Source organism: Charadrius vociferus, unplaced genomic scaffold (assembly GCF_000708025.1).
Source record: "Charadrius vociferus isolate BGI_N301 unplaced genomic scaffold, ASM70802v2 scaffold308, whole genome shotgun sequence".
NCBI lineage: Eukaryota > Metazoa > Chordata > Aves > Charadriiformes > Charadriidae > Charadrius > Charadrius vociferus.
The window spans coordinates 2,378,576-2,442,046 of NW_009649929.1; the positions used below are offsets into that span (position 1 = coordinate 2,378,576).

Genomic DNA, 63,471 nt, shown 5'->3' on the forward strand with positions numbered 1-63,471 from the left:
GCCATTTTCCCGCCTGGTTGCGGCCGCGGCCGGCGGTGAGGGAGAGCGACGAGGCAGTCAGTGCTCGGTCCCGGCGGGGGCTGGAGCGGCCCGTTCGCCGGGGTGCGGGGGCTCATCCCGGGGTAGGTTGGCAGCGGCTCTGGGCCGCCCCTGTTCTCCGGGACGACGGGAGCGAAGCTAAGGGACCCCGCGCCTGAGGGCCCTCGGTGAGGGTCTGAAGAGCTGTTGTGTCTCTTCTGGCAGCGCCTCAGACGGTGCAGGGCTACCACGTCCTGGTCACTTTCCCAGTGTTGATGGACCCTAAAATGCTGTGGGGGCCGCCCCGGCCCCGTCACCCCTCTCCGCTGGGTGGGGACCCACTCCCCTTCTCTTGAGCCGCCATTTTGTGGCGCTCATCCGAAGCCGCGTTGGTGTCCCACGGGATGTTTTTTCTTTTCTCCTAGCGTTTTGACAAAAAAATCGCTTTAATTTTTAAATTCGAGGACTTCAGGTAACAATCTGCAGCAGTATCCTTTTGTTTGGTATGTGCCCGACGAAGTAAAACGTGGCAATCCGGGCGATGTTTGACTTTGTGGGGACTCGACAGGCAGGGCGGTAACCCCGTCATGAAGGCACCGTACATAATGCACGGTGGCAACGCGCTCTAAAACAGAAGTGTTAGAAACAGGGACTTCATAAATGAAGAACCCTACAATTACATTAACTCAGACGTAGTAACTAGCATTGTCACCAGTCAGGAAAGGGCTACTGGTACCGTTAGAAACGGTGAAGACAGCGGGTTTTGAAAAAGGTGGCATGTCCTCGCCCTGCATGCAGGGATGATGCCTCCTCACGGGGTTCCTAAAACCCTGCAGAAGAAGGGCAGAGGAGGATAAACAGTACAATAAGAGGCACATTTTTTTTCTTTTTTTGTGTGTGTGTTGGGTTTTTTTTTGTTTGTTTTGTTTTTAACAGATAAAAAATTAGAAGCGTGAACTTTTACCAAATTTCAAGGAGAATCAAGTAACCAGTCACTTAATGGAGTCTTAAACAGTAATAAACCGCCCAATACAGCTTGCTCTCAGAAGAGCCCTGCTGGAATGAAAATTATTTGTATAAAGCCAACGGAAATTAATAGTGTTGCACAGCTGATAACGGGTGCAATTGAGCGTTTGATTTTAAGGGAGAAGTTTGGCTCATAGATAATGGGTATTTTTCACCTTTTAATGAAGAACCTAGAAACGGCCGTTGTCAGATGGGATGTGAAGCTGCTGCTGTAACTCCGCTATGGGAAGTGGCATTAATGTTGGTATTATGATAATGGCTAGAGACTCCATCAGGCAGTTTGTTTGTGGTTTCTGCACTCGCTGCAATCTTGTAGTACGTGAAACTTTATTGCCACGATTGAATTCCGTCTGATTACGTTTATTAATGCGGTACAAAAATGCTAGACGCATAATAGTATTTTTCTTCTGGCAGCGTTCTGAATAGCACCGTTAGAAAGTGTACGCTGTTTGAAGCTGTTTTACCCATTGCTGTGTATTACATGTTTGTCTTTAACATTAAAATACCGAAAAATGACAAATGTATTCCTACCAAAGCTATCAATTTAATTACAACAACCTGTGAAATACAGTACATCAGCAGCAGGTTTTGTTTTACGATTTGTTTGGAAATTAAACACCACGACATATCCTAATAAGTGCTTGATTTTTGCAGTAGCACAAGCTGATGGAGCCATCCTCCTGCTTACTTAAGTCTTAACAGATATAACAGCCCCATATGAGAACATCCTCTGAACTTGTCATCCAGAGTAGCTAGTGGTTCGATGCTACTTTTCTCCAGTAGGACCAAGAATCGGTCTTTACTACAGTCATATCGTGGAAGTCATCCTTTGAGCAAAATTTAGATGTCTTTTGTTTCAGGCTGGCGTTAACCACTGTTTTTAAAATGTACAAACATCCTGTAGATTACAATTGAATCTCTTAGCCCTTTCTACCTGTGACACAGGTTTTCTCTTAATTCACAACACAGAATAGCATTTGTCATTTGCAGTTATGTTACTTCATTTTAACAATGTCCAGAATAGCAGGTATTTTACATATGCATGCTTTCAGAAGCAGTGCCATTTTCTGCAACTTTACTTTTACATAAATTGTATTGTGAAATTACAGGAAAAAACCCCACCATTAAACACTCAGTTCTGTTTCTCTCTTTTACAAAAGCATTCAAAAGATAAAATTAATCATAACTGTCCTAGTGACTAGCTAGATGATAGAATAGCATGTATCTTAATAATACACTGCTGTATGGTCTGCTCTATTGGTGAACTTCGTGTTGTGTTTTATAAACCAATGCATAGAAATTCTTTGCTGTTTAATGTTTGTGCATTATTTTTTTTTTCATTCATTTGTGTACGCCCCAATGTCTTGCAGTTTTTATGGGAACTGCCAGGAAAAAAACTAATGAACTTTGTTAAACTCTCCAGAGAACAGATTTTTAATACATGCTCCAAAGTAATTTTTGCATCCAAAGGAATTACTTTTTTTTTCCACATCATGTATAAACAAAAACATTCTGCATTGACCTGTCGCTTGAGGTAGTATTTCTTAGTATTTTTCTTAGTATTTTCAAAAAATGTTTTGTTTGCTATCTTAAGTGTTTCCAGGCACCAGGAACTAGGGTTCCAAGCTTTTAAATACATTTGGTAAAACTATTATCTCTTTCTCAGAGTTTTTTTGTCACAGCCTATGCTAATCCAGTCACTTGGATTAGGTGTTCTGATCCTCACTTAACTATTAGGCAAATTCATTTCTGTCAAACATCCAGCATTTTAAATGCTCCCCCACCCCCTCCCGTTTCCGCAATCTCAGTGCTGTAGCATGTAGCCTTAATGCTACTTTAGTTAAATTCTGCAGTTGTTTTCTATTCTGCTTTATCCTGGATTAGGATCTCATCCTCATCACCAATTTGTTGTGGCTTTACTTTTTACACAGTACGAAGAGTATGGGGAAGCCATTGTGGGACAGTTAAGTATCAGATAACTGTTCTTAACGTTGAGTATATCTGAGCTAACTACCTGTCTTCAGTATGTTGTGATAAAAAGGTGATTGCATCCTTTTTAGAAGACTGCATGAATCCCAAACTGTGTAGAAACTCGTAACTGAATTTCTGCACATAGCAGCACTTTAGAAACAGAAGAATGGATGTGTAGTAATCTGCTTTCCATTGTATGTGAGGTTTGTCTTTAATTACACTTATGCATATACTTTCTGATTTAAATGTACTCCGCAGTTACTACGGGAGGAGTGTACAGAATGGATAAGTAGCTTTTCCATTACCAGCATTGCAGTGGATAGGCTTAGTAAACCAGCTGGAGTAGACACATTTTGTACACAAGCGTCTTTTCGTGCTTTCTTCATGCCTTCTGAGAACATTAAGTTTCTCAAAGATAGAATAGCTCCAGTAACAAAGCTTTACCTAGATGATACATCTTCTTTTTTCCTAACTGTGATTTAGACTTTCAATGAGTCCATTAGCACCATTAGCGAGAAATTTGGTTCCACTGAAGTGGTTTAGATACTAATTCAAATACAGTTAAATTTTTTTTTTCTCCCTTTTGTCTTAAAATGCATGGTATTTTCTTGCAATTTTGATTGTTTATTGTATCAATAAAACATTTGACTGTGTAAATCCTTGAATTACATTTTTCTTTTGTAGTTCACACAATGAGTGACAGGCTTTTGAACAACTTAGACAAACTTCTGCTCGAGTTTGGTAGGTCGTTATCATATATTTTTAAATTAGTAATTACTAGTGCAGTACCTATAGTGATGTTTCCTGCTTCAGTTACAGTAACTTCAAATAGATTTATAATATTAAGATTTTGATGTTTGCCTGCATAATGCTTTGTTAGCTGTGAGGTTATGGAGAGGGGTACTAACAGCTATTTGATAGTACAATTGCTGTTTAGATATTTTGTTAAAATCTTTGTTAATCAGTGTTTGTACAATTAATGCTGTACAACATAACATTTGTTTCACAGCTCAATTCATACATATATATCTCTATTTATATGAAAAAGTGTTTATTTTCTTCTTAGTTTTCCAGCTAGAACAAACTTCTTATGCTAAAGAACATGTGAATCAACAGATAAATTGTGAGTAGTGATAAATTATCATTTTACTAGACATTGCTTGCACGGCTTTTGTTTCATTAGTCCTGGTACATGTTCTGTGTTTCAGGGGCGGAAGCGAGCCTAATAATGAAAGCTGTCCCGTGTCCTGCTCTCACCCTACCTCAGCTTTTGCCATCAATACTTGCTCATTCTCTCTCGCAGACTTTGCTTTTGCTTGTGACTTTCAGCTAATGTTGTTCAGCTGTCTCATGGACAGCCAGTTTCATGCTGCGCCATTTCCTGCTCTTACTCTGTAGCCCCTCACAGTCACTGGCAGTTCTTTGATTCAGCTGTGCTTGCTCAGTGCATCTGCCACTTGCCTCCCTTTCTTTCTTCATGTATTTTGTTCTTTCCAGATTTGGACCTCTGCCTCACTGCTTTTTCTCTCTTTCTGTTTTCTTATAATAATGAAAGTTCTCTCAGTTGCTGCTACCTACTCAAGCCTGGTACTTCTTTTCTGCAATCAAGCAGCTGATAATTTTATTAAAACAGTAAACCCAATGAGAAAATCTTGCTCTACATCAAATTCTTTTTCCCCAGGACTAATGGACAGCATAGTATTATGGACTTGGGTCTGGACTGATCTTTTTTTTTTTTACCATGCTACAATGTGGTATCACTCAGTCATGAGAGTAGCTGTGGTAGGGAAACTGTTCTTTAGACAATCTGAGGATATCTGTGCTCATCACTGGTAATTCATAGGTAGATACTGAGGCTCATAACCTTCAGGAAAAAGAACAAGTTCTTAGAGCAGAGAGTTTTGTTTTAATTGGTGTTCCTCTTGATTGGCAATGTTTCTAATAATCTTGACTGATATGTGCAAGCAAGTATTTATGCATTAAGAAGATTATCAATATTAAATTGAAGCATCTTAAACATTAAAACATCTGTAACACTAAATCTGGTACACCTAGAATTCTGTTTTAACTCTTCAGTCACATAATTGAACCTTAGAATTGATGTTTTTCCTAATGTTTATGCAGGTTTATGTTAAATGAGCATGCTTTTAGGGAAAATCCAAAGGCTGTGTAGTAACATGGCATAGCTATGTGCGTGTTTAGTTCAGAGATATCAAAATATGTGTGAACTCAAAACCAACACTCAGACTTTTAAAAGTTTGGGTTAAATGCTTCAAAAACTTACCCAGAAGTAGTTCCACTGATTTAATTTTGTCTCTGCGTATTACTTGGCAGTGGAACAGTTGTAGCATTCAGCCTTGGACTTTTAGTGAGAGATTCATCAGGCTTTTTGGCTAGAGTCCCTTTCTAACCAGTGGAGGGAAATGGGCACTTTTAGGGTGTGATTTGACTTATCCTGAAGAAAGAGTTTAAAGTAGGTTAGATAAAGTAAGCTTTAAAAAATGTCCGCTTGTCTCCACTGAGTGTGGCTGGAGCCATGGGTGTCTAGTTCTGAAGCAGATGGCTGCATTGTAATGTTGGGTGAGATGGATCTCATCCACAAGGTCCTTGCAAAAGCAAAGGGTGAGTAGAACAACTCACACTCGTCTCAGAAGTGCTCATCTGTAGGAAATACTAAATGAAATGTTAAGTGTATTGCTTTGCGTATGTAGCAGATATTTTGTTAATACAGTTATATCTTGGTAAATCTCCAAATGTCATCTGCAGGATACTTCCAAACACACCTGGGTTTTTTTTTACAGAAATAAAGCATAATGTAAGTTGTGCAATAGTTATGCTTCATGCTAGGTAAAGGCAAGTTACTGACTTAAGATATTGAAATTATTAAGATACTGAAGATATTCAAGATAACTCAAGATATTAAAATACATTGAGAATCTTTTGTTTTTCACTGATTGATGTTTCTTTCGAGAAGTATTCTTTTTCCGGTATAAATACAGCTGGCGTTGAAAGTGAATATATAGTCTGCAAGTACTGCAAAACCAGACCCAAACTTCAGGATGACCTGAAGTTCTAGACCAGTAATTCAAACAACTCAAGACACATCTTGCATAACTAAGATATCCTTCCTGGTTAAGTAGATGAGAAAGGCAGGATGTCTCTGACTGACTTTTGTTTAGGCCCCCCCAATTTTGGCATACAGCGTATCAGGGCAGCCGTGATAGCAAGGGATGATTTGGCACTAATTAATCTAAGACCCTGTATGAAAAAATAAGAAATAAACAACACAGAGAAAAAAAATGTGCACCTAGCTGTGCTCATTGCATTGCAACATAAGCATGCATGATAGCTCTCACAGCTTTTACTTGTGAAAGAGAACACAGGTCACGTTCAACAATATGAATTCTCTACTAACCTGTCTGCTGTTAGAAAAGGCAGAATTAAGAATCTGCCTTAAGAATCTCTGCAACTATCATAGTGCTTGAGGATTTGTTGTTATAATGCATGTTTTACATTAATTAGCCTCTGTCTCCTGTATTAATTTATCATACATTACACATTCCCACCTTGAGTAAATTCCCTTTTCATTTTAATTTCTGTTTCTAGTAATAATTTGCTTGTATGCCTTTAGTGATGCTTTTATTTTTCCCTTCTTGTAGTCAGCTTTCCCATTCAAAATATTTGTGTTTCATGTTGTTGTGGACTTCTGTAAAAGAAAACAACTATTTGAAAAAGACCTTTATCTCAAGCAACTTTTGTACTGCAATCAGTCTCTGAGTCTCTTTTGTACTGCAACCATAACCGAGGGCAAAGTGGTTTACACTCTGATTTCCCTGTATACTGCTTCTGGTATCTACAGGCGCTGTGGACTGCAAAAAAAAAAAAAAAGGGTCAGCTCCAACTGTTAAGAGTGCTTTGATTTCTACCACTAATAGTTACTTCAGTTTTATATAGCCTGGGATGCAGAAACAGCACAAATATTTTTTTTTTTTTCTTCCAAAGTCAATCTCACAATATTAGATGATAATTAAGGTACTTGCCACACAGTTGAAACTCCCTACATTTTTTACTTACTTTGTTGTTGCTTTGCTTAGTTGCAGTCTGTCGATTCATCTGGCGCTATTAAGATTAAGTATTTTGGAAGAAATTTTGAGTCGTTCTGAATGTAGAGTTTTTATTTCATGGATATGTTGAAAATACATGTGCTTACTTCTTTATTTTTATTTTTAATTTCAGTGTATACTGTAAAAATCACGGAAAAAAAGAATGAAATTGCTAGGCTGCAGGAAAATATAAATAACAGCAATGATGCAATTGCTGATTTGCACAAGCAAAATGAGAGTAGTAAAGAGAGCTGTAATGTGTAAGTATAATAGAGCCTGAACTTTGAATTATAGATGGCATTAAGAAAGTGAGGAAGTAGTGTAAAAGTATGTATGTGTGCATTCAGACAGGAGTGATGTTAAAGAAAATTTTAGTATTCTATTTTTTTCAAGCTGCAAATCATCAGGTACAAAAGCTGCAGTGTTGTTCACCCCCTGAAAAAGTAAATTATGGAAAAAACAGACTACGGTTAAGTTTGCTTTAGTTTTTATTAGAATCAATAGTTTTCAGAGATCACGGGTACTGTCTGCAGCATGCTAAAGTGTTCAAGTAGTAAGGTAATAGAAACATATTTTTTCTATGTTTGGATGCCTGTGAGTTCTCTCAGATTTGAAAAGTGTGAAGAATACTGTTTAAAAAAAGTTAACTTTTTTTTTTTTAAATAAAAAAAGTTAACAACTATCAGTGATAATAAGGTTCCATTATGTTCTTTGTTTAATTCTGAATTTGGCTTCCTGAAATTGAAGCATCTTTCTACTCTTTGTTCACAACGTGTTTCACATTACTTTTTATTCTATACATATTCTCTTCTAAGATGTGTCATAACTACCTCTGCGTACATATATGTGTGTACTTCTACTATCAGATTTTGGTATAATTTTTACTGCAGACTGCAAAATTGTTCTTCTAGACACAGTTTTGATGAATGCAATAGGCTGCAGTTCACAGTTTTCTTCACAGAAATTTTTCTATCCCATTATTAGTGGAAGTTTCAAATGCAGATCACTTTTGAGTCAGTAATTAGACAATTCTCAAGCAAGAATTTGGCTTTTTCTTACTGACGTGGAATGTCTAATTTTAAAAATGAAAATCTCAGATGTTTGCAAGGGTTGTTAAAAAGGCAAATCTGTATGTGACAATACAGAGAGTTTGGCCCAGATGATATAATCCTGTCTTTTCATTGCAGTGTTCACAATCTGTCTAGTTCCTTGGCGGCAGAAATGATGATTTGTTAGAAAATTCTATCCATTTTATTTTCTTGCAATTCTGTACCTAAAGATAAGCACTTGAATAAAAATGTCTGTAATTTATATTTGAAAATTTATTTTAGGATATGAATGGAGGATATGGGTGTTTCTAAGAATAAAAAGAGAAGTAAAGATAGCATCAGAGTCCTTTCTAGGTTTATTTTGAACTATCTGAAAAGAGAAGAAAGAAAGGAATCATTGATGAATGAAGCGGGTATAGTGACTAGGTGTTTGAATCAATTGCCATACCGTAGTGATTTGTGGCTTTATCCTAAAAAGAGTTAGGAAAAGATTTGACCTTGACAAGAAAATTCCAATTTTCGTTTACATCAAATTCTTGCCTCCAGTGCGGTATAAAATGAACAGTTTTGTAAAGTTCTGAAACCACTCACACTGCTTCCTTAGATGTCTTTTCAAGTTGCAAATCTGTTTGCAAATCACAAACTGTTAAGTGATGCAAATAAAGAAATAAAAAATTAAGCCTAGAACTAAGGATCTGATCTAAATTTTAATCATTGAATTCAATGGGGTTTGGCTCAGGTCCTACAAAGAATAATTAATGGCATTAGTGTAGAGAGACTGAAAATGAGAAGTGACTCATTAATGAATACATGTATTCATAGAAGGACAATGCTTGCAGAAGAGTAGACACTTTGTGTCTTAAATTATTGAAAATGTCATTTAACGACATACTGAAAACTGCGATAAACAAGCCCTAACTATAAGATCAGACAATTAGAGCACTGACGTAGTAGAGTCATCTTAAACTTCTAAAATTTATTCTCGTTGATACTCTATAAATGCTGGACATGATTCTAATGTTGATTTTATAAAATTGTTTTGGAGTCACAGTCACCCTTATAGTTGACTAATTGCCATTAATGCTCAATAGAGGTCTCAAACACCTTTTTGTCTGGATTACTAGACATCGTAAGTAAATTGAAGCATGGTTGAAGACTTTGAACAAAATGTGGGATATTCAACGAGTCTACAGAAAATATGATATATGAGACAGGTGTCTTGGGAGACTACTGTGTTTTCTAAATAAATCCATATTGGTCTGTGTAACAAAGAACTGAAGGCACAAAATGACCAAAAATATATATATATTTTTAGACAGAAGATGACGTTTTTCTAGTATTCAGTTTCTTGAATGATTCGGACTATAAATGTTGATCCCAGAACAATAAAAAGTGTTAAAATATTGCTATTGGAACCTATTCCTATTTTATTGTTTCTCTTCTATTTTTTAAACTTGGGTTCAAGGATGATGAGATTTCATGGAAATAAGAAAAAAAAAAAAGCCAGATGAACTCAGAACATTGCTAATTGTAAAAGAAATTGTTGTTTTATCCCACCAGCTAAACTGCAGGATATTTTTGTTGCTTTCAGATTAACGTGGATAAAGATTTTTTCATACCCTAGCTGATGAAAGGAAGGACAAATAAATGTGATAGCTACCAAGAACCTGTCTGAAACAGTGATATATTTAGCAAACTAGTAGATGAGCTACTTAAATCCTGGATACCTTGTTGTGTTTACTTGTTGTACTAAGTTTTTTTTTTGCATGTCCGCAGAATAGATGTTGACAGAAAATGTGATGCACAACATGGTTTGTACTTTGATTAATAAAAACTCTGTGAGTTTTTCATTGCTTGTTTGGTTTTTTTTTTCCTCCAAAGAAAGGCATGGAATTTTCTGAGTAGAAGAAGGTCACAGTATTTGTGTGCCAGTACATTTTACATATGTAGATAAGTATGTTGGTTTCTACATTTTTAAAAATCCGACCCTTTAAAAATTCATCTTTCTGCTAAATATGCAGTAGATATGGTGAAGCAGCATTTTGTAATTACACTTTTAATCACCAGTGCTGTCAATTTGTGCCAATAGTGCTAAAATTCCTGAATGGGTGCTGCAATTTCTCATTCAGCTTTTTTGTTGACAAACTTTACTGCTGTTATAAATGTTGATTATGTGTTGTGTTGTCTCACCACCTGGAGTACATTATTTTTTGTTCAAGGTTATTGGACTTCAGTTCAGCAAATTAATTGTCAGGTCTTTGTTCTTTATTTATTTCCTTGATGGAACTTGCATTAAGTTAGCTGTTACTGAGGCCTCTATTTTATGCCACCTTTGGAGTGATTGTCCAAATGCATATTCATACTTTGTGTGATTGCGTGCTACAGACCCTCCAGTTTTGAACCATAGGGCATACTCACATCCAAAAATGCCCTTTACTTACCCTAATCATGAATGTGCAGTGCAAAATACGTCCTCAGTTGCACGCACCTGTCCAGTAATTAATTCCTTGCTTTGTTCAATTGGAATCTTGTTTTGTATTGCCATTTCTCACCTCCTCCTTGTTGATGTGGCTCTTTACATGTAACTGTATCTCTGCTGTTCTGGATTCACTTAGTGTCTTCAGTCCATATGGATTTTTCCTTATTCTGTTTCTTCAATGCTTAGCTTTGATAGTATCTATGTATGAGTTCCTAAAATGGGGTACATCTCCTAGGACAGATAGTTCCACTGAGACAAACTTCATTGTGGGTGTTTGTGTTGCCTTAGGGTAGGTTGTATTCTGGACAAAATCTGAATTTATAGATCACTTTAAGCTCTGACTCGAGGGAGGGTGTGCTTATTTTTTTCTGTAGAAGGTTCTCTTGGAGGGAGCATGTGATTTTTTTCATCGGGAACAGGATCTCTGTCCTCCTGTAGCCCAGCCTGTTCATCTGAATCTCAGCTCCCAGCATCTCAGAAGTTGGCTGCTGACAACCTGTCATTACAGAGGCTATCCTATCTGAATGAGTAGTGTTTGTCAGTAGCACATACGCCTGTTTAGCTCAGTAGACTTAAGTCATTTTTCTGTTCTTTCCCTCACCTCACAACACTTTGGCGTCTGTTAAGTCTTATTAAGGTATTACTCACTGTTCAGAGGCTCCATGCACCAGAGGTTTCTGAATTTGCTTCTTACCGTCTTTGACTGAGTAACATCCTGGCCATTTGTTCAGTTGTAACTCTCTGTGAAAATGTCTTTTCTGATAGCTGTTACCTCAGCTGGGAGGGTAGGAGACATCCAGGCCTGGATTCTCATGCTCCTTACACCATCTTTTTTTTCGGGCAGGATGCTCTCTTTTAAAATACCCATTATATGTCTCTCCTAAAGATCACATCGGGATCTCACTTGAACCGGAAAGTTTATCTGCCTGTTTTTCTAGAGTTCCCACATTCCAAGGAAGAGGCATCTCTAATACCTAGATGTTGAGAAAGTACTATTAGTTTACTAGTCCCGAGTCCTTCATGTCTTTCCTGAAGTTGCTGTGCTTTCAGGACAATCTACAGCATCCTGCTGTAAGAAAATCACTTCTGTGGGCTGTGTCATAGTTCTTACATTATATGAGGCTCCTGAAATGAACAAAAAATGGATTAATTGTGTTTCGGGGATGTAGAGGAGACACACGTGAGGAGATCCAGGCTAAGCATTACAGAATGGGAACCCATCAGTTTGCTCTCGAGGAATCTAGTTATGAGCTGAGTACAAGCCGCTCGGTGCCTCTTGTTTGGAGACGGGTTTCTGGAATGGGTGCATTTAACAACACAGAAATACCATATAGCCAGATATCAACTCCATGAAATATGAAAATATGTGTCGATGATGACTTAGAGGTGGAAAAGAACGTTACTTGACAGCAACTGAAGTTCAGTTCTCATTTGCCATTAATTTATTATTAACTATTAGGTGGTGTGTTTTCCTGTAGGGGCAGAATTTGAGTTCAAATGTAGTCAGTAAGAGGTGGTATGTGGACTTGTGACTCCAGACTGCCAGGTCAGTGCTCCCAGTGTCTGGGCTATTGTACTGAAGGACAGCATCTGTTTATGGCTGTTTCTGAGCAGGACTTGCTCAGCAAATGGAGGAAATTCTAAGGTTGTGACTGCTGCTTGCATTTAGGTATGAGATAACTGCTGGTGATATTGGTGAGAATGAAGCTGTGTGCATCTCCGGCAAGAAGATTGTACCTACTTAAAGAGTTTACTGATGGTGCTATTCTGAGTACCTAGTACATGGATGTAGATGCCTAACTGCTTAGCATTAGACTCCAAAAATTTGTGACGCTCACTTTATTTATTCCTTAAAAAATGCTTTATAATTTTTGCTAATCCTATGTATTTATATTCTTGAATTTCCAGCTTTAAAATCTTAAGAAAATAAATGTGTGCCATGTAAAAGCTTTCTGCACTAGATCTGTTTGTTTGACTTTCATAACATTAAGTAAGTTATTTGTTGTAGTAAGCTAACTGAAGTAACTTGATGTCTTTGTTTCTGAACAGCTTTTTATTAGGAATGACTACTTATATGCTTTCCTGTTTTTTTTTTTACTTTCACCACAGCTGGAAGCCCACCTATGTAATTCTTAGCAAGCATGAAGAATATTTGAAAAATGAGCTTGAAGCTTTACAAGAAGCTACAGAAAATGAGAGGTATCTATGATCATGTGAGATGAGGTTTCTAGCAGTAGTACTTATTAACATGTCTAAACTGATCGGCAAAGATAGTGCAGTCTGTGTCAAAAAGCTGATGTGAACTTTTCAGGGTAATATAAACGACTGAGTAATTAAAAGAATTTTTGCTTTACATTATTATGAGGTCGTATGTTATTTTGTAGTTACCAATAGAATAGGATAAAATATGGCTTCTTCAAATTCTGTTGCTTCCCAAATCCCTATTATAATTTTTCAAAACATCGTTCAATTGTGTACAATTTCAAGAAAAGCCCAAGAATTAAAGGCAATGAATATTTCAGTTTTGGCAGAAATATGAAATATCAGAGCATATTTACAAGACCATAAATAAGTCTTATCTATGAATGATTTTTTTTGCCATTATTATGACATGTCTTCATGTATACTGTGATTTCAGTAGTTTCAGATATTCAGGTTTGGGAAGACTTTTTTGAAAATACACAGGTTTTATGGTTTGGTTTTTTTTTTTCAGAAGCATCCTTTAACTGAACCTAAGCCTTTAAATTCATATATAGACTAAGTAAGATAACAATTAGAAGCATTCAGATAATTTTATGCTTTTCTTTATTTGTGAATATGCATTGCATATGATTATTAGAATATACAAATCAAGTTTTTCTATACTGCTATATGCTCTTCAAAATAACCACAAAGCATGCAAGTTCAATGTTAGATCCTGAAAAATAGGGTGAGTGGCTCAGGAAAGCCTGGTCTAAAACCATTTTAAGACCAGTTGTGGCTAGGATTCTGGTCATTATTAATTGCAAATTGAGTTCTGTTCAGTAAATGGCATTTCAGCTGATTAATCTTAATTAATTAGATTCTGCATTTTAAAGAAATGATTAGTCGTGCAGTGTAGCTGCCTACATTCAATGGAATAAAGAATAGTCCCTGAAGATTTTCACTGAAATGTTCAAAATTAGGTGTGCCAAGTTAACCCTCTGAAGTTCTTTTTAACACTCAGATAAAACTGATCTTCATTTTAGAGAGGTTGCTCACCTTTACTGATCTCCCTGTGAAGAGGAAGAGGTTGGTTAGCCCTATGGTGAAAAAATCATGGCAGACCCATCTAGATATCTAAATACCAATTTAGAGGTGTAACTTTTGGTAATTTAAAATGTTGGCTTTGATTCTTTTGTTAGTGTTCTTTTTGCCAGTTGTCCAAGGCAGCAGAAATAGCATGCCTGATAGCCTTTAATTAATTCAGTTAGTAGCTTATCTGTTTTCTTCCTGTTCAGAGCTCTATATTTGGTGAAAAATGAGGCTAAATTGGCTTTCTATGAGTATATGATTAAGCCATTTTGGCTTTCACTAATCTGAGCTGACAAGCCAAATGAGCATTACTTTTAAATTGCTTCTTTAGATAACTAGTTTCAATTCCAACATGAAAGTGTTTGATCTGTTTTCCTGAGCTTAATTATACGACATCATGACTATAAATCATAAAAGAAATTTAATTCATGTATTTTACAAAAGTGGTCTCTCAAATACAGTCCCTCTGTACAGAACCACGTGATGAGATACTCAAATCAGCAAGATGTGCATTGAGTAAATTCTAAGTATTTAAATGAGGAAGAAAAATAAGTACATTTATAACTTTATGCGCTGAACGTGCTTTTTAGCCTGGCATTTGGGAGCACTGAGGACATAGTGATTTAGACGGGAAGATGCTTTAAAAAGATGGGCAGATCAGTTTGCATTTAATTAGGCACTTGTTGTTGAGGTTTTAAAGACATTGCAAGTTTTTTTCGTTGTTACTGGTTTCAAGAACATATAAGAATGCTTATATGAACTGGAAGTTCATCCTGAAAATAAGCGATATGAAGAAGGAAAGAGGAATAAATAGCTATCCACATAATGTTCAGGGGTTTTGTGGGTGCTGTCCTTTTCCCATTGTCATTAGATTAAAACTTTTTCTCATGACTATAATGTGACTTTCTAAATAGCCTGTTTAACTGCATGATCTGGAGAATGTGATTTACTTAAGAAAAATGTTAAAAATAGCAACAATTTCTCAGGACTACAATACTATACTATAGCAATAATTACTAATTTGTGGAGAATATAAAGTTTGAGGATTATTTTCAGAATCTTGAAACATACCTGCTACAACAAACTATTTTACTTATTTATATTTTTAAAATTTATTTGTAATATAGTCTTAATTGTATGTCAGCAAATTTCTTTGTTGGCCGCTTATTGTTTGTGGCATCTATTAAATTAAATATAACTGAATATTTTCTGTCCTTCATACCTGGGAAATTTTGTACAGTATACACAAATACTCAATAAATGAAGAAACTTAGATTCCTGAGACCGCCCATGTAGAAAAACAAATAGATTGATGTAATTTTCTACATTAAATTTGGGAAGTGTTAATTCCTTGGTTTCACAGTGTTGTTCTATAACTTCTTTTCCCTAAACAAGTGTATTGAACTTCAGTCAACATAATAGGAGGTAGTGCCTGGAGTGTAGCTTTATTTGAAAATTAAGATCTTACCTTTTTTTTTGTTTTTCCCCTGTGACTTTTGTTTTCCTTTTGTAAGAGCAGATGCTTCTACTATTGAATTTGGACACAATTTCTTCTCTCTTCCAATTCCTGGACTAACCAGCGGGCATCCAGGAGTGTCTGTCTTTTAGTCATGCTGCATTTAAATGATTAATAGCAGTCTGAGATACAATGTGTTCTTTAAAGAGGAATACTGTATGTTTTGCAAGCGGTGAGAGCTGTTCATTAATGTAGGCTTTATTCGTGGTGCAGGTAAACAGGTGGGTCTCTGGCGTTAGTTGCTATTATGCAGCATAATTTGTTTCGTAAAGGAATTTGTGGCTGATCACAGGTGTACTAATAACTTATATTTTTTTAAGTTTGCCTCTGTTGTTCACATAACCTTTTCCTAGAGGATGACATTTCCTTCACCTTCTGTGATTTTATGTTGGCATATTCTGATATCAGGCAACTTCGTGTAATATTTCTCAGTTAAATGACTAGTCTGCGTTAATGGTACATGCTGGATGTCTGTAGCTGTGATATTTCTTTACAAACATGTGCCATCTGCATAAATGCTCACTGTCAAACTCTTATTATGTATTTTGCATATGCCTAAATTTATCTTTTTTTTCAAGAATAAGGGTCATAGAATATCAGCATTCAAAAAAAAAAGATGTCAATGAGATAGTTGAGTATCTGATCTGTCGTTAGCACTCTATCCTGTAAATTCCTTGCTTGAGTGAGAACACATGAAAAAAATAATCTTTTCCAATGTACTTACTGTCATTGATTTAACACAAGAGGATGGCTGTTCTGTGCAACAGCACTTTTCTTTCCAAACATAATATTGATCAATTTTCAGCTTTATGCGATGAGTTACATCCTATTACTTGTTATGGTATCTGTTTGTTTTTATAGTACAGATTTTTCAAAAGCCGATTTAAAGTTTTAAAAATGTCATGAACATTAATGGATGCTACATATTGTAATAATTTGTAGCTATGTACTCACATGATGTCAGTGAAAGTATATTAGTGTAACATTAATTTAGTGGGCAGTTCTACAAGAAGCTGAGCAGTTTGGCTCTTTGCCAATTAAACATTTAAGTGTTCGCTTAACCTTAAGCATGAATAGTCCTGTTGTTTTAGTGTGACTAACTTGTGTGTTTAAGGCTTCCTCGAGTCAGACACAGATTACTTAGCATCTCCCTGGAGGCAGCTCTTAGTCGAGTGATGCATCAGGCTGCTCTAAATATGGGATGCTAGGCCAGGTTCTCTTTTACTGTAAGTTTGATAGAGCTCCACCGAACCCGGTGGAGTTGTGACAGTATACACAAAAAGAGAATTGCGACTGCAATGAGTTTCATGATAATTACACAGGGAAAAAACAGTTGTCACCTGCCAGGCTGCTTTTGAATATGGTATGGTTTACATTCCTTTCAGAACAATGAGGGTTGACTGTTTTTTACATCATGAGAGTATTTGTTACATACAGCATAGTCTTTCTTGAAAATAGCTGGAAAGTAAAAAATAGAGCCAAATAGTGGTTTATTTAATATATTCTGACTTTTTTCCAGGACAGCAGCAAGTCTAATTGAGCTGATGCCATAAATTAACAGTGGTTTTTTTTTGTTATGCAGAATGGCTTAAATTACATGTATTTTTACAGGAAAATGTATCAGGATTACATAACCCAGTATAAAGAGATTTTGAAGCAACACCGTGAAAAGTATGCAGAAAGTGCTCTTGCACAGGAGTATTACAAAAAAAAGAAAGAACTTGAAGAAATCCAAAAGAGAGTTTTGAAACAGTCTGAAAAATATAAATTGAAAGAAGATGCTTGCTTGGATATTCTGGGTACTACTATTATCAATGCTTTTACAGTAGAGCCTATTGGTAGTGCACTGCACATTAGAAGTGCTGTACAGAAATCCTCTAATTTTCTAAAGTTTCTCTTAAGCTCATATAAAGGTCATCTTCTTGTTACACCGTTTTTAGGAAAAATATCGAGACTTTGAACAAGAATTTGGAGTATACATGCTAATATTCCCTCCTCCAACCCATGAATGTAACGGGGAGAGGTTTCCCATTGGGATTCTTGGGGTAAAAACGTCCCAAAATGGCTTTAGAATGACGCTTTCAAAATTTTAAATTTATTTTTCGTATTTTTTTTGTGCTGTTTTTAATGGCATTACTCTCTGTTATACTGCTATTTCTGTTATGTATACTAAGTAAAGATAAGCACTCCTGATCTACTAATTTATCTTGTGTTTGTAAAGAAAATTAAAGTTGTGAATTAATGATCTGAAATTAAATTTTATTTCTGCAGAGCCTGTTCCTTTTAAATCCCTAAATGATTGGGCTTTACAGATGTATCCTTGATTTGTAGTGTTTATGCAGTTGACATGGAAGAAAGTTTTTATTTACCTTTCACAACTTTCTATTAGGAAGTATAGTATTTTTTAATATATTTCATAGAACCATAGAATCATAGAATGATTTGGGTTGGAATGGACCTTAAAGATCATCTAGTTCCAACCCCCCTGCCATGGGCATGGACATCTTCCACTAGACCAGGTGTTTAGGGTGGCAGCATTAGGACTTCTCAGTGAGAAAACAGAAGGTCAAATAATACTCTTCAGTTTAAATTTATGGGAGCATTTTGAGGAAAGAAAATCAAATTTCACATAATGACATGCTTGTCAAAATGCTTTGTTAAGGAGGAAAAGCCTAACTGAAGTTAGATTTGAAGATTTGTCAAGCAAATGTAGATTTGACAGAGCTTTCTGCACATCTAGCATTTGTGCTTATGGCATAGAGGGGTCACGGATCTGATAGCATCCCTTGCTTGAAAAAAATAATGTTGCAATCTATATTCCATAACATGGAAGTGCTTCTTCGAGGCAAAAAACACAGGAAATGTTAAAGCTTGCTGCAGCTGCTATGCAAGAATCCATTGAACTACAAAAAGAGGCAGAGGAATTAGAAAGGAAAATTAATTATTTAAAAAAGGTAACTGTATTTTAATTTTATTTTATATAAATACATTTTATATATGTAGTTATACATACCACGATTATATTTTCTGAAACGTAAAAGAAGTAGTGTATTTTCAAGCATATGGGCCAACAAAATGATTGCAGTGTTATTTTTGTAATTAATGTTTCTATAGCGTCACACGTGTTTTCTTAGGGAAGAGGTGTCCATTAATGTAAAGTCTCTTAAAACTTGTTTTCTATTGACCTCAGTTTACATCATAATTTCCTTCAAGACACTGTGTCATGATGACTTCCATGCTAGCTCAAGAGGGCCAGAGAATACACTTCAAAATACAGCAGGGCCATTCCTTAGTGAGCCCAAGGGCTTGAGTATAGAGCTTTTACAGGTCCTACTGTTTTTTAAGGCTCTGTTAATCTGAATATTTACCCCCAAATAAATGTGTGGGTAAATAATACTCAGAGGTAAAACTGACTGATTTTAGACAGGGGATCAGTACAGTTCCACTGACTAGAAGAAACACTGATTCCAAAGGGATAGTCTTCCAAAAAAATGACTTTGTGAGGACAACGTTTTGACCCACTCCTCTGCTAGGAGTTAAAAGGTCTCTCCTAAGCCTGAGTAGCCCAGTGGGCCAGTCTTGTAAAGAGTTTGGTAAATTTTTATAGTATTTCATCTGGACACTTTTACCTCTCTGGACCAGATGATGAAGTACTTCATTTACTGCTGTGTCAGCCGTGCCCACTTCAGCCAGCCTTACGCTGGTAGAAGCACGTTGTGCACAGGTGATGTTTTCTGTTTATATTTTGTGATACTGTTTGACACTCATAGTTACAGACTAAGGTTCCTAATGTGGTATGTGCTGTAAGAAGGGATGTGGTGAATTTATTTATAACTATCAAGGAGACCACATAAGGAGCTTCTTGTTCTGAATAGATATGTAGAGTCTGTGCTCAAAAACTTCTGTGTTTATTCCAGTTGTTACAGTTGGTCCAACAAAAAATATTGCCTCACTTTAACCTTGTTCTGCTTATTTCTTTAGTCCACCTTGGCTACAAAAACTCCACTACTGTGCACTGGTTCATCGGGTTTAGAAAACATTTGCAGCACGTAGCTATAATTTTTCAAGTTTTTTTTGATTTTTATTTGTTCTTTATCTTTTAAGACATTTGAAGAGACTACAGAAGATCAAAATAATTCCAAAATGATTGAAGGGAAAAATCAGAAAAGTCTGGAGAAGCCAAAGGAGTTTAAAGAAAGGTACACTTAAAAATGATTTCTTTCCCTTGCTTTCATACTACAGTGTTTACACAAAGACTGCCACAAAACACAAATTGTTGCTGAATAATAACTGGCAAGCTTCTCTAACCCTGGTCATGTGATTTAATTACGTAATTTCAAAAGTTTTGTATTTCTTGGGGTTAAGATGGTGGCAAATTTTGATTCTTGGAAGCTAAATGTATCTGGAAACATACTATTCAAAAGTATTTTGTAGAAACCTTTGCTGCTCACAGCTACTGCTGATAGATTTATGTAAATAGTTTTACGAGTTTTAAATAAAACTACAGTGACTGTGCAGTCAGAGATGAAATACATTAACTCTACTAAACACATATTTGGGGAAAAAGAGTCAGGGTTCCACATGTCATTTGTCTTCAGCACTGAACTACTTAAGAAATTTAACTCTTAATTTAGTTCTTAAAAACAAGCATGAGTGAAAGTTTCATAGACGGGATTAATGGTTTAGTAAATGAGTCAGCAGTCATTTACAAGTGGGACTCACTTTAATATGAGCTCAATTACAATAACCGATAATCAGCATCAGGACTATCTTGCACTTACCTGGGGTCCTTGTGAATGCTGAAACGTCACCCTTAGAGCTGACGGTTTTAGACCAAAATCCATTTTAAACTGAAAATATGTCCAAAAGACTTTGTTCAAGTGATTTTACATTATGGTGTGCTTGAAAAAGAAGCTTTTTAGGGCTTTAAATAGGGTTTTAGTGGACTATGTCTATAGGAATGTGTCATTTTAATAATCTCAAAGAGCCTTTCCCCACAGTCATTTTAGGTCTTTAATATCTTCTTACAGACTGATGAATTATTCAGATGATTTTTTTTTTTTTGTGGTTTAAGCCCTTACATCCATTCTGCCCTCTTATATAAGCTTTTTGTAATTGTCAAGACCTCGGAAACATAGGGTAGCAAGAAATCCACTTTAGTTTTAAGACTAGGTAAAAAAAAAAAGATGGGAAACACTCCCTTTGAATTTTCAAAGAAACCCATGTATGTTCAGTCTGCAAGAAGCAAAATGCCAATTAAAGACCTATTATAAAAGGCAGAGATCTATGCTCTGGGCACGGAAGCATAAAAAACAGTCAGGCTTCTCAGGGAAAAGAATTCATAGGGTGCATTGCTAGACCTGCCATTTGTACGTTTACCTCTGTGTCATGTAGTCTTCGGGTGCTTGTACCTTCACCTGAAATTGTGCCTTGATTGCAGATAAGTAGATCTTTTTGGTGCTCTGAAGCAATAATTCCATAGCTTGCATCATGGTTATAAGATGTTGTAAATATTTTGCTGTATCCTAACTCATGTTGCCCTTTAAGCTCCATGTATACATTTACATGATATACCATAGGGTATCAGACCATAACCCGATTATTAATTAATATGTTTTTCCTAGAGTAAATTTTAAAGCTTATTTATGTCAAAGATATCCATAACATAAAAGCTTGTAGAAAGTGGCATAAAAATTGTTTTAAAAATTCCTGTATGGCTTCCTGTAAGTCTTCACTAGAAAGCATAGGAGTATCTGATTAAGTAACTAATGATGTTAAAAACAGGTCTATTACAAAACTGTGATTATAAACACCGTGAAGAAAACCGAAACAGAAAATGTGCTAACATAGTGAATCATATGAATTAAAACCTTTGCAGACTCAAGGCAATGTACAAAAATATAACAGTAGAATGTGGGTACCAAAGGCTGTAGACTCTTGTGAGCTGTTCTGCAGTCACAAGAGGTTGCTACTGAGCAAAGAGAACTTTGTGAAGAAAAGGAGATATTTTAATCTTCTGCCACAAAAGAAGAGGAAGAAGAAAAAAAAACAAAAAAACAAATTTACTAATGAACTAATGCAGACTAGCATGAAGAGAAACCAGCAGCATGAAGGGAAAGAACTAAACAGAGCAATGAAAGCACTGAGCAGAGCAATACACAAATTAATACCCACAAAATGCTTTAGAGGGCTACAAGACAGGAAACCAACTTGCAAGTTAATGAATAGGTGCTGATATATATGTTCTCCTTTGGGCAGGAGGATGGCAGTGTAACTGTTCTTTTAAAAGGCTTGGAACATTTTAGTTTGAATCACCTATTGCTGGTCAGCTAGTCGTTGATTAGGCTGACAGCAAAACACATTCCTCTTTTCATACCAGCTGTTTTCTCTGATCAGTGGGCTTTCATAGTGCAACAGTTATACAGACAAGTGTAATAGTTAAAATTTCTAAATCAAGAGTTCTCATCAATCACCAAATAGGACTCAAAGCTTTTGAAGCCCTGCTCTTGATTTCTCAATTAGAGATTATATTTATTACACAGAAAAGCTGACATCTTGAACTGTGCTCTGGCATATGCCATGATCATTCTCTCTGCTTTTGTAAAATGTTTGCAAGAGCTTTAATTCCATTATTCTGTAATTTTGGGTTTGATTTTTTTTCCAATTTGATTATTTATTAATTTCATGTTTAAATACCTAAAATATCTTATGTTCCAAGTGAAACATTTTTGCTAAATCTTCTTGTAAAGGATGTTCCATGGCAGATAATTGCAGATCTTTCAGTATCTTTGTATTACAAGTGATTAGCTTTTACTCATCAAAGAAAAAACTTTGTAATATAATTATTGGAAAAATACTTATCTGGACTTCTAAATGTAAACATATGTGAAGGCTCAGCCCTGTGCTGACTGCAACCGCGTAGGCAGTTAGTAGTTACTAGCTATTATGGCAACTAGTTATTAGAAGTTCTGCTTCCAAAAGGACTTGCTGGAGTGCACTTGATTAGAATACCGAACGTGGCTTCAGTAGAGAGTCCTGATAAATACCAAAATAGCAAGTGTGATTCTTTGTATTTAATCAAATACACTTGATTCCTATAGTGAGGGTAAAATCATATTAATCTTTGGACTTCATTATGCTACAAAGAAGAAACTACTGCTAAGGAAATGGGATCTTATTTTTATTTAAGAGTATATTTTTTTTCTTTGCACTTTAGTAAAAAAAATGTCTATTTGGCAGTATGAATCAAGGTAAAGATTTTTTATCTGCTCAGATGTCTACTAACAATGAAGTAGAGAAAGAAGATAAATGATCTTTCTTGTTACTGCAATTTGGAGTATTTTGAGCTTCAGTATGCAGTTTGATTTTTCTTTCAGTGGTTAGTAATTATGCCAGAGAAGTTGTGCGTGTTTTTTATTTTCAATAGTGTTTTTGGGGAGGGAGGGGACCAGGTGTATTGCATATGCATAAAGTTTAACTGCAGGCTCTTTTGGAAGGTTTTGTTACTTGAAAATACATATCTTAAGAGCTTCTGAGTCCTGTTTGTGATTCTGCCATTGATGTATTATTCTGTATAGATACACATTGTAAAAGAATGCTTTAGTTCATGGAGAGTGAATTTTCAGAAATACAGAGTTGACTGCTAGACATTACAGAAGCACATGGAAGCTGATTCCAGAAACTTTTAAAAACACAATTTGGCATTCTAAGTTCTGTGAAAAATAATGGTTTATGGCAATCTAACTCATGACATCATCATCATCATCAGCCTTGTTCAATTCATTTTTGAACGATGATTGTGGTAAAGTGGCCAAATAAGCCATTTTGAACAAAATGAAGCAGTTTTCTGCTTTTTTTTTTTTTTTTTTTTTTTACCCAGGGTTCTGTGCTTAGCTCTGTTTTTATTTCTACTTGTTTTTGCACTCTCTGAATCTGAATTTATAGGTACACCAGCCATATACATATCTTATTTCCTGTAGTACTCGTTCTTGACATGGGTAATATCTATAATTACTGTCACTGAAAGAAATACAGATTCTTTTTAATCTTTTATTATTCCTGTGGTTTTTTTTTTTATTTTTTATTGATGTAGTAGGTGGTATATGGTTTATATAGTTTGTTAGGTCTCAGTCCAGGAGAGCTCTAGATGTATATGTAACTTTACATGTGAAGATAGTCCTTTTCATCAGAGTTACTTGACTGAGGTGCATTCATGGTTTTATGTGATCAGTTGTGCATGTATATTTAATGTGTTGTTAGGTCCATAAATCTTAACCAGTGCTTCTAGTTTGGTATTTTTTTAGTAGTGTTGCTAATTTTACTCCGCACTGTCTTATTTATCAAGGGCATCCTACATTGTATCTTATTTTTATGTATGGAAAACTTAAAGAAGAACAAAAAGACTGTCTTAATTCTTCATTGGTTCTGAATAGCATTGTTTAGTCAGCTATAAACCAGATGTAGCTAGAAGCACAGAGGTGCTAAGCAGGACTGCCAGAGAGAAAATAAAATTGAACTCATTATTTTAAAAAATGGTAAATGTTCCTGTGCCAAATAGCCACTTTACCCTGCATTGTTCTGCTAACCTTTGTCTTTCTACACTGTAAAAGGCTATTTACCCTACACGGATAATTACCCCACAAGTGAAAACACTTGCTGCAGTTTTCTCTTTTGTGTATGCATGGTGTGAGTATTCCAGACAATCTCAGAGAGAGAAAAAGTGTTTTTAAATGTGAAAATGCGATTTCAGAACTACAATAATGAAGTACTTTGACTAAAGTGTAAAACCCTAAACTACTAATACTTTTCTTTGATACTGACAAAATGTAAGTCAGCAATGTTCTTACGATTGGCTTATTACTACTTTGTGTTGTCTTCTTTCAGTGATATTCTCTGTCTGAAATTATTTAAAGAAAACTTCAATTTTTATCAACCGCTGGAACTGGAAGAGGTAGAACCTCCCTGGAAGCATGCATCTCCTTTGAAAACTCTACTTGTGTGAAACAGTTATATTTTATGATTTCCTTTATTTTGCAGTTGTTAACTTTTTTTTTTTTTTCATTTATTTTTTTTTTTAGGATATTTGAAGACAGTGAACATCCATCTTTGCTAAATGAAAAACATCAACTGTATAAACCATTACATGTCCCATGCATTCCTCGGAAATTGGTCCAGTCTGTACAGAGTATTAGATTCTCAATGCAACGGTCAGAAACAGGTGCAATGTGTTTAATGATCTTTCTGTGAGAATTTCGGATTATTTTTGTGTAAATGAAGGGAAACAGTGATAACAAATGTATTGAACTGCTCCTGCTGTGATAGTTGAAGCCAGGCTTTCGATAGAAGTTGGGTACTTGCCTGTCTTTGTGTTCTGAAAATCTTCTATGTCCGATTCCTCTCTTATCTGTGCAATGACCAAAGTAACATGACAGGTATACCTGATGCAAAAAATCTGAAACATACCTTTAGCACTGTTTGCACAAATACAGTAAATATTAACTGAGTATTGTTTGCAGCAAATTGATTGATACTTTCATATTTTGTGATAATTTTCTTTTAGCTCTGTATTAACAGGAAAATGTATAAGCTTTGTTCCCAAGTTCGGTTTAACAATGCTATGCTTTGGATACTTAATCCTATTGACAATGTTAAGTAATATTTGTTAATTTAGGGAGAGAAGAAAAAGAAAGACCCATGGAACTTTCAGTGGCAGCTATCAGTTCCACCAAGCTTGCAGAAAATTCGTCACAGGTATGCAGCTCTCCCACTGGTAAAAACATGAGATTATATAATCTGTTTTATGTGGTGGTTTACATTTAAAACACTTCAAGTATACCTAGTGCTATTACATCATACATGAGACTTGTTAGCACTGTAACCAGGATGCTAATCTTGGTAATCTGCTATTACTTGGTAATCATAATAACAAATTTTCTTTGGCGCCATTTCTAATTCAACTGAAAATATGTATGTTCGTACACAGTGCAACTGGTAGTCATAGCAAGCATTCTAATACCAAACTTGAGGTGGACCATCTATCCAAATAATTTTGTATAATAGTTTTTAAATTTTAGAATAACCTTTGTAGATTCACTTGGTTGTATGTAGCAAATTTTTGGAATTCTAAAGGAGGAACCTAATTTTCTATTACTGGTTAATTGTCAGCCATCTATTCCATAATGAAGGATTTCGTAACAGACTAAATGTGCAGGATGCTATACAGGACCGCTTACAGTTAACAGCCCAGTTCTGAGGTTTAACCAGAAACAAAAGCCTGGACTGAGAGGGACAAAACCATGTGCAACATTGCTTTGTACATTTGAGGAGTCCACAACTACATTTTCCATCTCTCACCCATAAACAAATGTCCTTGTGGCACTTTTTTGAAAAAGTGGAGTGTATTTCCGCTTAATATCTTAAATATACAAACGCAATAAACCAATCCAGAAACAAGTTGGAAGAACAACTTGCACAGTTACGAAAACCGCTAATGAAGTTTCATTAAGTGCAAGAACATTCATAGGACCAATTGATTGTTAAACTATAAAAGGAATACTCAGATAAGGTAAGGCCATAAGAGATCAAATAAATAGTTTGCAACTGTGTTCTCTGTGCAGAAGCTTGGGGAAGTTTCTATACCAAACCCGTTCTTTATAAGGGACATCTCACTGGATCTATTTAAAAGCAAATTTTAAAGAACAACAAAAATAATCAAGTAAAAAATTAACAGAACCAGTTGTGATTTTCTTACTAATTTCAAGGGAACTGAAGGCTAAAGTGAGTGAATCACTAAATGTTTTAGAGTCGAGCCTGTGGTAGAAGAAGAAGGCTTCATAAGACAACATGAAGGGCAATGGCTAGACTGAGTGGAACAAGACCAGAAGAAATTTCAAGCAATTCTGATTTGTGACTGGCAGAGGGAGTTGGACATGATGAGGATGATGGAAGGGCTGTTGCCAGGGTAATCCAGAGATGAGGATGGGAATCTGTGACCTAAAATTGTACTTAGAGAATAGTGGGAAGCAGTAAGTCAAGGTTAAGGGAACTTTAAGAAAGGGTGATTGCAACAAGGAAAGGAAGATGGAGTCTGAGGAAAAATAAAAGGATTGAAAGAAAGGAGGTTGCTATGCTTCAGGAGAGGAGTGCTGTAAACTACAGGAGTTGAGTGGCAGACAGATTCTGCATAACCAGCCCTTTTGTCCCCCACTCTGAATTGAATTCAATTTGATACATTTTGCAAGTTAAAACCAAACCAGAACTAGCAGCTCCCTGTGAAATAATGGGTTATCTGATGCTGAGGCATAGATTCCTAGTGCCACTCTGTTCTTTAGGCAAAAATACATGCTACATATAAGAGTTAGGGCTTCTGATCTCCTGAAAATCTGTAAGGCAGGAGTATTTCCATGTATTCCGCAGATTTTCAGTCCAAACAGGATACATATTCACGGACATGCATACTCACTTTGGCCCTTGGAGGTGGAGACAGGCCTGGCTCCAGCCCGTTCTGTGCTGTCAAGCAGGAGCAACCTACCTGGCTGCAGTAGTAGAAAACCTGGGTAAAGTTTGTAAATTATGTAATGTTATTTGTACAACAGAAAAGTTAATTATGCACCTCTAGTCATCAATGCTGTGAATGAGACTTTATAAAAAATTACAGAAGTTGTTTTGCATATCATGCTGTTAAACTGTACCTGTAAAGCAAAGATAGGCAAAATAATTTTTATGTTGCCTGACCCCTAAAGAATGGATTTCCACAGTCTAAGGAGAAATCAGAGTGATGTCGTTGAAGTGACAATTTCATATGCTGCCTTATTTGAATTTTTTGCTATGTTTTAGATGGCTATTGACACTGCAGGGACTAATAACCCACAAATTGCCCAAGTTCCATCAATAGCAAGCTTACAAAACCAAATGCAGTTCAGGTAACTTTTCTTTAATAAAGTAGTTTTCGTTCTTGAGATTAAGTTTTATGGAAATAATACATATTCAGACAAACAGTAATTTTTGTGTTTCAGACTGGTAATTCCTCCAAAGCAGATGAGTTCTAATCAACAGTTTGAGAGTGAAAATGCAGTAATAGGTAAAGTACCACTGTCATTTTTTGATAGGATGTGCAGTTACTGTATGCTGGATCACATAATTATAAAAGAGAAAATTCTAGGGGCCAAGTTTTCATTCTGGCCACCATTTGTATTTCTTTCCCCCCTTCATTATTTAGTTCAAACTTTGAGTATAGCAGACAGGCAATGTCCTCCTAATTTAAATAGAGACTGAACTGCGCGGTAATGTGGGATTCATTCTGCGTTTACCATTGCTAATGAAAGGAACCTTCCAGCATGTCTTGTAAATCCATGCTCTAGCCTCAAATTACTTGGGTAAAATGACATCCAGTCTGAAAATCTGCCCAGAAGGTGTGAGAAAATGCAAAGGAAAGGGATATAATAAACCCAGTGATTTAGGAATCTTGAAGCATCAGATTAAGATTATTAAAGATGAAAATTAACTTGAGAAGTACATACAGAATACTTACAGAAACAAAACAGGGTAGTTACAAATGCACATGTAGTTTTTGAAATCACAAGGCACTGAGCTTCAGTTTAAATATATTTTTTTCTAATTATACTGCCAGTTTAGATGCATGTCAAAAAACATAGTCAATTTTTTTTTTTTTTAATAAATAGGATGCAAATTCTGTGTACCGAAACACAGGGTGAAACATTGCACAGTCTGAAGGTTAGAGGAGAAAGTCTGATAACATTCTTCTCATTTCTCATCCTGTCATTTGCCCAGTTCCTTAAGATACACTCCATCAGTGTCATATGGATGTGCTTTTTATATTGTTTTCACCTGGTTTTTGTTGACTGGTATTCGCACTCTCAGAGGGCAATAGCTGGATTAGACAAACATAGCACTCTCAGGGAACAATAGCTGGATTTGAAGAACACGCCAAACCATATCAAGCGGACTAGGCATTGCTTTAACGACAGTGACTAAGTGGCGGAACAAGAGGTAACTATTATGGACGTAGCCATAAAGTGGGCTATTATGAAAACTACAGTCAGGACACTTCCTTAGCAATAGCAATGCCGAGTTAGTAAACCTTTCTCAAGGATGCTTTCCCACAACGTAATTTTTATTTTTCCGTTTAGAATGCTCTTATAATACAAGCAGTGCTCTCTTTTTTGTATAGCAAACCAAGAGGGCAAATGTGATAAAGAAGCAGAAGATGAGCCAAAGGATTCTGCATATATACCTCAAGTAAGCAAAGCATTTCTTATGTCATAAGTAATTATTTTATTTAGAATTGTCAAACTATCTTGATGTATTTGAATCTATTGGGAGGAGGTAAGTCTCAGAAATCCACTTGGTGGATAAGGAACTGTCTGGCTGTTCGCACTGAAAGGTCAGCAGTTTGATGTCCAAGTGGTGAGCAGTGATGAGTGGCGTTCTTCAGGGGTTGGTACTGGGACCGGTGTTGTTCAACATGTTTGTTGGTGACACGGACAGCGGGATTAAGTGCACCCTCAACAATTTTGCTGATGACACCAAGCTGTGTGGCATGATCGACATGCTGGAGGGAAGGGATGCCATCCGGAAAGGTCCAGGACCGTCGACAGGCTTGAGAGGTGGGCCCATGTCAACCTCATGAAGTTCAACAAGGCCAAATGCAAGGTCCTACACGTGCACCAGGGCAATCCCAAGCACAAATACAGGCTGGGCAGAGAATGGATTGAGAGCATCCCTGAGGAGGAGGACTTGGGGGTGTTGGTTGATAAGAAGCTCGATGTGACCTGGCAGTGTGCGCTTGCAGCCCAGAAAATCAACTGTATCCTGGGCTGCATCAAAAGAAGTGTGGCCAGCAGGCTGAGGGAGGTGATTGTGCCCCTCTACTACCGTCTCTTGAGACCCCACCTGGAGTATTGCATCCAGCTCTGGAGTCCTCAGCACAAGAAGGACATGCACCTGTTGGAGTAGTTCCAGAGGAGGGCCATGAAGATGATCAGAGGGCTGGAGCACCTCTCCTATAAAGACAGGCTGAGAGAGTTGGGGTTGTTTAGTCTGGAGAAGAGAAGGCTCTGGGAAAACCTTATAGCAGCCTTCCAGTACTTAAAGGGGGCCAACAAGAAAGCCGGAGAGGGACTTTTACAAGGGCATTTAGTGATAGGACGAGGGGGAATGGCTTCAAACTGGGAGAGGGTAGATTTAGAATAGGTATCTGGAAGAAATTCTTCACTGTGAGGGTGGTGAGGCAGTGGAACGGGTTACCCAGGGAAGTTGTGGAAGCTCCATCCCTGGAAGTGTTCAAGGCCAGGTTGGATGGGGCTTTGAGCAACCTGGTCTAGTGGGAGGTATCCCTGCCCATGGCAGGGGGGGTGGAACTAGATGATCTTTAAGGTCCCTTCCAACCTAAACCATTCTATGATTTTACGATTCTATGAAGTTGGCAAAATGAATCCTTATAAGGCACTTAACAGGTGAGAAGCCAATCAGTGCCTTCTGATTACTAATATAGTGATCATTGCTCTTGATCATGTCATAGGCTATTTAGGATGACTGTCCTATGCTTATAGTATTTTTTGTATAAATTGGTGCGTATCATTTTTATCAGTGTGAACTAATGAAACATTTTTTAAAAATGTTTGCATTTGAAACTCATTTCTCCCACAAAACCATAGTGAATAGGCTCTGTGCTGGCTACAGAGTCTTTATGGCTCTGTTGGCACTGCTTTTACTACCTGTGCCTGAATGTGAGATCAAGCTCACCATGTCATAATATTCAAGCCAGTTGTGTGTACTACTTGAATACATACGTGATATCAAGATGTGGTCTAACGCTGTCCAGCATCTAAGCACCACACAGCCACTTGTGAACTCCCCCCACTGTAGGATGGGGAAGAGAATCAGAAGGGTAAAAGCACAAAAACTTGGGGGTTGAGATAAAGACAGTTTAATAAGCATAGCAAAAGCTCTGCACTCTAGCAAAACAAAATAAGGAATTCATTCACTACGTCCCATCTACAGGCAATTGTTTAGCTATTTCCAGGAACATAGGGCTTCATCACTTGTAACGGTTACTTGGGAAGACAGATGCTATAACACCAAACACGCCCCTTTCCTCCTTCTTCCCTGCAGCTTTTATTGCTGACCATGACATCATGTGGTGTGGAATGCCCCTTTGGTCAGCTGGGGTCAGCTGTCCCAGCTGCATCCCCTCCCAAATTCTTGTGCACCCCCAACGTACTCACTGACGGGGCAGCATGAGAAGCAGAAAAGGCCTTGATGTTGTGTGAGCACTGTTCACGATAACTAAAACATCCCTGTATTATCAATGCTGTTTTCATCACAAATCCAAAATATAGCACCACACAAGCTGCGAACTCAGTCAAAACCAGTGCACAAGACCAAGTTTGAGATACTCCACATCTTCTAGTTGGCTCACTACAGGCTCATGCCTGCATGCAGCTGGTGAAGAATGTCTTTAAAACTATAAAGTCTGGTGAAAATTGTAGTGTACGTTCTCATTTAAGATTTTCTGAGCAAGAGGAAATACCTCAGTCAACTGAAATATATTCTGACAGTGATGTTCCGTTATTTCACTAGGGAGTATCAAGAGAATTCCGGTGTGACTTTAGCATTATGCTAAGACATACTTTAGAGTGAAATAGTTCTTTTATTCAAAATCAATGGTTGCAGTCAGTTCACAAATTTCTTTATTTTTTGGATGAAAACTTTCATATATAGTTTCATTCACCAGAAATACATTTTACATTAGATAAATTAAGGTTACAGTTTAAAGTATGGTGAATATGTTACTGTGAGCATTTTATTAAAATCCTTTATTTTTTTGTAAGAATAAAAATAACTAACTAACCTTAAAACATATAATGAATATATTTATAGGTAAATGGACTAATAATATTTTGGGAAATTTTATATGCCATAAACATTATTGTATATTTCTTTTTAATAGGACATACACACATGTTTTAAGTCAAATGAAGATAATCCTGACACAGCAGAAGAAAGTGCAGAACATTTTTTAAGAGCACCTGAAACACCTGAGTTTGTTGGAACGCCTGACTCAAAGGGGAAGAAAACCCAGTTCTCTAAAACACCTCCATTTGACTTGTATGATAGCAGCTTTTTAGATTTTGAGCAAAGTTGTAGTGATGTTTATTGTATAAGCATTTCTGTTGGTTTTGAAAGATACTATTTCTATAGTATCTATAGACTTCTCTAGAAAGCTTTTCTGAAAATAGTAATTTTTTTTTTCTGCTTTATGCTAGGTAATTTATTAGATTTTCTTCTTACAATATCATTTCCACTTGAAAGTGTTTTGAAAGAGGGGATCTCTGCTTAGAAATAGATGAGACACGGGTTCTTTGTAGCTCCTTTGCTAAAATTGTTGTCTTTTCCTGCAGTAATATTTGTTACACCAATTGCTGTCTTTAAACAGTTTTTTTGGTAAAAGAGTAGGGAATTGGTAAAAACACCATCTCACTTTGCTTTGAAGAGTTGTGTTACCTGTTTTGTGTTGCAAGAAGTAATTATTGATGGAAGGCATGGGAATCTAAAAATGTGACAAAACACAAAAAGAAAAAATAGATCAAAAAAGCCACCTATGCTACTTTAAAAAACTATTAATGTAATTTCTTCCTTTCTGTCTTTACAGCATTAGCAATTTAGGTTGTGAGGAAGGAACATCAAAATCTCCTGCTTTCTTTTCTCTCGTGAACTTCTCCCAGAAGTCACCTGGTTTTAATTTATTTGATTCTTCTGTGTTTGGGGCAGAAAATTCATCTGATGAGGTAAAAATGAGTACTTGATGATATTAAATTTCTACAAAGCAAAATATGCTAAGAAAACAGCATTGGCAGTGAATGAGGTTTTTCAGACTGGTTATCTTGGTAGCAAATTATTTTTTTACTAACTTGCTTAATTTTACATTTGATATCCTTTGAAAATGCTTCTCTCCTGCCTAGCAATCACCCTGTGATGACTTATGATCAAGTATGAATCTTTTCCATATGGGCAAGATTGGATCTTATGCAAATATACAGGTGACTAGATTCACAAAAGGCTTCTAGTTCAGTGTTTCAATGCAAAACTTTAGGTACGCTAGTTGAATTCACAAGTCACATGCCTATCCTGTGTGGTTTTGTCTTGCTGAAGTGGGGAATCAAGTACTTAAATTTTTTTCCCCTCCATTTTTCACAAAATGCAGAACACTGAAAAAAGCAGGAAAGGATTATCTATTAAGAATACTGAAAAGCAGATATGGATTAGCTATACGCAAATGGAGGAGATAGGCGGGCAACTAATTGGAGCAGGAAGTGGAATCCAGCTCTTACTTTTCCTTTGCAGTTTCCCTAACTACAATTCTCTAGAGTAATTTTCCCTCTCCTGGGCTAATAGATAGATAATTGGGTGTTTAGGATAGATGCGTGTCAGTACATAGTGCAGTGGTTAGGTATCACTCCTTGGCAATGTAGATTCAAACCCCATTATGCAAATAAGGGATTTGAACCCAGGTGTGTGCTATTTCAGGCATGTCCTCAGTTTTGAGGTTAAGAGATAAAAGCTGAAGGAGGGAAGAGGGAAAATACTGTTTTATTTTGTGTTTGGCAAGATATGTGTTGTTGATAACTCCTAGCATCAGCTGCGTGTAGGAGAGAATACACTGGTGAGTAGTTTTGAATTGTTTAGGAATGAGGTAGGTATTAAGTCACCTAGTGCTGTCAGAACCCTGGTTACTTTGTGCCCGCTCAGTGGCAGAAACCAAGAATTTACCAGTCTGTAGCAGGCATGTTAGATGGGAGTTTTGAGGTATCTGTGGTAAATCTACCCTAAGAACTCTTCCTAAGAGTGATAAGTGGTTATTCTGCTACTTTTTCTGGCAGTATTAGGTCCTACTCAGTAGTTATGTTGCTGCTTAGAGGTTTTCTAAATTGTCACAGAATGAAATAATTTTGAATCTTTTTAGTTGAAAAAACAGCAGTAAACCAGGTCAGATTTTGGTCTGTTCTCAATCTGATGTTTTTTCCGGAAGAATGGAGGGAGTGTGTTCGCAGATGTAAGCAAATATCATGAAACCCAGCTCATCAAAGAGTTTACCTTGCAACTTTAGGGACTGATATATACATTTAAATGCAGATTTTGTGAAGGCTGCTAGCATTCACTAGGACAGTGTTTTTCTTAGCAAAAGCAAATGAACTCATTGTGAGTCAGCATTAGAGCTTATCTTTTGTCTTTCTCATTTTTTAAATAAAATGGCTGTTTCCATTTCAGACAGAAGAGAGTTATTCAGTGGGAAACTTGAACCCTCTGTCCCCACACAAAGATATTGGTAAGTTTGGAAATCAGATGTACTTGTGTTTACCAGATGTCTTCTACTTGTGCTTATGTTACTGACAGGCTCGTGATCCTGCTTAACAGGGCACCTTTGGTTGTCTAAAAGGACAACAGTTTTAATATTGTAGTTCAGTGGTTTATTGTGTTCATTTGTGTTTTGACTATCTTAAATCTTTCCCTGCATGTTTGGCTTCAAATGTATGAAATGTCATGAAAAAAGAAGTATGAGAAAGAAAGAAATAGGGATAGTGTTAGGTGTGTTAGAAGCAAACTGAGAGGACGTGCAAGGGAGAAGAAAAATTTAAGTGTCAAAGCTTTTTCATTGATAAAAAAGAATGGTTCTTTTAATGTAAAAAGCTATAGTACTTGTTAGATACTACTTTTAAACATAAGGTTACCAGCTTAGAGCTGGGAGAGTACTTGTTGGATACTACTTTTAAACACAAGGCTACTAGCTTAGAGCTGGGAGAGTACATCTGTTGGGGTTGTTCCTCCCTCAACTAGAATGAAAATAAAGTTTCCATTTGGTTAAAGAAATCTCGATAGTAAACTGAGTTCCATCAGTTTAAACCACTGGAGGTACACAATGCTAGAGAGAGGAGAATCAGACTTAATGAACAGTATCTTCCACTCATACTGCATCACACACATTTACACATTCTGTGTGAAATCCTGGCTTTACTGAAATGAAAGGCCAATTTTTCGTGGTATCACTAGGATCAAAACTTGCTCTTGATCAGACGCTATTCTGAAGGGAGCTGTAGTCTACTCTCTTCTTTTGAGGTGCTACAAGTGCAAAGCCACTCTTTTGAAGTGTATGAATATAAGGTTGTATGCAAATGTGTCTGTTGTAGAGAAAAGTATATAAATTTTCTGTTACTAAATATAAAACTCAGGTGTTTTTCTGTCTGTGGCTTTGTTTCTCTAAGTATTTCAGTGATTGATTGCATTGTTCTCTAGAGAAGAAAGAATCTGCAAAAATGTATCAGTTTACAAAGACCTCAGTTGCTTAGTGTTCAAAATACTTCTGCATGATATACTGGGTGAAATGTTTTGTTGTTCTAAATCATTCAAGTACTTCACACTTTATTCTGTGTAGATTCTAATAATACCCTCCTTGAAGTACCATTTCTAGGACAGAAATAAACACACAACCGTAGGCTGATACTCAGCATGGTGCCGGGACTACAATACTATTAAAGAAACATATTATGCTGAATGCAGTATTCTTTCAGTAAGATTTAATCTAATAATAAATATAATGTGCATTCCATATAGGAAGCTTGTTTGGGAAATCAGAAAGTGAGGATGCATTTGCCTTTCCGTTCCCTTCGGAATCGACTTCTCATGCATTTGGAGATGGAAAAGATGATTTTAGTTTTCCATTTGCGTTTGGACAGGATCAGAGATCATCACAGTCTCCTTCTGTGAAAGGTTTTCATTCTTCCTTACAAAATACAAAGCCATTTACATTCTTTTGAATACCTTTGACTTCCTTTTAAATTCTTTTCCTACTTAGCCTTGACAAATGTTTTCAGTTTCTTAAGTTAAAGTACAAAGCATTTAATGTTTTCCTTTCATTTCCTGTAAGAATACATTATTGCAAATGCTGCAAGAGCATGTGTATGTTCATGAGGCACACATGCTTTGAGATGCAGCTTTCATTTTTTAATTTATTTTCTAAATATATTGTTTTCATAAAATGTTATGATACGCTTTTTGCAAACTGGCACTTACAAGCAGCAGAAATATCGTTTTACAGTAGTGTGTTGAGTTAATTCAGTATCTGTGAGAGAGCATCTAAACTTCTGAATGAGTACTTTCAGCCTCTGATACAAACTAACTTGTATAGAAAGTGTTAGTGAGAGTAACTGTTTATTGTAGCAGTAAAAGCTGAATTTGAGTTGAAGACAATATTGTTAAATTAGCTGTTATACACAGAATACTTACAAATTTTTTGAAATAAACATTTTTGTTAATTTTATGTAAAGTTTTGTAGGTGTTTCTTAATAGCTGAAGTTAAATAATGTTACAGTTGTACTAGGTAGTATTTCAACTTCTGTCTCTCTAACTGGAAACACTGAAAGCAAGTTCCTTCCTCTTTATATAGTATCTTTCAAAAAAACAATACAAAAGCAGACAGTTCCCAAAGTCTAACTGTGGTCAGTACAAGTATATCCACCAGTTCTCCACAAATGTCTTTTCTTATGGAATGGCTGGCTGTGAAGACAATATCAGGGTTACTCAGCAAGGGATGCTGACTGTACTGACCACCCCAGCACTGTGCCCTGTGAATCCCTCAGAACCATTTTCTCTAGAATCAGCAGTTTCACATCTATGGCCTTTGAAGGAAACGCCATATCACTTTTGAGTTTTTTTTTTTTTTTCCTGTTACATGTGAAACATAGGTTGCTAATTTTTGAAACTCATTATGAATTTATAAGAGAAATTGGGTTTCTCGGTCACTCGCTATGAAGTAAAAACATTGCCTGACAACAGGCAAGCAAAATGCTGAAATGGAAGCAATGCAAATAAAGAGGAGACCACATCACTCAGCAGAACTCACAGAAGACATTGCAAACGCACAAACTAATCATAAGGGCACATGGACTGAGTGGAACAAGTTGACAAAAAGCATCCCATCAGTATCATCTGCACAGTCTGCCAATAAAATGTCAACAAAGTCCAAAAGGGAATAGAGTCCCCTTCCCCCTGCTGACCTGCAAAGCCCTAAATGGCCAAAAGCTTGGTTATCTATGCCACTACTTCTTTTCTGCCAAACTCCTAAATGCCTTAGGGCTATTTTTGTGCAGCCCATCTTCTCCTTAAGTACTTGTGCTTACAAATTTGTGAAAGTTGGATTTTTTTTTTACTGGAGAGGGATTTTAGGAAGTTTTAGTGAAGTGCTGCTGTGATTCACCTAATAAGAAGTGAGACACGTGGATTTGGTGGACTTATGCTCTCCAAATGTGTTTCCATGTTAATCTGTTTTAAAAAGCTTTTCTAATCTACTGCATATCTCACCATCTGAAAAACATAAGCTAGAGGCAACTTTGAGAGCCTGCCTATGTTACTGGGGGTAGCGTTTTAGGGTATGCTACTGGCAGATATTCTGAGATCGTTTAGAAAGCTGGAAAGTAGAACTGTGTTTGCTTAGCCATTCCATAACTGAAGCTTGCTTTCCTGGTTTCTGATGAATTCTGTCATCCATGTCTCTGACATTACAGTCTGGTAGTCAAGGCTGCTGGCTGAAGGGGGTGAAACCATAGTTCCAGGTCTTGCTGGGTGTTTACTTACACAAATTGGATAGGCTGATTAATAACATAAAAGAGAAAGCTACTTCAGAAAAGGCAACCACTCAATATTTGGGATACTTTTCTAAGATCTAAGAACATGAACTGCTTATGAACATGCACTGAGATTTTTCATTGGTATCTGTCAAATTCTGCCTAAAAATGATCCCTTGTTATTATGCATATAAAATCAATAGCAGTTATGTTGCTGGATTGCTGAGACTAGCATGTATCTCACTGACCAATGTAATTTTGTTTTATCCTTCACATACCCACCTGACTACATCCATCTCTGGTCTGAAAGTGTAGACAGAGATCCTCTTGTCTATGTAGTGGGGGCTGTTTGAGAGCAAAGGGCTGTTTGCTCATTACCACTTGTTTGTGGTTATTGCCCCGGTGGTGGAGATACAGTAAATGGATTGTGCACTACTTCCTCATTCCTCAGTGCAGAGTCAGTAAGTTTAATTTGTATCACCATTGAATGTGTGGAAAGCAAACTTAGCTGACTTTGGAGACTCCAGCAGATGAGGAACAGGTATTACACACATGACTACAACTTAACTAAGAGCCAGTAACCTCCAGCAGGGGGATAGCAATGGCAGCTGGGAGCTGTAATCTTTTAAAAGCAGTGCAGCTGTCTGCAAAGTGGTAATATGGTTATACTGTGTGCTTCTACTGTGAATCTTTGGAGGTGGGGGTTGCCTTTTTTGTTCTGTCCTTATATTGCACCTAGTAAAATAGAGTTCAGGTTCACAACCGAGCCCCAAGGTACTAACAATAAAGACCTCTCCTAAATAAGCAAAGCAGGGATTTGACTCTGAGTATTATATGAGTATCCTAACCAGAAGGCAAATGTTTATTTAGGGGCCTGATATCTTTACTGTTCCATTTAAGTTTTTAATGACCTTTTTGACAGAAAACTATTTAACTTGAAAATTCCTTGTAAAAGCTGGTGTACCACCCAGCATTAGGTCAGTGTTGGTTAAATACTTTATGTCACCAAAATGGTAGGAAATATCATGATATTTGCATAAATCAGTTTTTGAATTTGATGAGTAAAATTTTTGAAGAGTGAAGAATGAAATTTGCACTCTTACCTGCTGCTGCCAGGAGGAAGACGCTGCTGCCAGGAGGAAGACGCTGATGCCTCAGTTTTCTTTCTCCCACAGAAATAATACCTATATGGAGATGTAATTTTTTTTTCTGATCAGAAAGAACACAAAGAGCATTTCTCCACATTTGCCTTGTTGTGCAAAGTAGTCCACCAGTAAAAAAAAAAAAGTCATTATAATTTGTGAGGTGATATAACACTTTGACTGGAGCCCCCATTTTTCTGTTAATTTTACTGATGCATAAATGTAAAGCATGCTTATAAACAGTCTGGGATATTTGGCTAACAAATAAGCAACAGCTGGACAGATTTAATGCTAAAAAAATAATTTAGAAACTAGGAGGTAAAGACTAATGGAATGCCTTCCAGCAGTTGTGGGATATAGCATTTATTTTAATGTAATACTGTTTTATAACTTCACACACGACCTTTGGTAGAAAATTAGACATTTGTCAAACTGTTCCTGCTCAAAAATCAGGTCTCCAGTTAAGAGCAATTTATTAATTTTTTGTAACTTCAGTCTGAGTCTATCGATACAAAGCATATATGCACAGCATAACATTCTTTAGGACAAATTTCATTGTGCTGTTATATATAATGCTTAAGGTGATAAACCCACAAGAGTTCCTTAATTTTCTATCACAAAAAGTGTTCAGTGTTCAAGAATGAAGGCAGCATGTAGTATTGTTAAAACTGGTTCTTTACCATATTAAACATTCAATTATAAGATTGTGTGAATAATTTGAGGGGAAAAAAATATATATAGTATCACACTGTAGACTCATTTCATATAATTGGTCATTCATTTTATGTGTAATATAGCAAGAGCAACCAGAATTCTGGATTGGAAAAACTGCAGTGATACAAGTGGCACAAAACCCACAGTGCTGATAAAAGAACAGTAAATATAAGTAGTGGCTCTATTTCTAGCTACCTGTTAAGATTAATATTAGGGTGCAGAAAATATCACCTGGATCTCTAAACATCAAACAATTAATTAAACCCCTGGTTTCAGTTGGAACTGTTTACAGTCTGAGTTGTAGTCTTTCCATACAATTCAAGAAAATGACTGCACTGAACCCCATTGAAATTCTGTATATGGTTGCCTGCCCACTTTGGGCCCTATACAAAGAAAAAATTTCTATTTCATTTTTCATTTCAAGACTATGAACATAATTAAAACTTAATGTTGGAAGTAAAGGGACATCACTGCATATATGTGTATGGGTAAATGCAAACTTTGGGGGCAGGGGTAGAAGAATCATTGCAGTGTAAGAAAACAATCTTACACTATAGCGTTAATACGCTTAAACATTTCAAGGAAATAAGCTTTAAGTGCTACTTATTGTAACAGATTGGAATGTGTAGACTTACAGTATTAGATGGCAGTAATCTCCCCAGTGCAAGGCTGATTGCATGGGTAGCAAGAGTTGGCTAATCCTTTTCAGCCAATGGCGTAAAACAAGGATTAGTTTTTCATTTACTGCAACTGAGTGGGTCATTAGGATCCAAAGACACTAATGAGCATGAACAGGCAATTGGATTCTAGTTTCAAAGTTATGGGCTAGTTTAAAAGGAGATGACTGTCTTTTCATGATTTAAAACATGATGTTTCAGTGACCTTTTTCCTGGAAAAAAAAAAAAAAAGAATGAAGGCTATAACCATGGAACGCAAACCTGGAATGTTGACTCTTTCTCTTGGGACTTGAGTTTTTGCCAGATTTGTTGCCTTAGAGGCTGAATGGCTCATTTAGAAATATCTCTGTTGCCTTGCTTTTATGTTCTGCTCTTGATGTCTCCAGAGTTGACACAAGTCACATGCAATCAAGTCTATATTCCTGGTGGACAGGCACTGTCCTAATATTCTCTGACTCACACCCAGGTTGTTTGCAGCTCAGCAGTTCTGCTTCCAGACACATCACTTTGTGTTCTGATGCTAACATCTTGCTGAGAAATTGCCTTTTGGCGTGTTGTTGCTTGAGTCCTGTACCTTGCTTGATTTGATGTGAAGATGATGCTCTTTTTAGCACTTGCAACACGTTACCTTTGGAAAGGTAAATTTTCCCCCCACCTTGCTACATCCTGGGTTTTCTTCAGTAATCGCTTGAGTTCAGCAATAATAGGTAGCTTGCATTTGGTTTCATTCAAATCAAAAGATGCTGCCAAAAGGGTATAAAAGAATATATCAAAAGATGGACGTTTCCACGTTAATATAATGTTTAAACATATACAAAAGGCAAATACTTTGACTGCTGTGATTCCCTAGGAGAAATAATGTCAGGTGTTTTAGTAACATGAACTTAATTTTCTGTATTGTTCCACAAGCCACAAAGCAGCCACAAAACCATTTCACATAGCACAGGACTTACTCCATAGTCCTTTGAGACATGGGTTGGGGAAAATCAGGAGAGAAGTGTAGGGTTAAGTAAAAAAAGTTCTTGCTAGTGGGGAACCAGCTGTTATGACTGGTGGGAAGCTTGATAGTTGACAGTCCATGAAGCTTGGTAGTTGACAGTCCATACTGAAACTGAGTTTGGAGCTTGCAGTTTGTATCTGCTCCCTTCTGCTGTAGCAGGACTGCCTTGAGCTAAGTGTGGTCTCTTTCTGCTTTTTTCTTTTTCTTGAGGCACGTGTTTGGCTGGTTTTACTATTTCCACAAAATGCATGGTGCTGTGATCAGTGATGTTTCTCACTGCCACAGGTGCAAAGGGCTCATGTCTAGAAGCTATGAGTATCAGAAGTGATTAAAAATGTTTCTTAATGATTATCCACAAAATCCTTTGTAAGCAATGTTTCCATTACATTTCAGGGAGGTGCCAAGCCTTTGAAGCACCCTAACCATTACCCAAGCAGGACTGGCATGCACCACAATTTCAAATTATGGCACATAGGTTGACAAATGTCACCAGATACAATACGTACTTTAAGGTGATTTTTTTTGCCTTGGGAATCTTGCCCCAAACACTTGACCAGTTATGTTTCTCACTGCTACATATATTGAAGGAGTTATCATATGCAGCTGCCTATTTTTTTTCTCCCTCACAGTTGAAAGGTGCTCTCAGAAATGTGCCAGTTATTACAAATGCAATCTTAGAAGCGAGATGTTAAACTAAGGCCCTGACCACCTGTGCTCATTGCAGACCCATTGCTTGCTACTGCTGCTGTTTTGTTGTAAGAAGAGCGATGCAGAGCATGGCTGCTCAGATTTTCTTTTTTCCATCTTGAACTAATACTTGTGACTCATCATTGGAGGCCAAAGAGCAGTAGAGTTCTGATAAAAAAAGGTGTAAATCACAGATTATGTGGAAAACCAACACTGAACTTCAGAGGTGCTTTTAAACCCACGATGGCCATCCATCCAGAGGACTTAAAAGAAGCTGGTTCTTTGAAGCAGGTAATGACTTTATGTAAACTTCCACTTTACCTTGGATTGTGCTCTTACCAGGTTTCAAAAAAATAGACAGTTGTTGATTTTTTTTTTTCTAGCACAGGAGAAGCATTCTGATTGCAAAAACAGTGCTGTAACTGTTGGATAGATTTTTCTGCTTTAGGCTAACTCCATAGACCTGAGAGCTATGAGAGTGGCTCTGTGCTGTGGGGTTTGGGGAGGTTGATGTTGTTGCTGCATAAGCTTGTAGTTCTCTTTGCCAATTACAAATTAATATAGTATAGTAGTGACTAAAAATTATAATCTGCTGAGTGCCTGGTGCCACATATGGTAAGAGTGTTGCTATCACTTGTAGACAGAGTTGTATCAAAATTATTGTAGTGACTTTTTTTTTTAAGAATTGTTTAAAAAAGCCAATAATTTGATGGACATAAGAGATTAATTGTCTAGATGGCTCTTTTAAATAGTCCTGAGATGTTCTTGGTGCTTATCAATAGGACACTTGGATTACCTGTCTTGTGTTGCATTGAAACTATGGTGCTGCCTTAGATGGTTATATTGTCACGTTATCACAGTCATTGAGCATCTCACAATCCCCAGTAACATAACGAGGAACCAAGTCTGCGGTTGGATTGTCGAGGGACATCGGATTGTTGCAGTCTTCCTGCAAGCAGGATCACAAGGAAGAATATTAGCTCAGATCTTCTGAAACTATTGCTACTGCCTGAACTACTGGTTCATCTATGGGTATTTAAAGGACATTTATCTCTGTGGCTGTCAGTAGTAATATTCCCAAGAGCTACATATCCATATCAAATAGTTGAAAATATTAATGGTAGGCAAGAGATTTTTGTGCTAGAATCAAGGGACAATGAGTTTATTTTCTGAAGAACCAGAAATACTGCCTCAGAACGAGATACAGATCAACTCCCTTTGTACGTAATCCATCTGTTGGTTTGACCTAAAGTCTATGCACTGTCCGTGTCACTGCAATAACCAGGATTTGTGTGGGTATGGAAGATACACATGTACCGTCTGCTCATGTCCCTGTGCTGATTTTGTGGAAGAAGGAAGGCATAGATGATCTAAAACAGAAGAATTCCTGTGTTGCCAAAATTACTTTAGCGTTACCTTGGGCATGTCTGTGATACACAGCAAAATCAAACAGTTGAGGCATAAGTCTTTTTCAGTATGTAAATTACATGTTCACAGCAGCGTAAGGTTGGCAGCAGCATACGCTGCTTTGCATGTTTATTGTAGCTAGCTCACGTATTGCAGTGTCAATATTTTAACAGGGAACATTTTACATCACAAAAAGAAAAAAAATTGAAGGTGCTCCAGTGGATACTGTACGTATTTCAGTTCACTTTGTTGAGTTTTATTGAAGCTGACACTACTGGAATAAAAGAGATTTTCAAAGGCTGGAAAGAGGGCTTTTATCATTTGCAAGTATTGGCATAAAGTAAAATAATGATTTGAATTTCTGTTTTCTGTCTTTTGTGGCTTTCATTGTCAGTTATGGTGATGTTTTTGACAAGGGAGTGCTGCTGGGTTAGTGATTTCTTCCAGAGCTTCAGAAATAGTTAAGTTATCTGTTATTATCATCATATCAAGACTGGCAGTTGATGGTCAGTGCTTATATATTGTCTTTGTAAATTACAAAATGAAGTTAGGAGCAGCAAATGCAACTCTCCGCTTTTATAAGGTTGATTCCATGGGATTATTTGTCATGTACTTATATTCAGACTTGGTAAAATTTTTGGAACTTGTTAAGTTGCGCAGAACAACTTCAGAGAATAGTTTTGTTTTGTTTTTTTCGTTTTTCCTGTAATAAAGCAGGGAAGATAAAAATATTGTGCTGAGCATGTCTCTTGAAATATTTACATCTCTGCAAGTTCCTGAGTGGAAGTTGTTTTTAGAATGAACGTGTGCTTCTATTAGCTGGTTTTGTCATGTATTACAGTACAGTGACTCTAACGCTATTGTGGTTTTATAACCTAATGATCTACACAGGTAATGTTTAACTATATGTTAAATTTCCCTAGCTGAAGCAGTAGTCCTTATAATTGCAGTGTAGATATGGAGAGTTACAAAGTATAACCAGTGTGACTGTGGTATTAGCAAAAGCAAACAATAACCACTGCTAAGTCATGTTGATAAATATGGCTGAGATTTCAGGAACTGGGTAATACTGGACCAAAACTTAGTTTTATGCAATCAGCTACTCCTAAATAAAAAATAGGTTAACTTATTCACTGTATGTGAGAACTGGATGAACTTTGGGTAAGTATTCCTAGTTGGCAAACCATCGCTGCTGTTACGACTCGAAAGATTGATTTGGGAGAAATCCTTCCTGTTGGCCCTTAATCAGTAGAAGCAAGCATGTGTCTGAATTACTTTGTAGTTATAGCTGGGAGACATATGTAGCAATTATAATTTATATTACAGGAGTGCCCACAGGGTACAGCTTCATTTAGGGCCTCATTGTGTTATGTACAACGGGAGAGAGTCCAAGCCTTAAACGTTTTTTACAGTTTAAAAAGACCAGACAGACAATGACGGGCTGGATCATGAAATGCTGAGTGCTTCTCGCAAGTGCTGAGTGTGTTTGGTTTCCAGTGAAGTCAATGGGAGTTAAGGTTGCTTTGCACCTCTCAGTACCAGAACACATTAAACTCTCAGTAGGACTCATTAAAAAGAAAATATTAAGTTAAATAGTAAAGAATAAACAATTCCCCTCCCCTCCTGCGCTAGTTTTATAGCATCTGTGGAGGGGGAAAAGCCTTAAAGTAAATACTAGGCATTTGGAAACTGTGATAGTTGGAAATAAAACAGAGTTCCTCTCATTGGCCAGGTTTTGTTAGGATGTCTCAGGAAAGCGTCATGCAGCAAATTCAATGTGGGCCATTTCCACTAGATCAATGTTCCTGACAAGCCATGCTCTGAGCAGACTTGTCATCAAGAACGTAAGCTGGGAGAAATTTATAAAATCTGAAAAACAGCAGCTTTCAAAGTGTTGAATGTCCTTTCAAGTGCATGTCAATCTAGAGAGATGATGAAAGAGCAAATCTGATGAGGGAGAGGCAAATAGCAAGAAGGAAAAAGTCATGGAAAAAAAGACAGACTTGACAATTAGTGCCAGAGATATAACACATTTATTCCTCCTTACACCCAGATTGTACGTAAGACTGTAGGTAAGATTAATTAATGTCTGCATGCTCCAGTGCTTTCAGAGCAGATTCAGGCAGAGTAAGGTAGATCTGTGGCACAGGTGTACATAGCCCAGCATTTATCATATTTTATTATTTCACAGCAATACAGCAGTAGTGCACGTGCAGGCCAGTGTCAGTCAGCGTAAAGATACTACAGTCCACGGCATTATGTCAGGTAAGTGGCCTGGGAAGCTGGCTTTATTTTTCCTATAGTAAATACCATCTCTGTTGGGGTTATTTTTATTGTCATTGCTACAGTCAGCATTACAGCTTCTGGCAGCTGTTGTAGGAGGTGAAAAGAAGGCCATCCATATGGTGCTGCGTATCGTATCAAAGGCGTCTTACATTTGGGAAGATTCTTACAAATGTCAATGATGGGTCATTTAAGGCCTGATTTTATTTCAGCAAAGTCAATGGGGATTTTGGTGTTTATTAGGAGGAGCAGAAACAAAACCTTAATCCCCGGCAATTCTGTTTGTATTACATTATACACCGAGTGTCACAGATGTGTGCAGTATACTGTGAAAAACACAGGGTCATATGCTGCCATCACCTGCTCTCCCACAACAGTGGGACTGAAGCCAGGGTGGACCTGCAGACAGGCAGGCTTGGGCCACTATTTCAGGCCTCTAATTTTATTTTTTCCATCGCTTGTGAGAGAAAATAAATTTCTGGGATGTAGATGTGATTCTCTAAACTTATTTATGCCACCCCCATTCTCACTGCTGGTGAACTCTCAAGATGCTGAGAGTATTGTTTGGCCAGATGGGATGTTGGTTACTGCATGTGTCATAAGATCTGGAGCAGAATGACAAGCATTTACAAATTGAGTGAAAAGGAGGGCGTTTAAACACAGGTTGACGCAGGGCAGGACAAGCAGGAAAACGGAAATAAGCGAGAAGCAGGATATCAGAAGAAGAACAGGATCACGAAGCGTGAAAAGGAACACTGGGAAAATGGATCCTAAAATGGGTCATATTAATTCTAGCTGAGTCACTTTTCTTTGACCCGAATGCTGTACCCCCTTGGTGTCTCCTCCTTGCTGTGCGTTGGCTCCAACAAGTGCTGGGCACTACTCTGAGGATGTGGCCAGCTACCGCTAGGCAGGGACCTCTGCTTTCATACCACTTTTATAGCTTATTATTAGGACCTCAGTGGCTGATTACATCAACTTAGATGGGCAGTGATGTGAGGAGACCTGAAGTAGAGACGTAGCTAGTAAAACTATTGCTGAGATGGACAGTAGCAAAGAAGTGTGGCAATCCTGATGCAGAAATGTCTAAGCCTGTGTGCTTCCGCTTACGTAACTCTCCGGTTGTGCAAAGTGCAAACCCTGGCACCCGATGCTGCCACACCGGCCTGGTTTGACCACAACATAAAGTATCTTTTCATTTGGTGTTTGCTTACAATGTGCCTCATTGTTCTGCAGTGTTGACCTGGACATGCCAAAGCGGTTGCTTTTCATTTGTGAAGTGGGCTGCGCTTAATCTAGGCACTGCTCCAGCCTGACAGGCTCTGCTAAAATTGATGTCTGTGTCTGAGCTGCTTGAGCCCTGCTAGAACAGGACTCATATCTGGCCAGCTTCTTGTATATACAGGCAAGAATGCGAGGACACTCAGAGCGTCACAGATGGAGGATGCCTGTGTCACTGGGGTGGGGTATTTATGATGGAGGGAGCCAGTCACCTGAACTCAGAGCTCACTTCCTTCTCTCTCTCCGTGTGACAGCTAGAGGTACCGGCTGATTTCAAGAAATGAGTTTATTGACAGAGTTATCCAAAAGGGCGGATAAATTTGTCATATGATAAATTTGTTTCAGATGATGAGTTTGTTTAATAAGTGTTTAATACAAGTGTTAACTGAGTGGTTACATTCCTTATACTTTCTCAGAGCCTTGGAAAGTAGAGCAAGGACAAAGCGCATGTTGCTTTTCAGCTTTGTTGCTCTTGCCAATACTTATAGCATGGTATAAGTACTACTCTCACACTCTATGGCTGGCAGACCTAGCTGTTCACGTGTTCACAATCAGCAAGAACATTATCTCCATAAACTGCATATGTGCAAGCACAGGTGCATGCACATTGACAAAGAGCAGCGCCGTCCCTGTTCCACACACAGTTCCATTGTCGGCCTCTTAATTCCCGAAGCACATGTGGATATCGGAAGGTGTGGTGCCAGTGCAGAGTCTGAATAAACTGCTGAATGAATGTAAACCCACTAACATCATTGCCTATTAGTGACATTAAATACATTTCTAATTAGAACAACTGTAAATGCAGTATCACCATTTCTGGGGCCAGTCCTATTTTATTAAGGTCAATGGCCAAGCTCCAAATTTATTTGTTTCGTTTAGTCTCTGGAGGGCTGGATCTGTCACTGAGCCAGTCACTCGTCTTCCTGTATCTCTCTTCTCAATGGGAAAAAATAGCATGTTACTAATGGCTTTGTCGTTATCATTAATTTTATGAGCTACAAGGTCTGTAAGAAGAGATGGTGTCTTTTATTAGGCTGAAGAAGTGGGGGGAAAAAGGTAACAGTTAATTTGACTTAGCATCAGTTGTGCTGGTGCATCTTTTAGTTGTTTAGACTGCAAATTGAACAGGGCATGATTAATCTCTTACTGGGAGTGAGCTCAGTGCCTCTTATACAAAGGTTTTAGTCTCTTAACGTGCAGTCATGATTCTGATAAAGCTGAATTATAATCTTAGTAATACATAAGCACAACTCATCCCAGAATTCTCAGTGAAAACAGACCCATATGCCACGCCCCCCTTCTCCACTGATGCATCCAGCCTGTCTCTTTGACTGTTTCTTTCCATACATTGGCAGCGTCTCCCACTCCTTCATAAAGGCTGAACTTGCAATTTGCATAATTGATTCCTGTATCTAGCATCAGGGAGGGATTTCATAAATGCCTCTGCATATTTCTTTTCAAGGCGACGTCTGAAAACATCATCTCTCCCCATGATTAATACCTGCCATGCTGCAGTGCTGTCTACAAGGATTGTTTAAACTGACTCTAAGGTGAAAAAGTCTGGGGGCATAACACTGGAGGGAAGCACCCAGGGCACTGACTCCACTGCTGCCATTGAAGTCTGATTAAAGCTGTGCAGGAGATGGAAGGTTTTATGACAGGTTTTGATATTGTGAAATATCACCTTTCTTCTGTGTTGCAGGAGAGTAGTTTTCTACAAGGAAAATGTTTTATGGTTGTCTGGGGTCAGCTGAAACATTTGTATTTCAAGTACTTAAAAACTAGTTTTCTTTACAGTATACAAAATATAAAAGCTGCGATGACAATCTGAAAACTAAGTTCCATGACTCTGACCAGATCTGGTAAACCTTTCAGTGTTGATAGAAAACAAAATATTCCAGTTGGTGTTGACTCTCTTCATATATTGCTGATCAGCTTTTCTACCAAAGCATTGTGAGAAATATTTAGATTTCCTATCAGAATCAAGATTTGTCAGAAATACATGCATGCTTAGGCCAGCATGAAGCTTGCTCTGAGCTGTGTGCTCTGGGTGCTGCTCCCATTTGCTCTCCAGTAGAGGAACTGTTCTCTGACCACGGCTGAGTATTTGCTGCAGAGGTGGTAGAGGAACAGCTATTCTTGGTTGGGGACATGTACGTCCCTGTTGGTGTAGGACATTTTTAACTTATTTATGACAACCAATGCCAGTATTGGGTTGCTATGCCTAGGATGTGTAACTGTCTTGTTACAGTACTGAAACATAAATTTTTCCATACCTGAAACATCACAAACATTCATAGGACAAGCTGTTGGTAATAAATACAGCAAAGCTGTGGTGAGATTTTAGCTCCAAGAACTTTGGGTGGAAACCTGGTGAAAGCGATTTGGAACTGCTGTGGGTACTGTGGGCGTGATCCTGGTCAGATCAGCCTTTCTTTCTAGCACCAGACTGACAGAAAGGGTTCCCTCTCTCCCTAACAAAATAAATAAACTCTTATCTATAGAGTACATTAAAGATGATGATGATGTGCTGTTAGATTATACCTCTGTGTCCTTATTTAGTGCTGTTTTCTCCTATATCACAACAATCTTCCCTTCTGCCAGCCCATCTCTGAGACTGATCTCTTCTTAGACTGGGTACATCAGCTCATTGACATTGTTTCCAAGATCAGCTCACCTCACACATGTATAAAACAAACCAGATTTTGATCTACTTTCATTGTGCTTTGCGAGTGTGCACATGACATAATTTAAAGAAGCTTATCCTACTCAGAAAGAAAAAAACATTCCTACCACAGTTTAGGTAAACCAAGCAATTATTCTGTTACTAAGTGTAATTAATGCCTAATGATTTGCTTTGATTAATAGGACAATCAGCATCTGCTCCTAGAAGCAGGGATTAGTAACCCAAGCCGTCTCTAATATTAGAAGGTAGGGCGTTCTTTTGTACTAAAATCTATTTTTCCACATTCATCTCAAAACAGAAAAGCTCTGTGCTATATTCTAAAAGCAGAATAAAGGGAAGGTAGTGTAATTTTTGTAAAAAATATAGATAAAACTTTATAATGTCTTCACGATTTTGTGTTTTTGAGTGAAATCCATGCATCTCCATCTTTAAGAAAGAAATTACTTTGATCTAATTATCTGACAATTTTTATAGGCAAAGTTACAGCCAAAGTGTTTAAGATTTTGCATTTTCTAGGCAGGAGAGGCATCTCCTGGAATAGCAAGTTGAACTAAATAAGAATCTACATTTGATATTTCTGTGTTGCTTATTACTGTTAAATATGCCCTCAGTTTAGGAAACAATGGAGTGGCATTTTTAGAGATAATAGTAATTTTTCTAAATCTCCTGATTAGTTTCTAATTTTTTTTTTACTGTATGGCTGAAGAATTACAACATACAATGAAGCTGCAAGGCTAATCATTCTTTATCATCTTCTATTGATCCTAAAGATAGAGTGTGGTTAGATGCAAACACTAATCCAATCGTATAACAGACATACCCATATGGTTAGTCACCAGCTTTGCCTTAAGCCAATCAATAATCACTTTGAAGAAAAATAAATTTGTTGGAAGGTTGGTTGTCAGTCATTTGGGCTCTGGTTGCTATATCTACCAAGTGACACCGAGGTGTTATGGACTTCTCAGTCACTTCTGAGCGTCCGCTCAAAAATAGTGCTATCAATGGCTGGTAGATAACCAAGGAAATGGTTCTCATTACTGGGATTACTACAGAGCCAAGGACAGAATTAGCTTGAGCCACCCATCTTGCTTCTGAAAGCCTTTAAAAGAGACTAAATACCTTGTAAATGAGTTGGGCTTTCGTTGTCATATAAACAAAAAATGTCTGTGAAGAAACAATGTCAGTACAAGCCACTGAACACAGGAGTTGTGTGAGGTAAGCTCACCTGGAGGCTTTTATTCTCCAGTCTGTGGTTGAACGTTCCAAGAATGGAGAGTGAGTCCGTAGTAGGCACCTTGTAAGCACTTGGTTTACTCTGTTCATGGATGCTTTCACAGAAATGTTTACCTTCTGTGATACAGACAGTGTTGAATACAGTGAAGAGACACCAGAAATGCCAGCATTTCACACGGTTCTACTTTAGCCCCTCTCTGAGTTTGTTTGGTTGAGGTTTGACTCCCGTGTTTGGTCTCAGGCCTCTGTACAAGTTCCTCTGTGTCCAGAAACTGCATTTCAGATTCTCTTGCATAGGAATTCATGCTGCAATTGCAGAGGGACTCTGATAGGTCAGGACTGATGGTGAAGGATGATGACTGATGCTTAAACATGCACTGTACCTTCAGTTTAATCCAGTGAATAATTCTCTAATCCCAAATACTCAATATTCACAACGAACTGCCTGTGACCAGGTGGGAGCTGAAACAAAAACATTGCAATACATTTAAAAAATAACATCAAATACCTGAACACATAAAGGAAGTAAGACATGCTGTGAGATGCTACACTTACATGTTTTAATTAAATACATTGTATACTGAAAATTATCTCTTCCCTTAGCTTTATTTCCTCTTGGCTTGTATCTTTATTCAGATGGACTATTTCATAGGCCTGCATCAGTTACAAGCTTAAGATCATCCGATTACCTTCATACCCTTTTCTTTTTTCGTCCTATCTAATGTGGCTTTACTATGCATTTCAGATGTGCATTTCCTCCTGTTGCTTGTCATGGTGCTGAGATCCAGGGTTTTATTTTGCCTTTTGGAATCAAAGCTCCCTTGTCATCTTTTGTCCTTATGGAGGCCCAGAGACACGATGATGGAAGCAGGACTTTTACTCCATTAGAACCAAGTTCTGTCTATATGGTCTGTCTGTAATATTTTAAAACTAATGGATGAGTAACCAGATCCTCTTTGCTGTTGTGCAAGTCCCAGTATGAAGTGTTACTCATTATAATGTATGTTGTGGACACATCTAGGAACCTCCAGCAGGATGAAGTAGGAGCTGTACAAGCACAGTCCCTGCACTAAGGAGCGTGGCCAGGTCTGCTTGCTATTAGCCTACTTCACATGGGTCGCATTGTAATACACGGTCAGTTCTGAACTGGATGGTGTGAAGATAGTTGAGCAGACTCAGAAAGAGTACGGTGGCATTTTTGTGACTCTGCACTAGACCCTCTCCATCTATATTGCTTGCACAGTGTGTGTATGCAGGAGTGATTTATCTGCAAGCTGGATAATCTGCCAGGGGATAATCCAAGGAATCAAAGAATGCTCAGAGTATGTAACAACACATCAACGTTTATAGGTACTTTCTCCCAGCAGGTCTTTAAAATAGAGAATCTAAACAGTAGCAGGTACCAAGCACTCAAGATGCCAGAATTTATTGGTGAAAGTTATTTGTAAGTCGGTGTACATACTGCATGCAGAGTAGGAACCCAGCAAAAATAACCTGCCTAAAAGATGCTCAAAATCCAGCTTCTGGGTAAAGTCTTTCTCAATATGTATTCTCTAGCTGGAGGATGAGAACCATTTTGGTGTATGTTCTCTGATAGGCCCCTGCCTTCCTCATTGCACTGTGATACATCTTTTTATATTTGTTTGTAATTAGAGCTGCTTTTTGATGGGTTTTGACAGCAGTTTGAAGTGGGTTTTTGGTTCAGAAATGTCACCAGGAGGTATATTAATGGAGAGATGCCAAAGGTATTAAAAGCTAGAGAGTCCCATGTTACAATGGAGATATATTCTTGTGTATATTCCAGTGCAATCTTTGCAATATAAAAGCAGAGACAAAACATCTGTGTTTCTTTCCTCCCTTGAATTCCATCTTTCACCACCCTATTCCCTTTGCAGATTGGTGAGCGGCAGTTGCTAAATATATGCATAATAGTGAAAACCACTACATAATACACTGCATTGAAAAAGAATCCTGCCAGGCTTCTAGGTCAAGGGAAGGAATATCTCTTTCTTTCCTAGTTAGCTTATCTTCCCATTTGTCTCCTTTCTCTTTATGAAAGAGCTGATGGGGAAGGTCTCCAGCTGAAGGAGCTATTCAGAAAAAGACCTGACATTTTGAATCAAAATTCAGGCTGCCTCCAAACATCGTGTCCTCAGTGCTATTAAACAATAATCAAAGTATAATGAAGTTCATATTTACTCTGAAAACAAAATGCATATAGGTATTTGATTTAAGAAAACCCAGATAATTGCCTTAGAAATCTGTGACAGATGGGTGCAAAAAGGATAATTTAGGTAGAGCGTGGAAAAAAAGTAATGCTTGAATCTATGCGAGGAAGAGACAAGAGCAAACAGTAGGCAGAAGCACAGATGTTTGCGTTCTTATTCTATAGAGGAATGCATAGATACATGGGGACACAGGCTTGGAAAAGGACCCCCATTTCACCAAAGTCTGCCTGTGGCATCACAAGCAGTTTGGTGATAGACATCAGGCCCGGAGGGACTCACAGCACATGCCCCAGTCCCCACATGCCATCATGACATGTCCCCACGTGCCTCTCTGACATCGACAGCAATTTAACACCTCCAGTGTATTAAATTAACACCTTCAGTGTGTTTAACACCTTTATTGTGTATCAGTGAGAACTTGGGTGACACTGGGGAGAAGATTTTACCCCACACTATGGGTAAAAGCAAGAAATTGTAGCCCTAAACCAATATCACATGTCTGTCTGATTTGTGGCGCAAACTCCTTCTGGACCCCAAGTCTGTCATCAGTTTAACCCTGGCTTTCTGATAAATCACCCACTACTTGAGAGGTTTCTTGGGGTCAGCAGAAGCATTAACTTAGCTTACATGAAAATCTATCCATATGTGGGTGTTTCAGAAGAGGCTGGAGAAAAGCGACCCAAACCCCCAAATTTGGCTTTAAGGGTGAAAAAGAAAAAACTCACTCTCAGAGTCTTGTAAATGGTCAGAATTAGCCTCAAAGAGCATTCAAACCAGAGAAGTGCTTTGGTATTTGAATGAGGGTGGTAAAATAAAACGTTGAAGACCTTATGTAGAAATGTGCCTCTGCCCATCGCAGGTGCACTCTTGCCTGTCTCAAGCTCCCGGGAGGTGTTCGAGGCAGATCAAGAAGAATGAGGACTTGGGTGCTGAGGTTAAAAGTCTCTGTTTGTGGCTTTCGGACCTGCAGATGAAGTGGTTTTGTCTGACTTGCTGATCTCATTGCCTGCTACAGATGTCCCACTGTCCTGGCGTGGACTCTGCTGCCATGGAAATTGTCACAGAGCAAGCTCCCCCGACACCGTGGATAGAGCATCCGAGTAACATCTCTTTCTGGGTGACTACTCTGTCACTGTTTCTTAAAGCTGCTCTTTGTAAGATGATTCCTGAGCTGTAAACCGATCCCACTGCAGCGGCCAGGTAGGAATTACTGGCGTGTGCTCAGGATTCCCAGGCAACTGTGTCAGGATGTGGCATTGCTTATCCTGTCAGTCACGGGTTTGTAATCACAGAGGATAATGAAAGAACATAAAACCAAGCAGGTGAAAAAGGTCTTTGTACGTACTGTTTGTTGCCCTTTAATCTGTCAGTAAAGAGACAACGACGCTGCAGTTATCAGGAGCTCTAATGCAATGAGCTGGAACACCAATGAGGACTGGGAGAGAAGCATTTAGGTGAAGATACAGAGTTTGCAAAGGCTCATACGTGTCCCACAAAAGTTCAAATGGTTTGCCACAACCAGTGGCCTTGTGTGTCACTGATATAGTACATCTCCCAGCAGAACAATTCAGCAATGGTGACAGCAACCAAGGATAGTGCAGCTGTGAGATGCTTCGTGGCCCACCACCTAACAGTGTCCCTAAGACTTTTGGGCACTGCGGCAGGGTGAGCAGCGTTACTCAAAAGCGATCTCCAGACTCTTGCTGAGACAGGTGAGTCCCAGATCAGTGGCAGCTTGTGCGTGACCAGAGTGGATTCTGCAGACTGCTGCTCAAATCCGATCTGGATTTCACAGAATCACAGAATCTTTGGAGTTGGAAGGGACGTCTAGAGATCATCTAGTCCAACTCCCCTGCTAAAGCAGGATTGCCCAGAGCACATTACTCAGGACTGCATCCAGGCGGGTTTTGAAAATCTCCAGAGAAGGAGACTCCACAACCTCCCTGGGCAGCCTGTGACAGGGCTCTGTCACCCTAACCGTAAAGAAATTTTTCCGTGTATTTGAATGGAACTTCCTATGTTCCAACTTGTGCCCATTGCCCCTCGTCCTGTCACTGGGAACCACTGAAAAGAGTCTGGCTCCATCCTCCTTCAACCCACCCTTTAGATACTTGTATGCCAATTTCTACTGTTAAAGTCCTCATGTAAGAGTTTTGCTAAGTAGCCCAATCCAAAGGCTGTACTCTGCTCTCAGGGATGTGTATGCACAGCTCCTATCAGTACCCATTCATGCTGAATGCATCTGCCTGTTGCCTGACACCAGGACATTCCAAGGTGATCAGAAATGTTATTGAGCTAAAGAAAACGTCAGCATCATTAGAACTACCCACTGTGCTTCACAACAGAGCTGACTCCATCAGTTCTTGCCCCTGCCCTACCTTCCCTGCCTCCCAGCTACATGTTTAAAAAACCCCAGTGATACACATATCTTCAAAGCTTCCAGGGGCAAAACTTTCTTCTGCAGCCTTCATCTCATCTCTCAGTCTCGTATTCACAAGCACAAAATTCATTGTATAATCCACACCCACTCAGCACAAAGATCATTCTTGACACCAGAGGAAAAGTTAATGTATGAAGAAATAAAAGAATATGTAATTGAGATTTCCCCAGAGCAGAAAGGAGTGGAGCAATCTGCCACCACATATCGTGCATCTCACTAACAGAGAAATATTCATTCTGCTTAAATGTATTCTGGTAGTTCTTATGTATCCCTTGTAGTTCCTAACAATTATATCTGATCTCTTTGTTAGGGACAGAAAATGTAGACTTAATAAGATGTCAACAGACAAGGAGTATAAAGTAATTGCCCATTACGCTATAAATGTGTTATAATCATTTGCCAGAGGGAAAAAAAGTCTAATTGAATGAAAACTCTTGATGGTTTCATTATGCTTCTATTAAGAGGCAGTCAGCCCTCCTGATCCAAATAAAAGGCTTGACGCTTCTTGTATTTACATCTGTAGAAAATTTGCGGCAACTGCAACGTTACTGATGGATTTGCAGTGATGCAGAGCCAGAGTAAGAGAGATCAGAGTGGGTCCTGAGCATTTCTGAGCCAGGAAGAAATGAAAACATTTATCATGCATGTGGCTGAGAAAAAAAAATTGAATTCAAATGAAAGCAGAGCTGAATAAAATGCCAGCGCTCTTTCCAGCAATGGCAGGAGTGAAAGTCTGTGTGAGGGGAGAAAGCAAAGTAGAGGGCTAAATTCTGCTTTTCAAACCGCACTGCTTAAAATACAGTCTAATTATTTGCTTATTAGTTATTAAATAAAACTTCCTTTTCTCCATCCTCCCTGCCACCCAGGCAGAACACAGCTGTTGAAATCCCTTTCTGTCTTTGCCAAGATCAGCCCAGCCTTTTTCACTCACTCACTAACTCCCCCTTTCTCTACTGCATCTTGTTGAAGCTCCTTGTCCTTGCCTTTCTGCCCTGCATAATTCCAGCTCTTCCCCACTTCACGTGCTACCCCCCACGCATCCTCCATGCCCTGCGTACCAACCTCAGCATCCTGTGCATCTGCTTCTCTGCAAATCTCTTGGCATTTTCCCCTCCTGCTACTATTCACAGCCTTCCCGAGGTGCTTCACAAAGTCATCCCCATCACCTACTTTCAATACTTTTTGAAGAACCTCTTCTTCCATGACCTTAAATAAACACAACTCCTGGTGGCTTCATCCACTTACCACGTGACAACAGGAACTGTCACTCTTTCTCTGCATTAGCCTCAGAGAATATGTAGCTTCAGCGCTGGTGTGTTTGCTCATGCTTCCCCAGCCTGTCTATCTTGGTGCCTGCTGTGAAGAGGTTTGTGAGTTCCATGGGACGGGAACAGTGAGTTGCTGTGCGGTCCCACCTGTGCCGTGAGGACTAGCATGTAGATTTGAGTGCCTTCACAATATCCTCGGGAGGGGGCCTCTGGCTCTAGCTGTGGCTCCTGCAGCAGGGGTACGGTGTGTGAGAGGTGCTGGGGCTGAGGGAGGGAGAGAGGTAGCCAGGGTCTCGGGTCAGCCTGGGACAGTTGCTGGTCCCCTGCCCAGTCCCTGAAGCCCTCACCATCTTTTCTGCCCCACCTGCCCACAGATTTCCCCGGGACAGGGTGTGTGCCTGGTGAGTCCTGTCCGCAGGAGGGTTTGGGGATGTGGCTCATAAGCTCAGACAGAATAAACACTCCTAAGCTACGCTGTCTCAACAAAAATGATTTTTGGCTTGTTTTGATTGATAAACGTATTTTTCCAGTGGGAGTAAGCACCACTGTATCATGCCATTTAAAGGCTGGCTTTTCTTAATTTCCCTCCATGGGTCTCTGAAGCACCACACACAACTCCCTGAGGATCTGCAGACCACCGGCGGGGAAGTGTTTACCACTCACTCATTGGCTTTTTCTGATCAGACAAACTATTAAAGCCACCTGGGCAGAGGTATTTGTGCTAGCTGAGGGCTTCTCTCAGTGGTGAGGATGTGCTCTGGAGGTAGTGAAGAGCAGTGATCTCTTCTGCACAGGGAATTTAAAGTGGTTATAAAGCCAGACAGCTACTTCTTACGCTGACTTGCATGTGTGCAAGATACTGTGTAAGTTATAAGACAATGAAAAATCACACTGGCCATTATGTATGTTGTGCTGATGATGCTCTCGCTAGTATCATCACCCGAAACAGAGGGAAACTAAATGACTATCTGCTTAACAGTATGTCCTTCTGTCCCTAGGGCCTTAGGCTTCGCTGACTGTCTATCTGTGTGCTTGCCTACCCAGGCAGTCTGTTGCATACCGAGTCTTTTGCAAACTGGGGATGTAACAAAGTCTGCTTTCACTCCTCTTCTCTATCAATCTGATTTTCTTTTTAGCACATTTGCATGCTCCTGGTGTGAATTTGTACCATTATCAGCATCTTTTACAAAAGCCATGCTCAAGGCTCAGCACAATAAAACCCTGGGTTGTTTACGTAAAAAAAGGTGCTGTCTGTCTAGACTCAGCAGTGAAGCTGGTGCTTAGGCATGTCCAACCCCTCACTGACATTTTATTAAGGAAGATATCCCACCTTTTCGTTGGATTTGGTTTTGAGGGAGTCACGCTGTGATTCTCCCAATGTCTGAGCCCACTGGCTGTTTTCAATCATGTTTGACAGTTGGTTTCCTCACAGTTTTGCCAGGAAGGAACAGAAGAGAGAGGCAGGTAAGTCCCCCACTGAGGAAAGGACAGGCAGAATTTAGCTGTTAGCCAGTGTCTGGACATGAGCGTTTGGCCAGGCACCATCACAACCAAGTTGTGGCAGCGATTTACTTTCAGTGACACCAGTCTCCTGAGCTCATAATAAGATGGTATTTTGAAATATTTGCTTTCAAAATACTTACTGAGAAACAACCCTCTCATCTCAGATCATTGCTGAGAGCCGTACTTCTCTGTGCGCTCCTCGACTTCAGCAGTAAATGGTTTTGTTGTGAGTCAGATTCAGACTCTGAAAGGAAAATTGCTGGTGGAGCTGTATCTGCAAGTGGAACTGTTTCCCTCCAAACAGAGCCTGGTCCAAAGCTACCTGCAATTAATGGATTTTTTTTTTTTCCCTCAGGCTTCCAGCCACTGTGGATTAAATCTAACTGCAGTGAGCTAGTTTATAAATAGAGGAGACTTCTGTATTTATAGACTGCCTTTCCCTGAGCAGAAGAGTGGTATTGGTAATAAACCTACAGTTTCTTGTACATAGCAGTGGGATTATTTGTATCTCTGCTGTTTTATATAACTATAGATACTCTCTGTTCAGAAAAACCCAACGGATGAAATGTAGCTAAAATGCAGAATTGTGTGCGACCCGGTGTGCTAACGGACACTGAGCTGTTTTATTTTACACTATTTGGGGTAAAAATCAAATAGGATGAGATGATAAACAAAACCTGGTGTAAAAGATAAACAAGTATCACTAAACCCATATTGTGTAAGATCAAATATCACTGTTGGTTTTAGCATTACAAAACCCAGTCAGTTCCAAAATACCAGAATTAGTTTGTCACTTTCGGCCTGTATCTAGAACTCCGTAGTTTTAACATTTTATTTTAGTGTAATACAGTCAAAGCAAAGGATCTAAAGGTGTTAGTATAAATTAGGACTAATTCTGATGAAATCTTAGGTGAAAATTTTCAGCTTGGACATGGAAAAATAGAAGAAAAGAATTGAGAAAATCTGACTTTTGTTGAGAATCGAACCATTACCTTTTCCGCTCTTGCAAATCCCCTCCAAATGCATAGTTATGCTCTGACCTCAAAGCACCCTGTATTTTAAATATGTTTCTCTTGTTGCCTTTGAATTGCCATTGTTCTGAGAAGAGAAAATCCAACTCTATTTTGGAGAGATACTAAAGTGTAGATTTAGGAGACTAATTTTAGGCACCTAGGCTTGAAGTTTTGACCCATGGGATTACATTGGTATAAACAACGGCAAAGCCCCAAATCTGGGAAAAATAACAAAGCAGAAAGATCTTCTCAAAGAAGGACGATCCAACTCTTGCAAAAGCTGCCAAGGATTACTGTAAGGCAATAATTAATGACCACTGCTGCTGGGTCTCTAACTGATGCAGGGGGAATATTGATATAATCCTATTAGTGTGTTGCTCTCATTAATGTACTTATGTCAATTAGCTGAGCATTTTAGCAGAAAGGTGTATTTGTGAAATGTGGGTTCCTTTTTTTCATCCAACATGGATTTCCAGTGCAAAAATCAATTTTGAACAACCACCAAAGATCAAGGTCCATTAATGAATCTTACCTGACACTAATGTTGTCTAATTACATTAAAATGTCACAACTGATTTAATGGCATTAGAGCTCCCTTCTCCATAAACAAACACAAGTTTGGTTACATTAGTAGAGAATTTCATTTTTGAACGGAAAAAGGAGAATGAAAATTCCAGTTTTGATGATTTTCTACATTTTTGTTATTCTTACGTGTTTTGAAATAAAGTGTAAGAAAAACCTGGCTGCGAAAGAACCTTCACCAACATCTCACCAGCCAAAACAGCAGAGCTTTGGGGACCATTTAGAAGAATTCAAATATCTTTGCCCCTTTCCTTCATTAAGTACTAAGAAAGCCCCAGAGAATCGGTCAAAGCAGCTTGAGCTGCTCTTTGTGAACCTATTTCTGCGTGCGGTTGTGTCTCGGGGCAGTCGCTTGGCTGCAAAGCTGAAGTCAGAGGATGCTGCCCTGACTTACGCACTGGACAAACTTGTGTGTGTGTGTGTGTGTGTGTGTCTGGTGCTCACTCCATGGCTCACCCTTGTCGATGCTTCTGCTCTGTGTGACCCAGCACCCACGTGCCACAGTCAGGGCAGTGTGGGAGAAGGGGTGTGAGAGGGGGTAAAACTGGGTGCTGGCCAGTCCCTGGCCTGTGAGTCTGGTTGTAAATGGGTGGAAAAGAAGAGGGACCAGAGACTGCAGTAAAGACGCAGCAAGGATTTTCATCGTTCCAACACCCTTGAGTCTTAAAAATGAATTAAAATAAGACACTGAACCAGCAATTCTTCAAATGACTGGTAACTGCAGCAAAGAGAGATCTTAACCTAATTCCCACTGGGTTTTTTCCTTCAACAAAATAAAACCGCAGACTCTTTCACAGTTGTCAGAACTGGAGACTCGGTAAGAGATTATGAGAGATGCAGCCAATGACCAAGTTCGGATACAAAAGCATTTCTGATTGTTTTCCCACAAGATGAAATTCTGTTATAAAACCTGCTACTCATTTTCCTTTGAAAGAGTAATTTAGGAAACTGTCTCTCTTTGTGCTCTAAGTAGGCAGCAGATGGCTCCAGATAAGTTTTACTTGGTCCTATTGATTTCACTGAAGGGATTTAATTTTATTTCTCAGCAGAGCAGATTAAAATATGGGAGATGCTTTATAGGCTTCTGAAATGGCAGAAACCTGCCCCAAAGAAGCTATGGCATCAGTCCGTCACTGAGAGCGCCTCTTTCCCTTGTGTCAGCTCTGAGACATCAGATTCCTCCCTATGGTCTCCTGTAGCATCATTTGGGTACAGGGAATAGTGTTGGCAGACCCAGTGCAAAACACAGACCACAAGCAGAGAGAGGAGAAACGAGTCACTCTGAGGAAAAGACGAGCAATGTGTTTGGTTTTTTTTAAAGCCTGTCCCTGATGTGTGCTTAATAAATAATTAATTGCTGTTATTTCCAAGCTCAGATCCATTTTCACACAAATGCACTTTCAACTTCAGTGATAAAAAAAAAGGGATGCTTTTTTGTTGATTCTTCTTCAGTGCAGCCCTGAAGCAATAAACCAAATTGACTGCTAAATTTAGACAAGAATTTAGACAGTCTGGCCGAGTCATCTCAGAGTCCATAAATTTATTAATAAGGGAGATCAAGACAAGTTAAGAAAGCATCCCTGAGATGCAGAGCTGCTTCTCCCTTTAGTGGGTCAAGGAGAGTTTGGGATATGATACACATACTGTATTCTCCAATTCACATGTCTGACTCTGGTTTTATTCTCTTAACTATGAAACAAAACCTGCACTGAGGAAGAGCCACTGGCTGGACATCCCTGAACAGGACTGTCCCATGCTGAGGGGCTGCTTATTCAAGCCCAGTGACTCCACACTTTTTCCTCTACCCTTGGGATTCCTGTCTTTTTCAGCAGTGGGTGGGTAACACGCTCTTTTATATGTAGTATTTCCTGTGTGTTACCTAGCAAATGAGTCCCTGGGAGTCTCTTTGAAGCCGTAGCTGGTGCCTGCATATTTTCTGCAAAGCAGGTGTGATGACTGACGCTCACTTGTATTCCTCACACGGTACCCAGCCTTTTATCTCAGACTTTTTATTGAGGTGTCTCAGTATTTCACCATTTTTTCCAGGTAAGAAAACAAGTACATAGCAAGATTAAGTGATCTGTCCCCAGTGCTGCACAAATGAGGATACAGCCAAGTAGAAGATCCATTGTGTGGCAAGCTGAGAAAAGATGGGATATGAGTCAGGAATTTGTTCCCTTCACCGGAGGAAGGGACTGAATCTCGTCTTCCCTGGGGAGGCGAGCAGGCAGGCAGGTGTCACCTCAGAGTCGTTAATGGCATAGTCTGTCTTACTGCCCTTCTTCATGTCCTTGCACTTCATAGGCATGGCACAGCATGGCGAGAACTTCGCTCCTGAAGAAGCCTGGAATCTTGTCCAGGTACTAGACTTGGCCTTGAGAGACACATCTCCCATTTCTCTCATGATCTTCCTGCCCCGTGCAATTCATTTGTCCTCCAAGAACAACACAGGTACAGCCAGTAAGGTCATAGATTTTATCATAGTTTTATGTGGGGAAAACAGCCCCATGTGGGGTAGACCTTGTGTCCAGAAACTCGTCAGTGTTGGATGAGGGACCAAGGCATTTGCTTAGAGCTACCTCTGTCTGCCATCTTCTCCTTCTGTCCATTCTGCCTCCTTCTCTCCCATCATCCCCTTTCATTGTCCTTTCTCTTCTGCCATTCATGTCTGGGGATCACCACCTGCAAGGGGCTCCTTGGGAGTGGCAGATTCTGGCAACACCTGCATCTGCAACAAGGAGTATATTAAAAACTGAAAAAGCTAAGAGAGAGCTTGGAAGCCAAGGATGTGGGGGAGGAAAGGTGTCAGATGAGAATGGAGGTGGTCTGTACTACCTTTTCTGGCTGGAGAGCCTGTTTTCTTGCAGTCATGCAGTTCTGCAGGAGTTGGTGAAAGCAAACATGAATGGTCTGTGTGATGCTGCAGTTGCTTTCTCTGGGATTAGAGCTCGCACTCAGGAAAATTACAGCCTTTAAAGCAGGAAGATCTCACTTTCATCTGCTTTGCCATAACACTCGTGTGTCCATCACCCTTGCGAGTCAGGGAGAGAAAGACAAGAACCTGCTTCTTGGTTCAGTCTGAGCCTGAGGCTGGGGGACTGCCTTGAACTGGAACTTGTCACTAATAGCATATAATTTAATCATCAAGTTTTCAATATCAATCAATGATTATGAAGATTTCAACTCAGACTAGCTAATGCAATCATTTGAATTCATAGCCAATCCCCCAAGTATTAGCATGAACCCAACTCACCTTTTCCAGGTGGCTTCAAAGAGACTATTTACCCGAGTAAAGAGAGCAGAACTTTATCCACAACATCACACAAAAGGATCGATGTCTGCTCTACTTGGCCAAAATTCACTGCAAAATGTGTCAGCACAAATGCGGGTGACATACCACTGTGAAGAAATTAGGACATGCTGAACATCGCTCTAACAGAACCATGTTACCGCAAGGCACTGTATGTGACAGCCGACCCTTCAGACCATGCAGCCCACCCCAGCCTGCCCCACATTGGCACTCCTGTCCCAGCACACTTGAACCTTCTACAAAGGCTGAAGACCAAACTCTGGTCTCAGAGCAGTCAGAAGAGCGTAAGGCAAAACTGCTTTATTCAACACCGGTGCTGGTTGCCTTGTGCACAAAAAAGGATGAAATTGCTGCAGTTCAGTTCCAGACTTCTGCCTTACATGGTAAGGCAGTTAAAAGCTCCTTTTTCTGGCTCCTGAAGAAGCTAAAAAGAGCCTGACTAGATTTGTACCTTGTTTGGGTTGGAAAGCCTCAGTTGAACAGGTTCAGCATTTATGCTGAGTCCTTCCTGGTCTGCTCCTGCTGGTTTTCTCATACTCCGTATTGCAAAACTTGGATGCCGACAGTCCCCATGCCCGTGTCTACCCACCGCTTGCCCTCTCCTGGCCCTCCCTGTTACTGCCTGTGCCGCTCCTTCAAACACTTGAGTTTGCAAAATTTTCCTCTCCTCCTTCTCCAGCGTGAAGCTGGGTTTCCCCAGGCAGGATTTTGCCCTTGGCTAACGGGCAGGAGAAACACCACCGCGGTTATGGGTGAGAGTCCCTCCACTCACATTCCCGGGCTGCAAACTTGAAGTCGGAGATCACGGACATTAATAAGATCGTGCTCGTTAATGCTGCCTGCTCCCAGTGACCAAATCTGCCCTCAGTGGACCAGTTTTGCAGGAGCTGATAGAAAGTGGTATAATGTACAGTTCCTGGTGCCAGTAAAGCCTTCTGCACGGG

At 38.7% G+C, this 63,471-nt stretch overlaps 1 protein-coding gene across 1 annotated transcript; it reads left to right on the forward strand.

The window, feature by feature from the left end:
* Window positions 1–3,707: 3,707 nt before the first annotated feature.
* LOC104291924 (chromosome unknown open reading frame, human C14orf39) lies at window positions 3,708–35,499 on the forward strand. Its single transcript, XM_009891223.1, has 17 exons — window positions 3,708–3,756; window positions 4,082–4,138; window positions 7,252–7,378; window positions 12,756–12,845; window positions 17,047–17,234; window positions 17,707–17,749; window positions 18,269–18,389; window positions 19,540–19,634; window positions 24,513–24,652; window positions 25,106–25,185; window positions 27,271–27,356; window positions 27,450–27,514; window positions 28,625–28,692; window positions 31,406–31,563; window positions 32,108–32,243; window positions 33,724–33,781; window positions 35,065–35,499. Exons 1-17 carry the CDS (start codon window positions 3,708–3,710, stop codon window positions 35,265–35,267), a joined length of 1,764 nt encoding a protein of 587 aa, XP_009889525.1. The 3' UTR covers window positions 35,268–35,499.
* The last annotated feature ends 27,972 nt before the right edge of the window (window positions 35,500–63,471 follow it).

Coding starts and splice junctions, on each gene's coding strand:
- LOC104291924 (XM_009891223.1), top strand. CDS start 3,708: ATGAGTGACAGGCTTTTGAACAACTTAGACAAACTTCTGCTCGAGTTT. Junction 24,653..25,105: donor AATGCAACGGTCAGAAACAG/GTGCAATGTGTT, acceptor TTGTTAATTTAG/GGAGAGAAGAAAAAGAAAGA. Junction 27,515..28,624: donor GAGTGAAAATGCAGTAATAG/GTAAAGTACCAC, acceptor TTTTTTGTATAG/CAAACCAAGAGGGCAAATGT.